The sequence below is a fragment of the Helianthus annuus genome, chromosome 3 (assembly GCF_002127325.2).
Source record: "Helianthus annuus cultivar XRQ/B chromosome 3, HanXRQr2.0-SUNRISE, whole genome shotgun sequence".
Taxonomy (NCBI): domain Eukaryota; kingdom Viridiplantae; phylum Streptophyta; class Magnoliopsida; order Asterales; family Asteraceae; genus Helianthus; species Helianthus annuus.
The window spans coordinates 169392136-169464224 of record NC_035435.2 but is presented as its reverse complement, the minus strand read 5'-3'; the positions used below and the strand labels follow the sequence as shown (position 1 = coordinate 169464224).

General features: G+C 39.1%; 2 protein-coding genes and 1 long non-coding RNA gene across 7 annotated transcripts in view; 2 read left to right on the top strand and 1 right to left on the bottom strand.

Annotated features, from left to right (window-relative positions):
* Positions 1-44334: 44334 nt before the first annotated feature.
* LOC110930717 (glyoxysomal fatty acid beta-oxidation multifunctional protein MFP-a) lies at positions 44335-66072 on the bottom strand. Of its 2 annotated transcripts, none has more exons than XM_022174076.2 (17): positions 65767-66072; positions 65597-65668; positions 64926-64991; positions 63922-63990; positions 63599-63666; positions 63421-63502; positions 62872-62927; positions 61907-62209; positions 61730-61816; positions 60486-60660; positions 60297-60418; positions 59694-59857; positions 54646-55022; positions 54436-54557; positions 53804-53952; positions 53592-53730; positions 44335-44567 (listed from the first exon to the last, which is right to left on the bottom strand). In XM_022174076.2, exons 1-17 carry the CDS (start codon positions 65855-65857, stop codon positions 44532-44534), a joined length of 2178 nt encoding a protein of 725 aa, XP_022029768.1. In that variant the 5' UTR covers positions 65858-66072; the 3' UTR covers positions 44335-44531. The 2 variants fall into 2 exon arrangements, with proteins under 2 accessions (XP_022029768.1, XP_022029767.1); XM_022174075.2 differs by lacking the exon at positions 44335-44567 and adding an exon at positions 53256-53486 and having other exon boundaries at positions 65767-66071.
* On the top strand, positions 55760-59085 carry LOC110930718. Of its 2 annotated transcripts, XR_002588053.2 has the most exons (7): positions 55760-56023; positions 56495-56707; positions 56833-56879; positions 56955-57089; positions 57660-57833; positions 57941-58058; positions 58683-59085. It is a non-coding gene; the product is annotated as an uncharacterized LOC110930718 (long non-coding RNA). The 2 variants fall into 2 exon arrangements; XR_002588051.2 differs by having other exon boundaries at positions 57660-58058.
* A 2402-nt stretch (positions 66073-68474) lies between the features above and the next one.
* LOC110930719 (Fanconi anemia group I protein) overlaps positions 68475-72089 on the top strand; it is a 12651-nt gene continuing 9036 nt past the window's right edge. For all 3 annotated transcript variants that reach the window (XM_022174079.2, XM_022174078.2, XM_022174077.2), the window contains exons 1-4: positions 68475-69538; positions 70346-70427; positions 70923-71111; positions 71552-71616. In XM_022174079.2, the coding sequence (XP_022029771.1) occupies positions 68532-69538; positions 70346-70427; positions 70923-71111; positions 71552-71616 (1343 nt within the window). In that variant the 5' untranslated portion in view covers positions 68475-68531. The remainder of the gene's footprint in view (positions 69539-70345; positions 70428-70922; positions 71112-71551; positions 71617-72089) is intronic.

The following is a 72089-nucleotide window of genomic DNA, read 5'->3' as shown; positions in this document are numbered from 1 at the left end:
ATCCGGGATACGGTCAATAACCCCCCAAAGCCTTTAAGTAAGACAAAACTGTTTAAACGAAGTCGCACAAGCTATTCAAGACTGTACACCTATAAGGCGCAGGACTTGTGCGCCCGATCAAGCGGTATTTTAAATACCGTACCCCAAGCCCGTATAGGGAAAATAAGTCAAAATATATTTACCTGAGCAAGTATAAGTCACAAATGATAAGTGTTGGTAGCTTTTACCGGGCCTCCTAATCTGGAACAAAGGTTTATAATTAACCTATTAGATTCCTAACGGGTCTTTTATTTAAGCTTAAGCTTTGACCGGTTAGTTTTAGGAATGATACGGTTTACGCACGATTAAGCGAAAGACCGGGTAGAATGTGATTTAGACCCGACAAGTTTGAATACTTGTATAATATGGGTATACTAAATACATTCTGGATTTTGAGATAAAAAAATGATAACGTTTGACCCGTTTCGGTCAATTTACGCAAACTAGTTACGTAAACCGAACCGAACGCGATAAGGGCGATACGGGTAGCCAAATGATTCAAATGCAAGTTCCCTGAGATAATATGCTTAAAATATGATATTATATCAGTAAGTTATGTCCTATATTGCCCGGAATAATTTTAAACCCAATTTATGCCTTAGAAGGGCATTTTGGTCATTTAAAAGATAATAAAAGAGTAAAATTAGAAATCTGAGTTTCGGGTCTGGTTCATACAGTAAATATACCTCATTTGACATATTATAACAGTAGGGTATGACCCATATATCAAATTTATCATTTAAAACCAAACTATGCACCGTAGGGGTATTTTAGTAATTTCACAAGGGCTAAAAGTGCCAAAACTGGAAGTCTGAGTTCATATACTTATACTTATTGTTTTTATATGAAAATATGCCAAACACATCAGTAGGTATAGGTCTTATATGTTTAAAACAAGTATAACGCTTACTATGCGCTTAAAATGCTAAATATGCGATTTAAGGGTGTTTTCGGGTTTTCAAATTAAATCTGAGATTTTTATATTTCCAGAATACTTAAAATAATTTATTCATCATATAAAATCAGTAGAAAAAGGTTTCGGGTCAAAAGGATGTGTAAAACTCATTTTATGGCTAAAACGGTCAAAACCGACATAAGCCGAAATGGCTAGGCGATCTAGGATCTGTTCAGCCAAAAATTAATTAAAAATCATCAAAATTCCCAGAATATTATTATACATCAGTTGGTAAAAAGTTTTGCATCAAAACGTGGCCAGAAACGGGTTCTACGCGAAAAGGACCGTTTATGTAAATTTATAATATAGTTTTACGCTAATGGCCATAACTCACAATCTGGACCACCAACTGATCCGAAACTTTCGGTGCAAGTTCATATATTAGAAATAAAGATTTCTATACTTTCACTTTTCCAAAAATCCCGTTTTAAATCAAAAAGGGCAAAATAGTCAACTTTATGTATAAATCGGAAACATGCATTCGAATAGGCTAAACATAGACTCAATCAAAGAAAATTCCAGAAAGTTTAACTAAAATAAAAATAGTCAAAAATACTTTCCAATACAGATCTCGAACATGCATGTACGAATCCGAATCGATAGTCTACGAAATAATCGTTTTACAAGACTTTCGGTTCCGATTCGTGTCTATACTATAGATCGTCGAGTTGATGATGATTAAAACACATTCTTATATGTATTACAAGTTATTTATGATGCTCCATCAGATTGCATGTCTAATATATTAACATTCAAGCTTATTTTTGCGAAAATCAATTCTGTTGACTTTTTAGAAACATGTTTGACTCGACAATTAGCATGCATATAGTGGGATTCAGATAGTACCCTTTAGAGGGTTTGTTTCCCACATAAATACCAATCTATAACAAGTTTCAATTCGAGAAATGACTGAAAGAAATCCGTTTAATCGGAAAGTCAAAGGTTATGAACACCCAGTTTGACTTTTATCAATAAACACAACAATAACGGATTAAAGAACGAATTGAAAGCTTACAAAGGTCCTATAGATGTTTAGTGAACACTAGAAATCAGCTTTGATGGTCGGATTAGCTCCAGGAAGTCTTGAGAGCCCTTGCAAGTCTTGAGAGTTCTTGTTCCCAATTGTAAATGCTCAAGAATGTGATCAATTTGGATTTAAAGCTGAAATCTTTAGGTTTACTGTAGTCATAGCCATGCATGGCTTATAATTGGAGCATTTGGAGGCGAAACATAGCTGTATTGCACTTAAAATCAGACCCAAATAACCCATTTTTGAAGTTTCTGTCGCTGGGCAACCCACGCGGCCCGCTTGGGCTTTCCCAGGCGGGTCGCCTGACCCTGGTTCAGCCAAAATAAGTTTCATGTATTGACAGCTTTGACCCCTGAACTTGTACGCGATGTTTCGGCTACTTTTCTCGACCCGTAAACCCCCAAACTTGGTTTCTAAGAACCTTAGGACTTTTACCAACATGGTAATGCCCTCGGATAACTTTGCGCTCAACCGAAAAGCCCTGAAATTCGACGTTGACGCTTTTAGTCCTTTAAGTACGGTTTTGGCCATAACTTTCTCATACGTTGACGAAACTTCATGAAATTTTTACCACATATTCTAGTGAGTATATTTTAGCTACACAAAGCTTCGGGTCTGCCAAAAGTTCACTCAGAGGTATAAATTAAACATGTTGACACTTTTGGCCCCTATAGTTTGAAATACTTCACTTTTGTGCAATTTCCGCGTCGTATGATCCATGAACCATCCGTTTAAGGTTATAAACATTATGTAGGGTTATCATAGAGCCTATTTATCCATTGTTGACACTTTGGACCCTTACGTTCCATAGTTTTCACTGTTTGTCACTTTTAGTCCCTCTAAAGTATGTTTTCACATAACGGAACCTTATGACACGTGTCAAGACATTATTGGACGAAATTTTTCGAGGTGTTACATCCTCACCCCCTTAAAAGAAATCTCGACCCCGAGATTTATTCAAACAAATGGGGATATTTTTCTTTCATCGTGGATTCCACTTCCCACGTGTATTCGGGACCTCTACGGGCATCCCACTTGACCTTAACAATAGGCACGTGCTTCCTTCGAAGCTTCTTTACCTGTCGATCCTCAATCGACAAAGGTTTTTCCACAAATTTTAGACTTTCGTCTATGTGTATATCTGTATGCGGTATAACCAGTGAATCGTCAGCGAAACACTTCTTCAAATTACAGATATGGAACACATTATGAATAGCACTAAGCTCTTCAGGCAAGTTTAACTTGTAAGCGACTGACCCGATACGTTCGATTATCTCGAAAGGTCCTATGTATCTCGGGCTTAGCTTGCCTTTCTTTCCAAACCGCATCACACCTTTCCAAGGTGATACTTTAAGCAACACTTTTTCACCTACATCGAAGTGAAAATCCTTGCGCTTAGGATCCGCATAACTTTTCTGCCTATCCCTGGCAGCTTTCAAACGATCACGGATCTGAACGATCTTGTCTGTCGTCTCAAAGACGATATCTGGTCCAGACAACTGGACATCTCCAACTTCTGCCCAACAAATGGGTGATCTACACTTTCTACCGTATAGGGCCTCAAAAGGCGCAGCCTTTATGCTGGAATGGTAGCTATTGTTGTAGGAGAATTCAATCAGTGGTAGGTTCTTATCCCAACTACCACCTAAGTCGATCGCACATGCACGAAGCATGTCTTCCAGAGTTTGAATAGTACGCTCACTCTGACCATCAGTCTGAGGATGGTAAGCCGTACTAAAATTCAAACGAGTGCCCAACGACTGTTGGAAACTTTTCCAAAAATGTGACGTATATCTAGTATCTCTATCAGAGATAATAGATATAGGTATACCATGTAGCGCTACTATCTTATCGACGTATAATTGAGCTAACATATCTGAGCTATACGTCTCTTTGATGGGTAGAAAATGAGCTGACTTAGTCAGTCTATCTACTATGACCCATATGGTATCATTTCCCTTTTTCGTCTTCGGCAACTTGGTGATGAAATCCATTGTCACCATTTCCCATTTCCATTTGGGAATTTCAGGCTGTTGAAGCAAACCTGACGGTTTTTGATGCTCAGCCTTGACTTGCGCACAAGTCAAACATTTGGCCACATACTCGGCCACGGACTTTTTCAAACCAATCCACCAGTAGTTTGATTTCAAATCCTGGTACATCTTATCAGCTCCAGGATGAACGGAGTATTTAGAGCTGTGGGCTTCCTGGAGGATAACATCCCGAAGTCCTCCATAAACTGGAACCCATATTCGTCCGTTTAGACGTAGCACTCCATCTTTGTCGTGGGATAACTGCTCCTCAGTTACTCCCAACTTTTCCGCAGGATAGTTAGCTTCCAGCACAGCTTCCTTCTGTGCAGCTAACACCCTTTCATTTAAATTATTTCTTATCTCAATGCGCTTGGCATTGATTCTGATCGGTTTCACCCTTTCCTTTCTACTTAAGGCGTCGGCAACCACATTTGCCTTGCCTGGATGGTATCGTATCTCGCAATCATAGTCATTGAGAGTTTCCATCCATCGCCTTTGACGCATGTTCAATTCCTTCTGATTGAACAGATGCTGAAGACTCTTGTGATCCGAATAAATGATACACTTGGTTCCATACAAGTAGTGTCTCCATAGCTTCAATGCAAATACAACCGCACCCAATTCCAAGTCGTGGGTGTTGTAGTTCTTCTCGTGCACTTTGAGCTGTCGAGAAGCGTAGGCAATGACTTTGCCTTTCTGCATGAGTACGCAGCCCATGCCAGTATGTGATGCATCACAATACACCACAAACTCATCTATACCATCAGGCAATGTCAACACTGGCGCATTGCTCAGCTTCTGCTTCAGAATGTCAAAGGATTCCTGCTGCTTAGGGCCCCAATCAAACTTAATCTTCTTACGGGTCAACGAAGTTAGGGGCGCAGCAATCCTTGAAAAGTTCTCGATAAATCGCCTATAATATCCTGCCAACCCGAGGAAACTACGAATTTCAGTAGGAGTCTTCGGCTCCTGCCAGTTCATGACTGCTTCTACTTTAGCGGGATCTACCTGGATACCACGCTCGCTTACAACATGTCCAAGGAATTGGACTTCTCGAAGCCAAAATTCACACTTTGAAAATTTGGCATAAAGCTTCTCTTGATACAGAAGTTTGAGAATACAACGAAGGTGTTTCTCATGGTCAGCTTGGCTCTTCGAGTAGATAAGGATGTCATCAATAAAGACGATAACGAACTTATCTAAATAGGGTTTACAGACGCGATTCATGAGGTCCATGAACGCGGCTGGTGCGTTAGTGAGCCCAAACGGCATCACTAGGAACTCGTAATGTCCATAACGAGTCCTAAACGCGGTCTTGTGTACGTCTTCCTCCTTGACCTTCAACTGATGATAACCTGACCTCAGGTCAATCTTGGAGAAATAACTTGCTCCTTGCAACTGATCGAACAGATCGTCGATCCTGGGTAACGGATACCGATTCTTGATAGTGACCTTGTTAAGCTTACGATAATCGATGCACAGACGCATCGAACCATCCTTCTTTTTAACGAACAAGATTGGCGCTCCCCAAGGAGACGAGCTAGGTCTAATAAAACCTTTGGCTAAAAGCTCATCCAACTGCGTCCTCAACTCCTTCATCTCCGTTGGTGCCAATCTGTATGGTGCTCTTGCTACAGGTGCTGCACCCGGTATGATATCTATCCGAAACTCTACTTGCCTATCCGGTGGCAACCCGGGTAGCTCTTCAGGAAATACTTCAGGATATTCCGAAATAACAGGAATATCTTCAATCTTCGGCTTCGGCTCATCAATGGTAACTTGTGCCATATAAATGACACATCCCTTCTGCATGCATCTGGATGCTTTGAGCATGGACACTTGCTCCGGCAATCCATGCTGGGTATCTCCTTGAATAGTAAGTGACTCACCAGACGGAGTCTTAACTATTACTTGCTTTCTATTGCACAGAATCTGGGCTTGGTTACTCGACAACCAATCCATGCCTATCACTATGTCGAATCCAGCTAGCTTAAAGGGAAGCAAGGATAGCGGGAAAGAATGATTCCTAATGGATATAACACATCCATCTAGAACAGTCGAGGCAGTTTCTAAGGTTCCATCGGCTAATTCCACCTCATATTTCACACTTAAGGTTTTAACAGGAAGGTTCAACAGTTTACAAAACTTATCATCTACAAACGACTTATCAGCTCCTGAATCAAACAAGACTCTAGCAAAAACATCATTTACAAGAAACGTACCGGTAATGACGTTATCGTCAAGGACTGCTTCCTTTGCGTCCATTCTGAAGACTCTCGCATTAGTCTTCTTCCCTTCCTCGGCCTTCTTTGCAAACTTTGGGCAGTTGGGCCGAATGTGACCTTTTTCGTTGCAACCGAAACAAGTTGCATCCTTCATTTTCTTGCAATCCACAGCTTTATGATCTGTGGACTTGCAGATTCCACATCGTTTCTCCGAAGACTGGGATTTCGTCTCCAAACGGCATCTCCCAAAGTGGTGTCTCCTGCAGATCTTGCATCTGGGTTTCTCACCCGACTGATGATCACTTTTCCTAGACCCCGACCCTTTCCTGTGGTCGTTGTTCCCTCTATGTCGCTTTTCAGATCTTCGTGAGGTGTCATCCTCACGTTTCCGTTTGTTCTCCTCAGAGCTCTTCATGGCTCTCAATCTAACCACGTCTTGAGTGAGGGAGAGGGATAGATCTGCTACGGATCTAAATGTAGTAGGTCTGGAAGCTTTGACACTAGCCTTTATCTCCGGTGCCAGACCCCCAATAAATCGAGCAATCCTACGCGGCTCCGGGGTCACCAAGTAAGGCACTAAACGAGACAACGTGTTGAACGTAGTAAGATACGCTTGACAATCGAGGTTCTTCATAACTAAGGATACAAAATCCGATTCAATTCGCTCGACCTCGTGCTGCGGACAGAAGTTCTCTTTAATCAGGGCCACAAACTGATCCCAGTTCATGCTATATAGGGCGGCCTTACTGGCAGCTTGAAGTAGTGACTTCCACCATGCTAACGCGTCTCCCTTGAACGACTGGGATGCGTACTTCACAACATCCCTATCAGCACACCCGCTGATATCCACCACAGTATCCATTTCATCAATCCACGTCATACAATCGACGGCTCCCTTTTCCCCAGTGAAATCTCTGGGCTTGCAAGATACGAAGTATTTGTACGTACAGGACCTGCTGTGCGTATCATGGTTCATCTTAACTTCTTGCTTTGGGATGCTGCTGTGGTTGGAGGAGTGATTATCATCCTCAGCTTTCTTCGGCTCACTCTTTTTAGAAGGTGGCTTACTATGAGCCTCAGAATGAGTCTTGGGCTTTGCGTGCGTTTCTGTTCGGGTCCTACTCCGAGTACCACTAGATTCCCTGAATTGCCTATCCATAGCTTTGGCAACAGCGTTATCTATCAGTGCTTGCAACTCTGCACCGGTAACGTGAATCTTTGCATTATCTGAGTGTTCCCCAGAATGACTGTTGGTCTCCTCCGATTTGGCCATTGTAGCTTTAAGCTACAATAAAGGACAAGGTCTAATTTAGAACCTAACAGTATTATCGTTCTAGACGATTTATTAACCATGGTTTCAAGAACCTTAGCAGTTAATTTAATAAATTTCATTCAGGCTCTTAATAGCAATCAAGGAATGAAAATATATATATTGGCACCATAGGCCTAGTCACATGGACAATTACTAAATTATAAATTTAGATTTTTATAGGATTATAAATTGTATAATTAAACAAATAATCCTTTACTAGACAGAGAGTCATAAACCACAACTGTCATTATATAACATAGTTATAACCCGTAGGTATCAAGTCATAAACAGACTTGTGTACAGATATAATCTGTAGATATTTCTTTTCTTGGCATGGAGTTATAAACCACAACTGCCACTATATGACATAGTCATAACCCGTAGGTATCAAGTCGTTAACAGACTTGTGTACAGATAAAATCTGTAGATATTTCTTTACTAGGCAGGGAGTCATAAACCACAACTGCCACTATATGACATAGTCATAACCCGTAGGTATCAAGTCATTAATAGACTTGTATACAGATAAAATCTGTAGATAATTTATTAAAAAAAAGGGTGGCTTGTGTGATTTTACAGATCACGCTTAGCCAGGAATGTTAACATGCTTTCAGATGTTAACAGGGAGTTGAATCTTTTCAACCAGGTTTTACCATCACAGCCAGGCCTGTTTATAAGGCATTCAAGCTAGGTTATACCTTACTAAGATCCTTATAAAATGGCAAATCAAATAAAAATTGATATTTTCCATTATTTTAATATTATATTCATGCATATAAATAAAATGAGAAATTCAAATTAACCATTTCAAATTTCAAATAAAGTACCAGTACACATTTGCCCTAAACGGGACTTTGAAATAACATGATTAACATGAATAACATGCCCGCGCAGGGGCTAAACAAATAACAACAAAAGCAAAATAAAGTAAAGCAAACCCACGCAGGGGCCAACAGAACAGCATACCCACGCAGGGGTAGAATAGGATAGATATACCCACACAGGGGTGGAGTACAAGGGTAGATGTCCACGCAGGGACATAAGTAAATGAGACAATAATCAAAGGATTCAATGATCCCTCTTGCCCTTACCCTTGAGCAGGTCAAACACCTTCTTGAACATGCCACTGGTGCGACGGCGATCAGCTCGCATCTCGTGTTGAAACTCACGTCGCATGCTATCAATCCCATGCAGGATCTCCTGAACCTGCGGCGGCGACATCATAGGCGCCGGTGGCGGTGGCTGGTACTGCTGCGGCTGCGGTGGCTGGTACTGCTGCGGCTGCGGTGGCTGCTGGTAACCCGGAGGGTAACCAAAAGTAGACTGCCCAGCAGCCCAAGTGTCTCCCAATGGACCACTAGGAGGGAGTGAGCTGTAGTTCACAGCTTGCCAATAAGGGTCTCCTGTGTAATCATAACCCTGAGGGAAAACATGCTCGAACGGGTTAAACTGAGTTGCACTAGCATAAGCCGGAATCGGCTCTCCATAGTTCTGCGGCGGCAGAGGCGGGATCGGTACGGAAGTAACCTCCGACACGGGATGCTGAGACTCCCCTGTCTCGGACTCCCCGGGAAGAGATGTGTAGCGGCTGCTACCAACATGTGGAGGGGTGCCTATGCGAATCCCTCCGCGCGTAGACATGCGCGCATTCCTCCTTGGCCTCTGAGGCGGAGGAGGTAAAACTGGTGGCGGCGGTGGTGACGGAGTGATCACGTCACGCCATAGGGCCTCAGATAGGTCCTGCGGTAGAGGCGGCTGCTGCTGGAGCTGCTGCTGCGAGTGGTGCTGCGAGTGCACCGGTGAAACCTGGTGAGACTGGATCATCGGAGAGTTGTGGCTGGGGGTGAAATACCAATCATGCTGCTTAAATCTCTCCTGAAAGCTGTCCCCACCATTGTAGGGTGATCCCCTAAATGGCGACCCATCTGATATCTCAATCGGATGGTTAGGCGTACCTGATGGCGGTAGCGAGGGGTCCGTATCCTCGTCGACGTCCATCTCGTGACCACCAGAAAAGTGGTCCTCCGGTCCAAGTGGGTTATGACCCACTGGCTCATCCCCAAAAGCATCAGGGTTATACAAACCCTGGTAGACTGGCGCTGGATACTGGTGCGGTGACTGGTGCAAAGGTATGTAGGATCCATGCGAACCATGGGGCCCATTCTCTGAGTGGGGCCCAAACGAGTGGGGTAAAGACGGTGAAGTGCTGGCGGATACCGAGTGTCTAGCAGGCTCGGCGAAAGACCTCCAAAGGTCGTTGGCGGCTGTGTTGTGCGTGGCGGATGGTGCTCGCCTATGTGAGGGCCCTGCCTCATGGTCGTGAGACGTAGCAAATCCTCCTCGACCTCTCATCCGTGGCGGCATAATGATCCTGTCAAAATCAAACAAGTTGCACAACAAAATATATAAGACAATGCAAAATAATAAAAATAAATTAAACGAAAAGTTGAACATTTCCTAAGTTCTTTGTCTAGACTCGAAAATCGAGGAATGTGCAATTGTGTAACTGAGATTAAACACAAAAGACTAGTGTTTAATTCACTCAGCGTTGGCTCTGATACCAACCTGTCACACCCCGATTTCCACGTGTCACCGGTGGGCCCGGTGTGGGGTACAGTGACGTAGTTGGCATCGTCATAGACAAACAACACAATATAATAATGCACAGCGGAAGCAGAATAGAAACATTTCAACTTTTAAATAAAGTGTAATATTAAATATCACAGTAGTTGAAATGGATCCACAGGCGGATCAAATAAAATAAGATAAAATAGTTCAACAGATATATTGTCGTCCGAGCTTGCGAGACTATAGTGGACGCTCTTAGGAAACAACCAGCCTATTTCCGTATAGTACCTGCACTTAACCTTTTGGGAAAAATACGTCAGTTTACACTGGTAAATACAAATCGACTGACTCATTTTGAAAATGATTGAAAATTGATTTAAATGCACAAGGCATAAATATTTTTTTATTAACTTGGGATAATTATATAATATAAACTTGTGAACGAATTACATGCACTTATATCTCTGGTGACCCGGGATCTGCTGTCCGAGCTAGAGATTAAATGACACACCACATTAAAGAGTTATACACGTCGGGTGTACGCCTACACCCCGTGCTCTGGTCGTGGCCATCTCGTAAGATAATGTAACACCCCGTGTTTTCCAAAAGTCAAAGTCAAGTGTTGACTGTTATTGGAATTATAGGTTAATAAAGATTTATTTCATTTTAGTTTCATTTTGATTTTCGTATTATTTGGAGTAAGTGTTGTATAATCAAAACTAATCGACCGATAATCGAACTGTGAATCAACGACCGACTGTGAATGATAGGAAGTAACAACGCGATAAAGCTAGTCAATCAATAATCAAGCTAATCAAATCAATCATCGAACTCAAGTGTGGGGATTTTAATGCTTTTATACGTGTGTGTGTGCCTTATGTGTTACTTGTGAATGTTTATTTTTATGTTAAAGTGTGTGGTGAATCAATCAAAATCAATCAAGACTCAAAGGTGAATCAAACTCAATGGAAATCGAACCCGAAATGGTTGTAAGGATGCTTGTATGTTAGATATAGTAGTTGAGACTAAAAGTAATTTGATTAGGAATTCTACCATTCTCAAATCATCGTTCATCGAACTCGAAATATCGAAAAATCGTCGCGAAACACTCAAAACCAGGCAAGCCGATCGAACAGGGCAACCTGATCGAACAGGCTAGCCGATCGAACAGGCTGTTCGATCGGACAGCTGCTCGATCAGGGATGCTGTTCGATCAGCTGACCCTTTCCTCTTTTGGAAGCCTATAAATAGGGCTGTCCTTGTCAAACTTTCCACTTTTGGAAAAGCTCTGACCGACCAGCCTCTTCTTCTCACTAAATCTCAGATTTCTCTCAAACCGGTAAGTATTTCGCTCTAATCCTTGTACGTTTTTGTTCATTAATCGATTCTCCATCTTTCTATCTTTCAAAACTTGGATTTCATCCATGAAATCACCAAGATCTAGGTGTTCTTGGGTGATGTCATCATGTGTTCTTCAAGAACACTAAGTTTTGGCATCATTCCACCATGAATAACTTAGATCTAACCGATTTCCACATAAATAACCTAAAATCTTCCAAAGATCTTAACATTTCACGGTGGAAAAGGATTGGAAGATGGGTTTTCATCTATCTTTCAACTCTTTTACACTCAAAAAGGTGAAAACGAGACTTGAACCGATTTACAAATCAATCTAAACAAACACATGGTTCAAGATTCGGGTTCTACCGAGAGATATACCGATTCCGGGTTAAACGTTAAACTTGGGTTCCAAACCGTCTCTGACCGAGTTTGGGTGATTCCTGCTCGAGTCAGCAGGCTAAATGGGGACTTCAGTTTTGTGGTTCAACTCGTAGTCAAAATATCTCTAAAACATCAACAATTAACGGGAATAACCAAGTGTTAAGTGAAAGGTTAACCGAATCGAGAAGCTGGCCGAACGGCTAGGCTGTTCGATCGAACAGCCCAACCGAACGACTATGCCAGCCGATCGACTAGGCTAACCGATCGACTAGCACTTAGTCCCACAAACTCACAAAAGTGTAGTATTGACGAGGTACTGTTCGATCGACTACGCTACTCGATTGTAATCATTACTACTCGAATCATGAGATACTACACTTCAACACTTAGCCTTTTCGAAACATTGGAATGTCACCCGATCGAGCATGCCAGCCGATCGAGTGACATATTTGAAAACAATGAAGTGCTAGCCGATCGGTTGGGCTAACCGATCGAACAGCTGTTCGATCGGCCAACTTGAAAGGTAGTACAAACCATCATACACAAACACATCCTTCACATCAAAGGAAGAAACAATCCACTTGAAGGAACCAGCCGATCGAGCCAGCCAGCCGATCGAATGGATGTTCGAACGGACTTTCAAACCAATCGAACAGCCCACTCGATCGAACTGCTGTCCGATCGAATGGCCTACTCGATCCAAGTACATTGTTTACTTTTTCCGCGTTACTCATCGTTGTGTTATCGAACTATTCAGGCTAACCTATTCTCAGTGCTCCCTTCAATCCACGATCACCCACTGTGAGTATACTCGATCCCTTTTTGCTATCAGCACTTTTGGGTGTTACATACGTAATCTATCAAATTCACAAACAACACAAACTATTTGAACGCTAACCTATTTGCATGTATTACTTGTCTAAATGATTGCTGTTTATTATGTTTACACGTGGAGTGCTATCTGCCTGCTTTAGCAACGTAGTACTATAGTTTGGACTCAGCACCCGTTCACACGGGGGTTGCTAAGGACAATTACTTGCATGGATTACGGTGGTAATCATGTATCGCGAACTGTCTCGGACAGTCAACTCGAAGTCATTGGTATCGATGGTCCCATGTTGATAATTTACATGCATCGTTTGCCCTTGTGTACGTGCTTGGTTATGCGTAAACTATTCGAACTTTATATGCTATATCAAACTTGTGTACTCACCTTTACATTATATGTATTGACTTTTATTTTAACGTATGTGACAGGTGTTTAAGCTACTAGCGTGCTAGGGAAGCGAGGCAATAATAAGCTTCTAGGAGCCTGTGACCTTAGGACAGTGTCCACATACCTGCTCCAGGGTCATAATTATCTGTAGATCTTGTACTGGCACCTGTAGTCAGTAAGATTTGCAGTTAGTAGTCTAGAAGTCTTAAAACAATATTTAATTCGGTCTGTAATAATTAAGAATTTGAGTTGTCGGAACAGTTCCCATATTGTTTGGTTGATTTCTATGATAACTTGTTATTATTTGGGACACGGTATGGGACGTGTTATATAACTGAATTGTATGATAGTTGTTGTGGAAACTTCTGAACAATCTGTTTCGCTCAGTGCCGCGCCCCGATGATTCCGCCATCGGTTGGGGTGTGACAGATTGGTATCAGAGCCATAACTATAGGGAATTAGGTTAGACACGATCTAGTCCGGATCGCTGTCTTAGAGACCTAGACTATAGTTAGGAACCAAGAGACCAAGTTTATGTGCTTATTTTGTGTTGTTTCCTTCTATTCTATCATTACATCCGAACTCCGAGCCAAATTTTGTAATTTGGACGGGATTAGGAGTGAAACCCGCGAATTCCTGCCTAGATTACAAATTTTGCCAATTACTTTGTGCAAATTTCTATCAACAAACGGGGGAGAATTATACCAAATCAGGGCTGAAACCCTTAATTTGATGAAAACTTTCCTCTAAATTTTCTTAAAACAAGGAAGAAATCGCTGAGCTAGGGGTGAAACCCTAACCTTGGCAGTTATTCCAACTTTAATTTTATCTCGCCAAGGCAATTGACGGACTCCAACGACCTGAACTCACGAGTATGGCCTAGAATGCGCATGCATAATGCCCAAGAATCGAGGCAGGAACATGTCCCCTAGAGTCGAAAGTGACGACAAGTCAACTGCGAATAGTTAAATTGCCGTGGTTAGTCAAAGTCTAGTAGCCGCAGACAATCCATTTTCCGATTTTGAGTGTTGCTTTGTTGATTTTATATGATTTACCTGTTTACGTGTTTTAAGATTTGTTGGTTACTCCATTTGTTATCAATCTGCGTGACCTTTGTTGCTATCCTATCTCGATTCAAATCCCTGTTGATGTGATCTAAACGAAACCAGTGTGCTATGCTACGCTATACGACTAAGATAGACGATACAATGTGGTGCTATCCGATACGCAAAACGAACGGCACTCGACTTGTGGTTATAGGTTTCTGTTTCCTGACTACCTCTGTGATAAAATTGCGTACGTGTTTAGGAAATTAAGTGCTCTATTTGCTTAATTGCTTATGTGCCCTAATTGCTTCTGTGCTTATGTGCCTCTATGATTATGTGCTTATGTGATTATATGTGTTACGTGACGAGAGATGCGACGTGATTCTAAGCTTTAGAGATCTAAGACGTGCGAGATTCGAATTCGTTGTGTTGAGCCCTATGGCGATGTCTATTGCAGACCATGTCGTCATCATCAAGGCCTCGCCAACCTCTTACCCGTCAGGAAAAGAGAGATCGACGTCTCGCCGCGATCATCTCTAAGACCGTGGCGAAGGCCGTGAGTGAGGTTTATGAGAACGCCAGCAAATCATCTGAGATGTCACAAGCTGATGCTCCGAAAGAATCCAGCAAGACTGCTTTTAGCTTCAAGCAATTTAAGGCATGTGGGCCAAAAGAGTTCACCGGCGAGGATGGTCCAACGGCTATGTTTCACTGGTTTGACTCGATAGAAGTCACCTTTCGTCAAAGTGGATGCCCAGATAATCTCCGGACTCTCAATGCTACTGGCGTCTTCCAGTCCCGTGCTTTGGACTGGTGGACTGCTGAAAGAAACAAGCGCGGAAACGACGCAGCCTATGCTCTGTCATGGAAGAAGCTGAAGGAAATCATGATCGAAGAATACTGCCCCTCCCATGAGCGTCATAAGTTGGAGGATGAATTCTGGGGTATTAAACAAGACAAGGGTGACAACGCCGGTCTCACTGCTCGCTTCAAGCAGTTAAGCATCATCTGTCCAGACCAGGTCAAGACTCCCGACATGACCATCAAAAAATACATCCGCGCTCTTCCTGACTGTGTAGCGGATTTTGTCCTAGCTTCAAAGCCTGCAACGATTGAGGAGACCTACCTGCTCGCCGCTGAGATTAATGACAAGCGGGTGAAGGCTGGTTTCTGGGATAAGCAAGTCAAGCCCCTGCATCAAGTCACCGCCGCATCAACCGACAACACCACCACTCAAGCCTCCAAGTCTTCGAGAAGAAGAAAGAAGAACAAAAGTTGCGCTGCCGCAACCACTGCTGCTCCACTACAGTCTGTACCAGCCCAGCAGCAACAGCCACAGCGTTCAGCGCCAGTGATCAATGCGCCGCCAGCGAAGCGTGCGTACACCGGCCCCCACCCACTCTGTGCTACATGTTCTTATCATCATCCGGTGGGTGTGGCCTGCCGTTTCTGTGTCCACTGCAACGTTTACGGGCATTTCACTGCAAACTGCCGCTATGGTCCTCGTCAAACGCAAGCTCAAGCCGATGTTAACCAAGCCCTGCTACCTGCTCCTCAAGCTCCTCAAGCTCATCAAGCTGCACAGGCCTCGGCAAACAATGTTCGGACCTGCTTTGCATGTGGTGACCCTAACCACTTCGCAAACCGGTGCCCGAACAGGGTGGTGAAACAAGAAGCTCAACAACCCCAGCAACAACAACAGCAGCCTCAACAACAAGCCGCTCACGCCAGAACTTTCAACATCAACGCACGCCAGGCTCAAGCTGATAACAACGTGGTCAATGGTACGTTCCTTGTGAATGGTATATATGCATCATGTTTGTTTGATACTGGAGCCGATAACTGCTTTGTGTCATTTGAATTTGAGAAGCTTCTTAGACGTAAGCGCTCTTATCTTTCGACACCCTTCGAAGTAGAAATCGCTACCGGAAGAACCATTGCTGTCAATTCTGTGCTCCGTGATTGTACTCTCGAGCTCAACAATCATATATTTCCGATTAATCTCATTCCGATGCAGCTCGGAAGTTTCGATGTCATAGTAGGCATGGATTTTCTTCGTGAAAACCGTGCTGAAGTTGTGTGTTCCGATAAGATGATTCGTTTTGTGCTAGCTAGTGGTGATATTCTATGTGTTTATGGTGAAACTACTGCAAAAGATCTCAAGCTCATGTCCTGTCTTCAAGCTCGCAAATATCTCCGCAAGGAATATCGAGCCTTCTTGGCCAACATTGTTGTAGCAGAGACGGACAAGAAAAAGAAAGTTGAAGTCAAGGATGTTCCCGTTGTCCGAGAATTTCCTCAGGTGTTCCCTGATGATCTTCCTGGATTACCTCCTAGTCGTGATATCGACTTTCGAATCGACCTTATTCCAGGAGCCAACCCAGTGGCCAAAGCTCCGTATCGACTCGCTCCATCTGAGATGCGAGAACTCTCAAACCAACTCCAAGAGTTACTTGAAAAAGGCTTCATTCGCCCGAGCACTTCTCCATGGGGCGCACCAGTCCTTTTCGTCAAAAAGAAGGACGGGTCGTTCCGAATGTGCATCGATTACCGGGAATTGAACAAGCTGACCATCAAGAACCGATACCCCTTACCAAGAATCGATGATCTGTTTGACCAACTACAAGGTGCTCAGTGTTTCTCCAAGATTGATCTACGTTCAGGCTACCATCAGTTGCGGATTCAAGAGGAAGATATACCCAAAACCGCTTTTCGAACCCGATACGGCCACTACGAATTTGTTGTCATGCCTTTTGGTTTGACCAACGCACCCGCGGTCTTTATGGATCTGATGAATCGCGTGTGTAAACCGTTCTTAGACCGTTTCGTCATTGTATTCATCGACGATGTCCTGATCTATTCCAGATCGAGGGCCGAACATGCGCAGCATTTGCGATTGGTTCTCGAGTTGCTTCAGGGAAACCAACTCTACGCCAAATTCTCCAAGTGTGAGTTCTGGTTGGAGGAGGTTCAATTTCTGGGTCACATTGTGAATAGTCGGGGTATACACGTTGATCCTGCAAAGATTGAGGCAGTCAAGGGATGGGTTACGCCAAAGAATCCGTCAGAAGTTCGCTCTTTTCTCGGATTAGCCGGTTACTACCGGCGATTCATCGAAGGATTCTCAAAGATTGCTGTACCGCTTACCTCCCTTACTCATAAAGACAAGCCTTTTGTGTGGGGAACCGCGCAGGAGACTACTTTCCAAACCCTCAAACACATGCTGTGCCATGCACCAGTTCTTACACTGCCGGACGGAAGCGATGACTTCGTTGTCTATTGTGATGCTTCAAACCTTGGACTTGGCTGTGTTCTCATGCAACGAGACAAGGTTATAGCTTACGCATCTCGACAGCTCAAAATCCACGAGAAGAACTATACCACCCATGACCTCGAGCTAGGCGCAGTTGTCTTTGCCTTAAAGATTTGGCGACACTACCTGTATGGTACAAGGTGTACGATCTTCACCGATCACAAGAGCCTACAACATATCTTTAACCAGAAAGAACTCAATATGCGTCAACGCCGATGGGTAGAACTTCTCAACGATTACGACTGTGAGATCCGTTATCACCCAGGCAAGGCGAATGTAGTTGCAGACGCCCTCAGCAGAAAGAATTACGTGATAGGTGTTCGAAACATCCAGGCTCAGTATAACCTCGAAGCTCTCATCCGCGAAGCACAACACGCTTGCTTTAACGAGCGTACGTTGAAGAAAGAACGAATCTATCACGATGGAACTCAGCTCGTGAGCAAAGCCAACGGGATATTCTATTATCTGGACCGAATCTGGGTTCCGAGGAGGACAGATTTGCGAAAGATCATCATGAACGAAGCCCACAAATCCCGATATTCCATTCATCCCGGTGCGGACAAAATGTACCAGGACCTTCGCTACAAGTACTGGTGGCCTGGGATGAAAAGGGATATTGCTCTATATGTTGGTAGCTGTTTAACTTGTGCAAGAGTCAAGGCTGAACACCAAAGACCTTCAGGCTTACTCGAACAACCGCCGATACCCGTATGGAAGTGGGAAAGCATAGCTATGGATTTCATAACTAAGCTTCCGACCACGCCATCAGGTCACGACAGTATTTGGGTTATAGTCGACCGTCTAACCAAATCAGCCCACTTTCTGCCAATACGAGAAGACTATAAGGTGGCCAAGCTAGCCCAAATCTACACCGACGAGATCATTAAGAATCATGGTACACCTCGAGACATCATTTCAGATCGCGACGCTCGGTTTACATCGAGATTGTGGGAAACTTTTCAAGCAGCTCTGGGTACGACGCTGAATTTGAGTACCGCATTCCACCCGCAAACCGACGGGCAGACTGAAAGAACAATTCGTACTATTGAAGACATGCTCCGTGCGTGTGTTATCGATTTTGGTGGTAGTTGGAGCAAACACCTACCGTTAGTCGAATTTTCGTACAATAATAGCTATCACTCCAGCATCGAAATGGCACCTTTCGAAGCCTTGTATGGTAGGAGATGTCGCTCGCCTATTGTATGGCACGAGGTCGGTCATTCACAATTGACTGGACCCGAGATTCTACAAGAAACGACTGACAAGATCCACCAGATAAGAGAAAACTTGGTAAAGGCCCGGGACAGACAAAAGATGTACGCCGATAAACGACGCAGGCCCCGCGAATTTGCAGTTGGCGACTACGTGCTCCTAAAGGTATCACCTTGGAAGGGAGTAGTCCGATTCGGCAAAAGAGGGAAACTTGCGCCTCGATTTGTTGGACCTTTTAAGATTCTGGAAAGGATCGGTAAAGTTGCCTACAAACTCGAATTACCGGAGGAACTCAGCAATGTCCACCCGACTTTCCATATTTCAAACCTTCGAAAATGCGTAGCCGACCACGACGCTATAATACCACTCGACGATCTTCAGGTCAATGAAACGCTACACTTCGTGGAAAAGCCTGTCGAAATCATGGACCGACAGACCAAGCAACTCAGACGCTCTCGCATTCCTATTGTAAAAGTACGATGGGAAGGCAAACGAGGCGCGGAGTTCACTTGGGAACTCGAAAGTGACATGAAGGCCAAGTACCCGCAGTTGTTCAGATAGATCTGGAGCATCAAATTGGTAAAATCACACGGCGATGTACGGTCCTCGGCCTAATTTCGGGACGAAATTCCCTAAAGGAGGGGAGACTGTAACACCCCGTGTTTTCCAAAAGTCAAAGTCAAGTGTTGACTGTTATTGGAATTATAGGTTAATAAAGATTTATTTCATTTTAGTTTCATTTTGATTTTCGTATTATTTGGAGTAAGTGTTGTATAATCAAAACTAATCGACCGATAATCGAACTGTGAATCAACGACCGACTGTGAATGATAGGAAGTAACAACGCGATAAAGCTAGTCAATCAATAATCAAGCTAATCAAATCAATCATCGAACTCAAGTGTGGGGATTTTAATGCTTTTATACGTGTGTGTGTGCCTTATGTGTTACTTGTGCATGTTTATTTTTATGTTAAAGTGTGTGGTGAATCAATCAAAATCAATCAAGACTCAAAGGTGAATCAAACTCAATGGAAATCGAACCCGAAATGGTTGTAAGGATGCTTGTATGTTAGATATAGTAGTTGAGACTAAAAGTAATTTGATTAGGAATTCTACCATTCTCAAATCATCGTTCATCGAACTCGAAATATCGAAAAATCGTCGCGAAACACTCAAAACCAGGCAAGCCGATCGAACAGGGCAACCTGATCGAACAGGCTAGCCGATCGAACAGGCTGTTCGATCGGACAGCTGCTCGATCAGGGATGCTGTTCGATCAGCTGACCCTTTCCTCTTTTGGAAGCCTATAAATAGGGTTGTCCTTGTCAAACTTTCCACTTTTGGAAAAGCTCTGACCGACCAGCCTCTTCTTCTCACTAAATCTCAGATTTCTCTCAAACCGGTAAGTATTTCGCTCTAATCCTTGTACGTTTTTGTTCATTAATCGATTCTCCATCTTTCTATCTTTCAAAACTTGGATTTCATCCATGAAATCACCAAGATCTAGGTGTTCTTGGGTGATGTCATCATGTGTTCTTCAAGAACACTAAGTTTTGGCATCATTCCACCATGAATAACTTAGATCTAACCGATTTCCACATAAATAACCTAAAATCTTCCAAAGATCTTAACATTTCACGGTGGAAAAGGATTGGAAGATGGGTTTTCATCTATCTTTCAACTCTTTTACACTCAAAAAGGTGAAAACGAGACTTGAACCGATTTACAAATCAATCTAAACAAACACATGGTTCAAGATTCGGGTTCTACCGAGAGATATACCGATTCCGGGTTAAACGTTAAACTTGGGTTCCAAACCGTCTCTGACCGAGTTTGGGTGATTCCTGCTCGAGTCAGCAGGCTAAATGGGGACTTCAGTTTTGTGGTTCAACTCGTAGTCAAAATATCTCTAAAACATCAACAATTAACGGGAATAACCAAGTGTTAAGTGAAAGGTTAACCGAATCGAGAAGCTGGCCGAACGGCTAGGCTGTTCGATCGAACAGCCCAACCGAACGACTATGCCAGCCGATCGACTAGGCTAACCGATCGACTAGCACTTAGTCCCACAAACTCACAAAAGTGTAGTATTGACGAGGTACTGTTCGATCGACTACGCTACTCGATTGTAATCATTACTACTCGAATCATGAGATACTACACTTCAACACTTAGCCTTTTCGAAACATTGGAATGTCACCCGATCGAGCATGCCAGCCGATCGAGTGACATATTTGAAAACAATGAAGTGCTAGCCGATCGGTTGGGCTAACCGATCGAACAGCTGTTCGATCGGCCAACTTGAAAGGTAGTACAAACCATCATACACAAACACATCCTTCACATCAAAGGAAGAAACAATCCACTTGAAGGAACCAGCCGATCGAGCCAGCCAGCCGATCGAATGGATGTTCGAACGGACTTTCAAACCAATCGAACAGCCCACTCGATCGAACTGCTGTCCGATCGAATGGCCTACTCGATCCAAGTACATTGTTTACTTTTTCCGCGTTACTCATCGTTGTGTTATCGAACTATTCAGGCTAACCTATTCTCAGTGCTCCCTTCAATCCACGATCACCCACTGTGAGTATACTCGATCCCTTTTTGCTATCAGCACTTTTGGGTGTTACATACGTAATCTATCAAATTCACAAACAACACAAACTATTTGAACGCTAACCTATTTGCATGTATTACTTGTCTAAATGATTGTTGTTTATTATGTTTACACGTGGAGTGCTATCTGCCTGCTTTAGCAACGTAGTACTATAGTTTGGACTCAGCACCCGTTCACACGGGGGTTGCTAAGGACAATTACTTGCATGGATTACGGTGGTAATCATGTATCGCGAACTGTCTCGGACAGTCAACTCGAAGTCATTGGTATCGATGGTCCCATGTTGATAATTTACATGCATCGTTTGCCCTTGTGTACGTGCTTGGTTATGCGTAAACTATTCGAACTTTATATGCTATATCAAACTTGTGTACTCACCTTTACATTATATGTATTGACTTTTATTTTAACGTATGTGACAGGTGTTTAAGCTACTAGCGTGCTAGGGAAGCGAGGCAATAATAAGCTTCTAGGAGCCTGTGACCTTAGGACAGTGTCCACATACCTGCTCCAGGGTCATAATTATCTGTAGATCTTGTACTGGCACCTGTAGTCAGTAAGATTTGCAGTTAGTAGTCTAGAAGTCTTAAAACAATATTTAATTCGGTCTGTAATAATTAAGAATTTGAGTTGTCGGAACAGTTCCCATATTGTTTGGTTGATTTCTATGATAACTTGTTATTATTTGGGACACGGTATGGGACGTGTTATATAACTGAATTGTATGATAGTTGTTGTGGAAACTTCTAAACAATCTGTTTCGCTCAGTGCCGCGCCCCGATGATTCCGCCATCGGTTGGGGTGTGACAGATAATGCCAAGGATATCCGGGACACGGTCAATAACCCCCCAAAGCCTTTAAGTAAGACAAAACTGTTTAAACGAAGTCGCACAAGCTATTCAAGACTGTACACCTATAAGGCGCAGGACTTGTGCGCCCGATCAAGCGGTATTTTAAATACCGTACCCCAAGCCCGTATAGGGAAAATAAGTCAAAATGTATTTACCTGAGCAAGTATAAGTCACAAATGATAAGTGTTGGTAGCTTTTACCGGGCCTCCTAATCTGGAACAAAGGTTTATAATTAACCTATTAGATTCCTAACGGGTCTTTTATTTAAGCTTAAGCTTTGACCGGTTAGTTTTAGGAATGATACGGTTTACGCACGATTAAGCGAAAGACCGGGTAGAATGTGATTTAGACCCGACAAGTTTGAATACTTGTATAATATGGGTATACTAAATACATTCTGGATTTTGAGATAAAAAAATGATAACGTTTGACCCGTTTCGGTCAATTTACGCAAACTAGTTAGGTAAACCGAACCGAACGCGATAAGGGCGATACGGGTAGCCAAATGATTCAAATGCAAGTTCCCTGAGATAATATGCTTAAAATATGATATTATATCAGTAAGTTATGTCCTATATTGCCCGGAATAATTTTAAACCCAATTTATGCCTTAGAAGGGCATTTTGGTCATTTAAAAGATAATAAAAGAGTAAAATTAGAAATCTGAGTTTCGGGTCTGGTTCATACAGTAAATATACCTCATTTGACATATTATAACAGTAGGGTATGACCCATATATCAAATTTATCATTTAAAACCAAACTATGCACCGTAGGGGTATTTTAGTAATTTCACAAGGGCTAAAAGTGCCAAAACTGGAAGTCTGAGTTCATATACTTATACTTACTGTTTTTATATGAAAATATGCTAAACACATCAGTAGGTATAGGTCTTATATGTTTAAAACAAGTATAACGCTTACTATGCGCTTAAAATGCTAAATATGCGATTTAAGGGTGTTTTCGGGTTTTCAAATTAAATCTGAGATTTTTATATTTCCAGAATACTTAAAATAATTTATTCATCATATAAAATCAGTAGAAAAAGGTTTCGGGTCAAAAGGATGTGTAAAACTCATTTTATGGCTAAAACGGTCAAAACCGACATAAGCCGAAATGGCTAGGCGATCTAGGATCCGTTCAGCCAAAAATTAATTAAAAATCATCAAAATTCCCAGAATATTATTATACATCAGTTGGTAAAAAGTTTTGCATCAAAACGTGGCCAGAAACGGGTTCTACGCGAAAAGGACCGTTTATGTAAATTTATAATATAGTTTTACGCTAATGGCCATAACTCACAATCTGGACCACCAACTGATCCGAAACTTTCGGTGCAAGTTCATATATTAGAAATAAAGATTTCTATCCTTTCACTTTTCCAAAAATCCCGTTTTAAATCAAAAAGGGCAAAATAGTCAACTTTATGTATAAATCGGAAACATGCATTCGAATAGGCTAAACATAGACTCAATCAAAGAAAATTCCAGAAAGTTTAACTAAAATAAAAATAGTCAAAAATACTTTCCAATACAGATCTCGAACATGCATGTACGAATCCGAATCGATAGTCTACGAAATAATCGTTTTACAAGACTTTCGGTTCCGATTCGTGTCTATACTATAGATCGTCGAGTTGATGATGATTAAAACACATTCTTATATGTATTACAAGTTATTTATGATGCTCCATCAGATTGCATGTCTAATATATTAACATTAAAGCTTATTTTTGCGAAAATCAATTCTGTTGACTTTTTAGAAACATGTTTGACTCGACAATTAGCATGCATATAGTGGGATTCAGATAGTACCCTTTAGAGGGTTTGTTTCCCACATAAATACCAACCTATAACAAGTTTCAATTCGAGAAATGACTGAAAGAAATCCGTTTAATCGGAAAGTCAAAGGTTATGAACACCCAGTTTGACTTTTATCAATAAACACAACAATAACGGATTAAAGAACGAATTGAAAGCTTACAAAGGTCCTATAGATGTTTAGTGAACACTAGAAATCAGCTTTGATGGTCGGATTAGCTCCAGGAAGTCTTGAGAGCCCTTGCAAGTCTTGAGAGTTCTTGTTCCCAATTGTAAATGCTCAAGAATGTGATCAATTTGGATTTAAAGCTGAAATCTTTAGGTTTACTGTAGTCATAGCCATGCATGGCTTATAATTGGAGCATTTGGAGGCGAAACATAGTTGTATTGCACTTAAAATCGGACCCAAATAACCCATTTTTGAAGTTTCTGTCGCTGGGCAACCCACGCGGCCCGCTTGGGCTTTCCCAGGCGGGTCGCCTGACCCTGGTTCAGCCAAAATAAGTTTCATGTATTGACAGCTTTGACCCCTGAACTTGTACGCGATGTTTCGGCTACTTTTCTCGACCCGTAAACCCCCAAACTTGGTTTCTAAGAACCTTAGGACTTTTACCAACATGGTAATGCCCTCGGATAACTTTGCGCTCAACCGAAAAGCCCTGAAATTCGACGTTGACGCTTTTAGTCCTTTAAGTACGGTTTTGGCCATAACTTTCTCATACGTTGACGAAACTTCATGAAATTTTTACCACATATTCTAGTGAGTATATTTTAGCTACACAAAGCTTCGGGTCTGCCAAAAGTTCACTCAGAGGTATAAATTAAACATGTTGACACTTTTGGCCCCTATAGTTTGAAATACTTCACTTTTGTGCAATTTCCGCGTCGTATGATCCATGAACCATCCGTTTAAGGTTATAAACATTATGTAGGGTTATCATAGAGCCTATTTATCCATTGTTGACACTTTGGACCCTTACGTTCCATAGTTTTCACTGTTTGTCACTTTTAGTCCCTCTAAAGTATGTTTTCACATAACGGAACCTTATGACACGTGTCAAGACATTATTGGACGAAATTTTTCGAGGTGTTACACACGGGCTATCGGAGATAGGGTAGATTAGTCCGGCGTCGAATAGTTTGATGACTTCATTCTTAACCACTTCTTGAACATTGGGGTTCACTCTTCGTTGTGGTTGAATTACCGTTTTGTAGTCATCGTTCATTAAAATTTTGTGCGTGCACATGGAAGGGCTTATTCCTTTAATATCTACAAGCTTCCAAGCGATCGCGTTTTTGTGTTTTTTAAGTAGGCTAATTAATTTTTCTTTTTCTAAATTACTTAATTTAGATGAAATAATTACAGGTAAACTACCATCTTTGCCTAGAAAAGCATATTCCAAACCTTTAGGAAGTTCTTTGAGCTCAACGGGTGGGTCTTTGGAAGACACCTTATTTTGTGGCTCATCTAGGTTAAGAATCTTAAAGGTTTGTTCTATGGCTATCTCTTCTTCAACAAAGTGGTCTTCTTCGTTGGTTGTATCGGGTGGTTCAGCTTCATCTTCAATTAGGGGGTCATTGTTGCCAAAAGGATATTTCATTGAACGCTCAAGATCTATGCTCCTTTTGAATGCCCCTAATTGAAGAGGTAGATTGTTGAATTTCCGGTTTTTCAAAGCTTTATGAGTTTGTACAAAAGGTTTTCCCAAGACTAAAGGGGCGTCATCTAGGATGACGAAGTCGGTTGGGATTACCATTTGATTTGTTTGAACCAAAACATCTTCAACTACACCGATTGATTTCATTACTTTCCGATCGGATAGAAAAATGGGTATTTGAAGTGGAGTAAAATCACTAACACTTAATTTTTCAAAAATGTAGTTAGGCATTATGTTAACACAAAGATCCTTATCGATGGTGATATTACTAATAAATGAATTTTGAAAGAAACATGGAACCGGTGTAATGTTAATTTCAAAAGGATCTTCTTTTATTAGCGAGGTTTGATCATTAGTTAACTTAACACTTACTAAGTCTTTGATTTTAGCACTAGTGTTTAACTCTTTTAAAAACTTAGCATGAGGGGTTATTAAACAATGATTTTCGAAAGTAGGTGACAAGAGAATAATTTCCTCAAAACTAGTCTCTTCTTGAATTTTAACATTATCGGACTCACCTTTTTCGTTGTTTAACTCATGTGTCGGTTTTTCACTTTCTTGTTCTTCCATTCTTACACTTTCAACTGCCTCTACGTTATTATCAATTTTTAATTCTTCTCTTGCGCGGGATTCCTCTTCCCTTGCGCGAGATTCTTTTATATAACGTTCGATAGTTTTAAGTTTTTCCAATATCCTATTAGTTACTTCGGTGAGAGAAAAAGAATTTGGATCCTCAAAGCTTGAATCCGGTTGTTCGATCCTTGGTTCCTCATAATACTCATATGAAGTAGATGGTTCACACCATTGTTCTTCATTGTAAGTATATGATGGATAAGGGTCGAAACTTTGTTCTTCATAGTACTCATATGAGGTGGGTTGTTTACGCCATGGTTCCTCATAATAAGAGTATGAAGGTGGTGGCTCATACCTTGAATCTTCAAAGTATGAGTATGAAGGCTCATACCTTGGTTCATCAAAATATGAGTATGAGGGAGGAGGTTCATACCTTTGGTCTTCATAGGATGTGTATGAAGTTGATGGCTCGTACCTGGGCTCCTCATAATGGTTGTATGAATTGGATGGTTGATATGAAGTATTATATTGAACCGAGCGTGCGTTACGACAATTAGTGCAATAATTACCCCTATAATCATCCTCATCATAGGTGTAGGGCTGTAACCTCTTGAGTATTGATCCATAAGAATCACTCAACAGATCACAACTGAGTCTCGGGACCAGAAAACAAAAATAAATACGGAAACAGAAGCTGGACACGGCCCCGTGTTGAGTGAACACGGCCCCGTGTTCAGGGACTGTATCTGGGCGTTTTAATTAAATTTGCTGGTCGTTGAGCACGGGGGCGTGTTCAGCGAGCACGACCCCGTGGTCAGACTCTGTATCTGGGTATTTAACTAAAAATATGCAGCACGGGGGCGTGTTCAGCGAGCACGGCCCCGTGTTCAGGCTACTGTAAATGCAAAACTAAACTAAAATGCAGAAAAAATGCACGCGTTTTGAAAAGGTTTTGAAAAACTGATTAGGCCGTCGATTTTAAGCTTTCTTAAAATCCTTGTGTCCCCGGCAACGGCGCCAAAAAACTTGATGTGCGTGAAGTGTGTTATAATTTTGATGAGTATTTAAGCCCTTTTTACACTTTTAGCCAAGTTTTAAATTTATAAAACACGATATTCACTAACACTAAACACACATATGGGCAAGTGCACCCATCGTGGACGTAGTATAGTGTTGGTAAGATACCGAGGTCGTCCAAGGACACAAGAGCTTTTAATACCGGTTTATCCTCAACGTCTAACCAAATCAAAAAGTTAGAAAAAAATGTTTTAAACTAAGAAAAATAAAAACTAACTAAATGCTGAAAAATAAAATAGAATAAAAACAGACAGACAAGATGAATCACTTGGATCCGACACGTGTATTAGTATAACCTTTGATTATTTTCGCACTTTTGCACTTGTTTAAGAGATTATCTTAGTTATTGTAGTAGGCCCCTCTTTTGAAGGCGACGTTACCCTCAACCCAGTAGTTTGAGTCAGCAAGGATACAATCCTAAAGGGTCGGATTATTGAAAGATAATGAATTAAGTTATTAATGCAAATTGTGGTAGGCCCCGCTTTTGGCGGTGACGTTACCCTCGGCTAAGTAGTCTGAGTCAGCAGGGATACAGTCCTAAATAGCCGGGTTATAGTATTAATAGTAGTTAACTTATGAGGGGGTCAAAGAGTTTGGATCCCCGCCATCCAATACCTATGGGCATTGAAGGAGATCCTACTAAATTTGACCCAGGTCCCAAGCAGGACCTCTAAACGCTGAACAAGGGCAAGACCCTTACCAAACCGTTCCCTTAACCCCCGACCAGGTAGCCAACATATCTCCATATAGACCGTGGAGATATGAATGGTGAAAATCTTTTATTTTATATAGACAGTAAAATAATGCCAAGACACCACGGACAAACGATAAGGAAAGATCACCTTCAACATAAGTAACTAGTTATTAAAGTCATTAATACAAAACCAAATAAAAAGTGCAAAAGATTAAAAATAAAAAGTATTATACTAAACACTTGTCTTCACCAAGTGATGTAAGAGACTTAGGCAAACATGGCCTTAATTGTCAAGAACTCTTACGATCAATCTTGGATCCCGAGACGACTCACACACTCTACGATGGACAATGGATGATGGTGGTATAATTTTCTTGTGCATCATTAAGAGTTTATCAAAAGCAAACACCACTGCTAGTAATTCTTTTTCTGTAGTTGTATAATTTTCTTGTGCATCATTAAGAGTTTTACTAGCATAATAAATTGGGTGGAAATGCTTTTCTTTTCTTTGTCCCAAGACTGCTCCAACAGCAAAGTCACTTGCATCACACATGATTTCGAAAGGAAATTTCCAATCTGGCGCTATCATGATAGGTGCATTGACTAGCATTTCCTTGAGGGTTAGAAATGCTTGATTGCATTCCTTGTCAAAGATGAAGGGTGCATCTTTTTCAAGTAATTTTGTTAGAGGTCTTGAAATTTTTGAAAAGTCTTTGATAAACCTTCTATAGAATCCGGCATGTCCTAGGAAACTTCTGATTGCTCGTACGGAGGATGGAGGAGGTAATCGAGAAATAGTTTCTATTTTTGCTCGATCAACTTCCATTCCTTCGCTTGAGATTTTATGACCGAGTACTATTCCCTCTGTCACCATGAAATGGCATTTTTCCCAATTAAGGGCGAGGTTAGTTTCCTCACATCGGGATAACATTCGTTCAAGATTATCGAGGCATTGGTCATATGAGTCTCCAAAGATGGAAAAGTCATCCATGAAGACTTCCATTGTCTTTTCGATCATATCATGGAAAATGGCGACCATACAACGTTGGAATGTTGCAGGCGCATTACATAGACCGAATGGCATGCGTCGATATGCAAAAGTTCCGTAGGGACATGTGAAAGTTGTTTTCTCTTGGTCTTCTGGTGCTATCGGTATTTGAAAGTAACTTGAAAAACCATCTAAGAAACAATAAAATTTATGACCGGATAATCTTTCTAACATTTGATCAATGAAGGGTAAAGGGAAGTGGTCTTTCCTTGTTGCTTCATTTAATCGCCTATAATCTATACAAACTCTCCATCCTGTGACGGTTCTTGTTGGTATTAATTCATTTTTTTCGTTAGTTATTACCGTCATACCTCCTTTCTTTGGGACTACTTGAACGGGACTTACCCACGGGCTATCGGAGATAGGGTAGATTAGTCCGGCGTCGAATAGTTTGATGACTTCATTCTTAACCACTTCTTGAACATTGGGGTTCACTCTTCGTTGTGGTTGAATTACCGTTTTGTAGTCATCGTTCATTAAAATTTTGTGCGTGCACATGGAAGGGCTTATTCCTTTAATATCTACAAGCTTCCAAGCGATCGCGTTTTTGTGTTTTTTAAGTAGGCTAATTAATTTTTCTTTTTCTAAATTACTTAATTTAGATGAAATAATTACAGGTAAACTACCATCTTTGCCTAGAAAAGCATATTCCAAACCTTTAGGAAGTTCTTTGAGCTCAACGGGTGGGTCTTTGGAAGACACATTATTTTGTGGCTCATCTAGGTTAAGAATCTTAAAGGTTTGTTCTATGGCTATCTCTTCTTCAACAAAGTGGTCTTCTTCGTTGGTTGTATCGGGTGGTTCAGCTTCATCTTCAATTAGGGGGTCATTGTTGCCAAAAGGATATTTCATTGAATGCTCAAGATCTATGCTCCTTTTGAATGCCCCTAATTGAAGAGGTAGATTGTTGAATTTCCGGTTTTTCAAAGCTTTATGAGTTTGTACAAAAGGTTTTCCCAAGACTAAGGGGCGTCATCTAGGATGACGAAGTCGGTTGGGATTACCATTTGATTTGTTTGAACCAAAACATCTTCAACTACACCGATTGATTTCATTACTTTCCGATCGGATAGAAAAATGGGTATTTGAAGTGGAGTAAAATCACTAACACTTAATTTTTCAAAAATGTAGTTAGGCATTATGTTAACACAAAGATCCTTATCGATGGTGATATTACTAATAAATGAATTTTGAAAGAAACATGGAACCGGTGTAATGTTAATTTCAAAAGGATCTTCTTTTATTAGCGAGGTTTGATCATTAGTTAACTTAACACTTACTAAGTCTTTGATTTTAGCACTAGTGTTTAACTCTTTTAAAAACTTAGCATGAGGGGTTATTAAACAATGATTTTCGAAAGTAGGTGACAAGAGAATAATTTCCTCAAAACTAGTCTCTTCTTGAATTTTAACATTATCGGACTCACCTTTTTCGTTGTTTAACTCATGTGTCGGTTTTTCACTTTCTTGTTCTTCCATTCTTACACTTTCAACTGCCTCTACGTTATTATCAATTTTTAATTCTTCTCTTGCGCGGGATTCCTCTTCCCTTGCGCGAGATTCTTTTATATAACGTTCGATAGTTTTAAGTTTTTCCAATATCCTATTAGTTACTTCGGTGAGAGAAAAAGAATTTGGATCCTCAAAGCTTGAATCCGGTTGTTCGATCCTTGGTTCCTCATAATACTCATATGAAGTAGATGGTTCACACCATTGTTCTTCATTGTAAGTATATGATGGATAAGGGTCGAAACTTTGTTCTTCATAGTACTCATATGAGGTGGGTTGTTCACGCCATGGTTCCTCATAATAAGAGTATGAAGGTGGTGGCTCATACCTTGAATCTTCAAAGTATGAGTATGAAGGCTCATACCTTGGTTCATCAAAATATGAGTATGAGGGAGGAGGTTCATACCTTTGGTCTTCATAGGATGTGTATGAAGTTGATGGCTCGTACCTGGGCTCCTCATAATGGTTGTATGAATTGGATGGTTGATATGAAGTATTATATTGAACCGAGCGTGCGTTACGACAATTAGTGCAATAATTACCCCTATAATCATCCTCATCATAGGTGTAGGGCTGTAACCTCTTGAGTATTGATCCATAAGAATCACTCAACAGATCACAACTGAGTCTCGGGACCAGAAAACAAAAATAAATACGGAAACAGAAGCTGGACACGGCCCCGTGTTGAGTGAACACGGCCCCGTGTTCAGGGACTGTATCTGGGCGTTTTAATTAAATTTGCTGGTCGTTGAGCACGGGGGCGTGTTCAGCGAGCACGGCCCCGTGGTCAGACTCTGTATCTGGGTATTTAACTAAAAATATGCAGCACGGGGGCGTGTTCAGCGAGCACGGCCCCGTGTTCAGGCTACTGTAAATGCAAAACTAAACTAAAATGCAGAAAAAATGCACGCGTTTTGAAAAGGTTTTGAAAAACTGATTAGGCCGTCGATTTTAAGCTTTCTTAAAATCCTTGTGTCCCCGGCAACGGCGCCAAAAAACTTGATGTGCGTGAAGTGTGTTATAATTTTGATGAGTATTTAAGCCCTTTTTACACTTTTAGCCAAGTTTTAAATTTATAAAACACGATATTCACTAACACTAAACACACATATGGGCAAGTGCACCCATCGTGGACGTAGTATAGTGTTGGTAAGATACCGAGGTCGTCTAAGGACACAAGAGCTTTTAATACCGGTTTATCCTCAACGTCTAACCAAATCAAAAAGTTAGAAAAAAATGTTTTAAACTAAGAAAAATAAAAACTAACTAAATGCTGAAAAATAAAATAGAATAAAAACAGACAGACAAGATGAATCACTTGGATCCGACACGTGTATTAGTATAACCTTTGATTATTTTCGCACTTTTGCACTTGTTTAAGAGATTATCTTAGTTATTGTAGTAGGCCCCTCTTTTGAAGGCGACGTTACCCTCAACCCAGTAGTTTGAGTCAGCAAGGATACAATCCTAAAGGGTCGGATTATTGAAAGATAATGAATTAAGTTATTAATGCAAATTGTGGTAGGCCCCGCTTTTGGCGGTGACGTTACCCTCGGCTAAGTAGTCTGAGTCAGCAGGGATACAGTCCTAAATAGCCGGGTTATAGTATTAATAGTAGTTAACTTATGAGGGGGTCAAAGAGTTTGGATCCCCGCCATCCAATACCTATGGGCATTGAAGGAGATCCTACTAAATTTGACCCAGGTCCCAAGCAGGACCTCTAAACGCTGAACAAGGGCAAGACCCTTACCAAACCGTTCCCTTAACCCCCGACCAGGTAGCCAACATATCTCCATATAGACCGTGGAGATATGAATGGTGAAAATCTTTTATTTTATATAGACAGTAAAATAATGCCAAGACACCACGGACAAACGATAAGGAAAGATCACCTTCAACATAAGTAACTAGTTATTAAAGTCATTAATACAAAACCAAATAAAAAGTGCAAAAGATTAAAAATAAAAAGTATTATACTAAACACTTGTCTTCACCAAGTGATGTAAGAGACTTAGGCAAACATGGCCTTGATTGTCAAGAACTCTTACGATCAATCTTGGATCCCGAGACGACTCACACACTCTACGATGGACAATGGATGATGGTGTTATGGTGGTGGTGGGTGGTGGATGAAGTGTGAGAGAGGTGGTGTGCCAAGGGATGAGAGAGAATGAAACCAAGCTCCTCTATTTATAGGCTGAACAGAAGGCTGGACACGGCCCCGTGTCCGCTGGACACGGCCCCGTGCCCGTCTGACATTCTCTCTCTTCATTAATTGTAATTGCGAATTACAATTAATGCGCCTGCTGTACTTTCACCACGCCCCTGTGCCCGCTGGACACGGCCCCGTGGTGGGCAATGGAAGCTTCTACTGGTTTGTCTTTTCTGCTGCTTCCTGGGCACGCCCCCGTGTTCGCTGGACACGGGGCGTGTTCAGACTCTGTTTCTTCTCCTTTGCCTTGGGAGGTGCCGTTGAGGGTCCGGGCAGTCCACTTTTGTTCCTTTTCTTGTATTTATGCTAGAATTAGTTGTCTTTTTGCTTCTTTTGTGATTTTGAGCTCATTTCATCCTGAAAATACAAAAGGAAGACAAAAACACTCTTTTTCCAACATTAGTACTTAAAAAGGGTTAGTTTTATGCCTTAATTGATGTGATTTATATGTTGCATTTTACACACATCACCCGTTACGAGTGTTTTACATTTTTAGACTTAAATCATGCTTCTATTGGTTTACATCCTATCACCATTTTTATACGAATTCCAAGGACTCAATTTAACAAGACGCTTATTTCAAAACAACTCTTTAAAGGTTGTTTACCCTATTTACCCCTCAAGGGCTTTTTGGGCAATTTTATCCCTTCATTTGGGCAACAAAGGACTTCCGATATTATTTGACCAAAATATCACTTTTAGCTATAATTCTAAACATGCGTACCTGGCTCGGGTCATAAGATTGGCCCGTTTAAATACCTTTCGCTATTAATATCTAGTTAATAGCAATGCTAACCATGTGTTAATTCCTGTGATCACAAAACTCAACAAGCAATCATCAAATATTATTGACAAATGGTGTTAACAACACTATTTGACCCGTTTAGTCGAAATGACCAATTATCATTTCGAGATGGTATTAAATTACCATTTCACCCCCTTTAACCTATCCCGGTTTACTTTTGAATTCATCTTACTTAAGAATTGTTCTCGTTTTGTTTGACCCGTTATGGCTCATGCCAAACGGTGTCCTTTCAAATCCCTTTATATATTCGTTAGTCCATGTTCGGATTACTATTTGACCGTTTTTACCCTTTTTACCATAATTCATGGTTTCTTATCTTTCTCACTTTTTCCGACTTGCATTTAAATCATGTCGGAACTTCATGTTTCGTTTACTCAATATAATCCAGATTCAATACTCGCAATCAAGTATTTGGTAATAAAATAAAAGGGCGTAAGCTACACTTACCTCGCATCCAAACTATGCTTCTCTTTTCTTGTACTTGATTTATTTGGCCGCTTTTTTCCCAAGCCTCCACCTAGCTCGTTTAAGCGTCAAACTATTGTCAATCATTTACAATGTGGTTAAATTAGTCATTAACAATCACGACTATTCCACCTCACTTATTTTCTATATCGAAGCTACTGTTCGACTTCATGCTTAGTTAACTTAGTTTATCAAAGTTGACTACTTTAAATCACAAGGTTTACAACATTAAGTCTAAATCAACATAATATTTAGAACCTTTATCACTTCATATTACGCGTAATTGCCATATCATTCAAATACGCGTTTTCACTCTAATTTCAACATTTTAATTCTCATTTAGGCATTTTAACAAACACCTAATGTGCATAATTTATATTCTTCTTTTATCAAGTTCATGGTTATTGTTTTAACCAAGTTTTAACATCAATTAACATGTTCACATCAATTGTTCGCATCTACAACATTAGAATTCACTTACGAAAATTCAAATTACACTAGAACTACCATCAATTTCTAGTGTTTAACATGTTCATACAAAACCCACTTATCACCTTCAATGGTGATCATGAATTTACAAGGATTAGGCCTAATTTCCTCATATACTTGTCTAGGGTTTACTCCTAGACACTACAATCTTCCTATTTCATCATATAACAAGCATGCAATCATCTAATTCGAATTCTCTAGGTTTGCTCAGAAATTCAACTAGAGATTTCTCAAGAAATTTACATACCTCGTGACTCCTTTTTCAATGGAGATCACTAATTCGTACTCGGATTTTGATTTAGACTTGATTTGGATCTTCTATTTGAGAGATTTGTGAGAGTTAGGGTTTCACCTCCTTCTCCCTGCTCCTCCTGTCGATCGAACACACATCTGTGTGTGTTTTTATATTTTTTTTATAAGTGTTTTGATTAAAACACTTTCCTAATTATCCACCTTTAGCCCCTCATGATTTGGTTTATTACAAGTAGGCTTTAACCTCTATATTTCTAGAAATATTTTCCTTTAATTAACTCGGTTAATTACTCCTAGTTAACTTAGCGGGTTCCGGGAGATTACCACCCGTTTTATTTTCAAGTCCCGTTAGCTCGGGTCTCTTATAAACATTACTTCCTCAGAAACCTTCGTATTAGGTTTAATTACTTAAATCCTAATATTTACCAGGTTATTTTTACTACTAACGGTACTTTACTCGTCTTTTAGTATTAAAGGAGTTTGATTACCAAACCCGTTTTTGGGGTTTTACAGTGTTAGTGATCTCAGGATTATTGATAATTAGTTAATGAATAATAACTTGAATTTTGTTACTTGTAAAATAGTTTTTGATTGGAGATTATGGGTTCAAGTATCATTGGAAGCAAAAATGCTTTTGATTGAGCAATGCTTTTGATTGAGCAAAAGGTTTTATTACATTGGGCCTTCGGGGGTGGGTTTCCTCTAAAATGGTGGTGAATCGGGTTACCAGTGTCGTCTGCGTTCGCAGACGTAGATAGCCTCTTGCCATTGAGATTATCCGGGTGATCAGGCTTTTGTTAATCGTTACAAGAATTATACAAATATGTTATAGTTTAGTAGAGTTTGTTAATTAGATGATAAAAGATAACGGTATATATTTTGCATGTGCCATGATTATTAAATATTTAGTGTTAAGTTCAGGTACAAAGAACCTTATCGTACAAAACGTATGAAAGGCATAAAAAACTTTGTAGCATTTTTGTAATTATTTGTCCGTAGGGTAATTATCAAAATTATTCTATAAATGATGATGTAGGGTAATTTTGATTTTGTATAGTAATTTTGTAAAATGATCTTGTAAAGTAATTATCAAAATTACTCTACAAGTGTATCAAAATTACTCTACAAGATCATTTCTAGAGTAGTTATGATACTCTACAATGTCAAAATTACCCTACAAGATCATTTGTAGAGTAATTATGATACTCTACAAAATCAAAATTACCCCACAAGATCATTTTACAAAATTACCTTACAAAATCATTTGTAGAGTAATTTTAATAATTACTCTACGACTAAATAATTACGAAAATTTCACCGTGTTTTTTTTTAAACTTTTTCACCATATTCGTACGTTTTGTATGATAAGGGTATTTGTGTTTGATCTTTTGTCTACATATTTAAACTGCTTTAGTGTTATATGGAAGGATTTTAACACTAACTATAAACCCGGTTAACTGTACGTTTTTAAAAAACAAAAGAAAAAAAAAGGAAAAAAAAAAGTCTATAAACTATAATTCTCAACTCCTACCTTTTTGTCACCTTTATTGGTTGCCCCCTACACCTCATATACTAAGGTAGTAAAATTTATTATTAAGTGATAAATAGCGGTATATATTAATGTTACGGGTGTGTATGAACACTCTCAATTGTCATCCAACACAGGGCGAACCCACCCTTTGGTTAAGGGAGGCGGCCGCACACCTTGGAAAAAAAATTAGTGTATAATTTAAGCAAAAAACTCAACCGCACCTTTTGAAAATAGGGTTGAACACCTCATTCGCACCCCCAACAAATAATTCATGGGTCCGCCAATTTCAACAACGAACAACCACATTTAAGCTCACACATTCGGAAAGAAACGTGGGCTCGAATTAAGCTATGATTGGTTTACTTGCCATATTACAATTTGGGGCAATGTTAGGTTGTATACTTGGTACTAGTTTTGTATTCAATATCCATCTAGCAATGAGTCGGGTTTGGGTTGGATATTGGTAATTTCAGGCCCGTACCCGGTTGTAATTATTTGTCTTATACCCGGCCTGTTACCTATCAGGTAATTATCCGTCGGGTATCGGGTATACCCGTTAATTTCTTAAATCAAAACGATTACTTAATTAATTAATTGTATTAGGACTACCTAATTGCATAAACATCCACATAATAAAGGGTGCTAGCTTCCATATCCAATATACATGCTCAAAAATAATTTGTTTGTTCGCTAAGTAAGCTTATACATGCTCAAAAATAAACTAGTACTTCCATATCAATATGAAGTACTAGCTTCCATATCCAATATAATTTTGAAGAGATGACTACCAGTAAAGAGAATACTAGATCCTAGTACTATAGAGAAGGTAATAAGTGAATGTACTAAGTTTATATATATGGAAATTTATAATATGATACTTTCGATTATTATTCGGCTAAATGGGCCGGATATCGGGCCGGGTATCGGGCTGGTATCACTAAATCTCATACCCGTACCCGAATTTTTTCCTTTTTCAGCCCATACCCGGTCCATTCCCATCGGGCTTCAGGTATACCCGGCCTGTATGTTTCGGGTTTCGGGTATACCCGTCGGGCTTGGTTTTTTTTGCCATTCCTATCTAGCATCAATATTATTATTATAGTTGTTAGAATATATTGTACATATGATTCAGGATTCCAGGTATTGGTAACTATTACAAAAATGAAAAATGTGAATTACTTGTAAGAAAGGTCATATCTTTGAAAATGTGAGTTGCTTATATGAAAAAAGTTAATATCTGTTAAAAGACGTAAGAATTTGGCAAAAGAGAAAACAATATTGTTGCATGTGTGTATATATCTCGAGATGACGAAAAGTATATTATAGGTACAAATTCATTTACGAATAAGTGAAAATAATAGTGTGTGTTAGTTGTGTCAGGGTTATTGATAATCAATGAATATTAGTTTGAATCACTAGCGGAGCTTCTTTTGGGTGCCCGGTCCTATCGGTTTTTCGCTCATAATTTTTCGATTTTTTTTAGTATGAAATATTGGATTTTTAAGAACTCGCTCCCCACCGATTTGGATTTTAAGTGTCTGGTCCCCGTCGAGTTTTCGTTCAAGCTTCGCCACTGACTTGAATTCTGTTAATTTGGCACAAGATAACAATATTGTTGAATGTTGTGTGTGTATATCTCGAGATGACGAAATAATATAGGTACAAATTAATGAATATTAGCTTGAATTGTGTTAATTATATAGGTTTTTAATGATACAAATGTCTTTGGTTATACAGATCTGTTTTAGGTTAGTAAAGTTTGTTAACAAGGGTATATATTTTACATGTGCCAAGACTATCTCTATATACGTCTATAACTAGAAAAATTACCCGTGCTACGTGGCGGGGTTTCGATCGATATCTATTTTGGTTTACAATAGCAATTGAAAGAAATATGCTTAAAACGTAAATCAACTTGAATTTATACCAACTCCTAGATAAATATAAACACGTAAAACTCGATTACAAAGTCTTTTGAAAGTTAAAAAGATTGTGAACGTCAATACTAAAAGTTAAAGGGTAAAAGTATTAAAAACAAAAGGGTAAATTACTTTTTGAGTCCCTGTGTTTTGGGGGTTTTAACTACTTGAGTCTGAAATCAAAATGTTTAACGCCGTGAGTCCCTATAAGCACTTTTCTTAACCATTTGAATCCAAGTTTCTAACACAGTTAGAATTCTGTAATTAAGTTTTGTTAAATGATCAAATCACCCCTATAATTAAAAAATAAAAAAACTAATTTAAAGGGGATATAAGAGAGAGAGAAAATCTAATAATAATTTGTTTTTTTTATTTTTTAATTTTTTAATTATAAGGGTATTTTGGTCATTTAACAATGCTTAACCAAAAAATTCTAACAATGATAGAAATTTGGACTCAAATGGTTAAGAAAAGTGACTATAGGGACTCAGGCCGTAAACGTTTTGATTTTGGACTCAAATAGTTAAAATCAGTAAAACACAGGGACTCAAAAAGTAACTTACCCAAAACAAAATAAAAACAAAAGTACAAAAGACAAAAAAAAAATTAAAATAAAAAATACTGTTCATAGTATTTTGTCTAGTTAATTAAAACCTATATAAAGAAGCAACATGTATATGCATAATGAGTTGTAACCTATGCTTTGGACATTTTTCAAAAAAAAAAGTTGATTTTCTACTTTTCACCCAAAGGTTTATATCTTTTACAATTTTAACCCTACATAGTTTGGTTTTATAACTTTAACCCAAAACTTTTTTATTATTTGCAATTTAACTTCACAACTTTTTTCACTTATAGTTTTCATTTTTCGCAAATTTTCGTTTTACGTATAGTTCTAAATTTTCCGAGTTAATACGACGCTACGTGCATGTGTGGTTCAACGTTTTTACCTCAATTTTTTCACGTTTGAAAGGTTCGTCGCAACACGCATATCCTAGGTCGAGTCAGTGTTGGTGGTCGATGATGGTTATGTGACATTAGTACTATTTGACACCGTTTTACGCCCCCCCGCAACACGGGGTGTGCTTTGAGGGTTTTCTAAAGAAAAAATGGTTATGCATATGGTTGTCGTAACGTTGGCTTTGGGGGTTTTCCAAAAAAAACTGATTTTTTTACTTTTCACCAAAAAAACATGTCATAAATTACTTTTAACCCAAAACTATTTATTTTTTTACTTTTAACCCAAAATTTTTTATGTTTTGCAATCTATTCTCAAAACTTTTTTTTCAACTTTGGCCTTTTATAGTTTTCATTTTCTGCAAATTTTTCGCTTTATGCTTGGTTCTAAATTTTGTGACTTAACACATTGCAACGTGCGTCTTTGGTTTAACGTTTTTACGTTTCGTTCTAAATTTTGCGAGTTAACACGACGCAACGTGCGTGTGTGGGTAAACGTTTTTACATCGTCTATTTTTTCCCCGTTTGACAGGTTTAACATAACGTGCGGGTCCTAGATCCACTTTGTTATAACTAAAGAATCCCCGCCGCATTGCGGCGGGTCGCAATCCTAGTTAATAATTAATTCTCAAACTCCTAGCTTAGATCTCCTATTCCTTACTCAAGCCATTGCACCTCATATATTAAGGTACTAGATTTTTACTAATGAAATTTTTTTTACTAATTAAATGATTTTATGTTTTTGAACAGCAAAAAGAAATCACACATTAAAACTAGCGACTAACGGTATATTAATGTTATGAGCAGTCTCTGCATCCAACAACCACATTAAAGACCACACTCACTCGGAAACCATCGTGGGCTCCAATATGATTGATTTACTTGCTATAGAATTAATTACATGTAGTATGTGTAGTTTACTTATTTTACCATTTTCATACATATTTATTAGAAAAATATATCATTGGTACCTACTTTTACAAATTATTTTACCATTAGGTTGAACGTAGTGGGGCGTTTTAGCCCATCATCGCGCCATTATAGCGCCGGAAACACCGCCCCCAAGGGCGCTATGTTTCAAAAATGGGGGGAGGGCGCCAGATTTTTCGCGGCGTTATTGTTGTTTGGTTAATTGATTTGGCCAATCAAAAATAGAAGAGTTTTTTTATATTAATTAATAAAACTTAAAATTATTAAATAGGTAATGATGGGTAGGGGCTTTATGACTACGGCCTCAAATTGCATAACGCCCCATAAAGCCCCTTGCTGACGTGGCACGACACGTGTCGCATAACGCCCCCAAAAGGGCTTTATGACTACACATGGCTTTAGAGCAGGCGGGGTGGTGCGTGATACCACCCCATCACGCGTTAATCCACAACGGAACACCGCCGCCACCCCTTTCATCACGCATTATATTATTAACGCGTTGAAACCATAACGCGTTGAATTTGAAAATTGGAACGTTGAAAGGAATTATTTTTGACCGTTTGTAATTTTTTTTTGACCGTTTGAAACCCTTTTTTTATAAATCCTCACTACTCAATTCATAAAACAACAAATTCTCTAAACCATTCTCACCACACTCAATACAAAAGACTCTCCAACTCAATCTAAATAATTTTACAAGAAACATGTAAGGTTCAAGCAAGAGAGGTGGGGGTTCGAAAAAAAGAGGTTCGGGTACGAAGAAAAATCCCGTAAGACCCAAGGTTCGAGCGAATCTTGGCGAGCCGACGCGCTTTAGGTTGCAAGACGAACCCGACCAAGTCCCACCCTTTCAAACCCAACAATATCCACCGTTTCAATCGCAAACGTACCAAAACCAACCGTTCGTTCCACCGTTTCAACCTCACCAATTTCAACCCCAATTGTTTCCAAACTTTCAAACCCAACCCCACCAACTCGACCCACTACTAGAAGACAACACCCTCATCTGTCAATTTGCAAACGCGTATCGTGAACCACAACAAAGTCTTGACGACGATGAAGATGATGATTACGTTCAAGAACAACAACAAGAAGAAGAGGAAGAAGAAGAAAATGATGACGTTCAAGAAATCGTCCTAACCGTCCGACAACAATGGACGAGCGAGGAGGAAGTGTCCTTGGTGCAGGCGTACTTGCAGAATCTCAGAGAGCAGGAAACATGCCAACGAGCAAAGAAAGGATGCGTTTTGGAGACGGGTCGTTAATCATTTTAGGCAACTTCCCGGTGCAAGGATACGAAACATGGACCAAATGACGTCGAAATGGACGGATTTGAACGGGAAAATTAGCAAGTTCAACGCTTGTTTCATTCAAAAGGTATGTTTTTTTATTAAAGTTTAAATCTTTTTTCATTGAAAACTGTTTTTTTATAAAAAATAGAAACAGTTTTTATTTAAAAAAAAAAACAGAAAACAAAATTTTTTTTAAACAGAAAACAGTTTATTAAAAAAAACAGAAAACAGTTTTTTTTTAAATAACAGAAAACTGTTTTTTTTTAAATAACAGAAAACTGTTTTTTTTATAAAAAACAGAAAACTGTTTTTTTTTAAAGAATATTTTTTTCAAAAACATAACCTTTTATATTTTTTGTAGAACCGAAACCCACAAAGTGGAGCGAGCGAGGCGACAATCATGCGACAAGCCACCAAATGTATTGCGATGCCTACAAAAAGAGTTTTCCACACATGGCCGCATGGGAAGTTGCGAGAAATCACCCGAAGTGGGTTCCCGTTAAGTTGGTTGACATGTGTGGTCCTACGGCTCCAAAAAAACGGGGAGGTTCGAAAAGATCAAAAACATCCGATTCGGGGAACTACACGACTTCCGTGTCGGATAATTTGCCCGAAATGAACTTAAACGACGACCCCCTTGACGAACCCGATCAACCCGTTGACGACCCCGTTGAAGAAGATACACCTACAAGGCCACGCCGCAGGAGAGGTGGTGAATCGTCAAGCAAAGGGAAGGAAGTGGTGGCGGAGTCGATCGTTAGAATCGAAGAGGAGAAAATCACGCGATACAAGAAGGCCGAAGAAAGAAAAGATATAATTATGTCCGCAAAAGTTGAACACGAGCAGGCGTACAAGGAACACTTGAAAACGGTTGAAAGACAAAATGATTTAAAAATCTTGTGTGAAAAGCACAACCATCTCGACGAACCGTTTAAGTCAATTGTCATTCGACAAAAGCGCGAGATTTGCGCAAAGTGGGAGAGATGCCACCCGTTTAGTTTTTTTTCCAAGGTTTAGTTGTTTTTTTTTTATTTTGCTATGTAATTTATTTTTTAAGTTTAATGAAATATATATTTTAGTGTTTTATTGTTAATTTCTAATTTTAAAATGAAAATTAAAAAAAAATTGGGAGTGATAGAATTCCATCACTAGTTATACCATCCCCACTACAATTCTATCACTAGTGATAGAATATTGGATGATGACATGGCATGAGTTGATTGGTGCTTTGTAGTGATAGAAATCTATCACTAGTGACCACCCCTCCTCTCCTTAGTACATGTTGGTAAAATCAATTGTAGAATTAATTACATGGTTAGTATTTGTGAGATAGTAGTGGTGAAATAATTTATAAAAGTTGGTACCAATGATGTAATTACTAATAAGGGTTAAGTTCACGTACAAAGTGCCTTATCGTACAAAACGTACGAAAGACATGAAAAAACAAAAAAAAACGCGGTGACATTTTCGTAATTGTTTGCTCGTATGGTAATATCAAAAGTACTCTAAAAATGATCTTGTAGCGTAATTTTGATCTTGTGTGGTAATTTATCAAATTTACTCTACAAGTGTATCAAAATTACTTTGTAAGTTTACCAAACAACATACAATTCAAAATTACTCTACAAAATTACTTTACAAGATCAAAATTACCATACAAGATCATTTGGAGACTAATTATGATATTCTACAAAATTACTCTACAAGAACAAAATTATCCTACAAAAACATTTTACAAAATTACTCTATAAGATCAAAATTACCCCTACAGAACATTTGTAGAGTAATTTTGATAATTACTCTACAAGTAAATAATTACGAAAATGTCACCCCGTTTTTTTTACATTTTCACCCTATTCGTACGTCTTGTATGATAAAAGTATTTGTATTTGATCTTTTTTCTTACTAGTAAGTAGGTATGAAAATAGCAAAAGTAAAAACTCACAGGTACTCACAATGTAATTGATTCCTTCCTATATTATAGTTTGTGAAAACTTATACCAAGTTTATCTTTAACTTTTTGTACCGGATAACATATTCTTATGTAAATTACTATACGGAATCCCATATGAAATTTTTATTTGGTTTCAGATCTCTAAAATGGTTAAGACCAAGCGTAATGGGGCGTTTTTTTTAAAAAAAATTGCCCCAAAACGCCCTAAAACGCCCAACCCCCCACTACAGGGGGCGTTTTCCGGCGTGATTTTCGAAAAAAATCCCGTTCGGCGTTTAAATTATAACGCTGCCACCATCTTTCGACCCCCATCTTTCGACCGTTGCCATCTTTCGACCCCCCATCTTTCGACCGTTGACATCTTTCGACCCCCCATCTTTCGACCGTTGCCATCTTTCGACCCCCCATCTTTCGACCGTTGCCATCTTTCGACCCCCCATCTTTCGACCCCCCATCTTTCGAATGGGGCATTATGGGGCATTATACCCACTACACCACTTTTGCTATAATGCCTCCTTGCTGACTAGGACGCCACATGGCGCAAAACGCCTCATGGTGGGGGCATTATAGTGTTCTACCACTACACATGGTCTAATAAGCCTTTAATTTCACATCATTGTATAAAGCGTCAGTCAAGATAATAAAAATATTGAAGGTATGATAATTTTTTTTTATCATATCTTCAAGATCTTTTATTACCTTGACTGACGCTTTTTTTAATCATACCTTCAAGATCTTTTATTACCTTGACTGGTTCAAGCATAGGTCCTCTTTTCGGTCCATTTTATGAAGCGATTGGTGTAAATTTGTAATTATGTAAAATGTTTAGTTTTTTCTCCCTCTTGTTGTTTGTTTTGCCCGGCCCGGTTCGGGTTCGATGTTTTCTAATGATGCTCTCTTTTCAAAAAAAAAAAAAAAAAAAAAAAAAAAAAAATTGCAAAGGGATGCAAAAACTTGAATTTAAAGCAAGCATGATTGCACAAGGTGCAAATTTGGGTACTAAATAAATACCTTAAAGACAGTTGACATAATAAAAATAATCAAAAAAGAACATATTGGTATATTGTTGTAACAACGTAAACGTGAACATAATTGCGCCTCGTTTTCGACCTATAATAATTACTATAATATTAAAGCAACGTCTCCACTCTCCACGTTATTTAGTTCCGACATACATGACACCAGTATATGATGTCGATCTCCCCTCATAACCGCGATTTTGATTGATCCAACGGTGCACTCTGCATCGCAAAAAAACGCCCTGAGGGTGGTCCTTGGGCGTTGTGGGGTGTTTTTCTTTGGAAAAAAATGCCTAAAAACTCCCCACTACGATTGGTCTAAGTGATAAATAGCGGTATATATTAATGTTATGAACACTCTCAACCATCATCCAACAACGAACAACCACATTTAAGCTCACACATTCGGAAACTAACGTGGACTCGAATTAAGCTATGATTGGTTTGCTTGCCATATTACAATTTGGGGCAATGTTACGTGGTTATGGTTGTATACTTGGTACTAGTTTTGTCATTCAATATCCCTCTAGCATCAATATTATAGTTGTTAGAATATTTTGTACATATAATCCAGGACAAAAATGTGAGTTACTTGTAAAAAAAGTTCATATCTTTGAAAATGTGAGTTGCTTATATGAAAAAAGTCAATATCTATTAAGAATTTGGCAAAAGAGAAAACAATATTGTTGCATGTGTGTATATATCTCGAGATGACGAAAAGTATATTATAGGTACAAATTCCTTTACGAATAAGTGAAAATAATAGTGTGTTGGTGGTGTGAGGGTTATTGATAATCAATGAATAATAGTTTGAATCACTAGCGGAGCATCTTTGGGGTGCCCGGTTTCACCGGTTTTTCGCTAATAGTGTTAAATTTTACTGAAAATTTTTGATTTTTTAGTGTGAAATATTGGATTTTTAAGAGCGTGGTCCCTACCGATTTGAATTTTAAGAGCCCGGCTTCCGTCAAGTTTTCGTTCAAACTTCGCCACTGACCTGAATTGTGTTAATTTGGCACAAGAGAACAATATTGTTGCATGTTGTGTGTGTATATCTCGAGATGACGAAAAGTATAATATAGGTACAAATTAATGAATAATAGTTTGAATTAACCTTTAACCTATATATATATATATATTAAAATTACAAGTCAATGAACAGTATTATTATTATTAATATAATATAATATTAAAAAGAGGAATAAATGAATAGTATCGGGATGATGAAACAATGGTTAACCGGGCAGGGTTAACACACTAATCTCGTCAAGAAGGGTTAATCCCTTCCTCTCGAGGATCGCTGGCTGGATCACCGGTGGTTGATCTCCTGCACAAGGAAACAAGCCGTGACTCGTAACAAGGAGGATGGGGTGGGGGGTGCTCCTTGTTACCACTCTCCGGCGTGAGAATCAGTAGTTTGCTTGGGAAGCAAAGTAAGATAGTAGTAGTAGTGAGAGAGTTGTGAAGAGATACCTCAAACCTGGTTTGGGGTTGGTATTTATAGCCGAGGAGTGAAGGAGGATGATGATGGATGGACTGACGACGTGCTGCACCTTTTCAGGTGTGTCAGGCTTGTCGGTTATGGAAGTTACGCCACGTCAGTCCATTGCTTACGTAGCTCTGACAGGTAACTGCCATTGGTGCCACTTGCACTGTGGTGTCAGTACCACTTGCTTGAGTGCATAGGACGCGGTGCAAGCCGCATCGCTACGTGCGGTAACATCTGAAGTTACCGCGTCTCCTACTTGTGATCAAGGAATACGCGAGATGCGGTGCTAGCCGCATCGTCGTCTTGCCTGCATCCCTTGTCGTGACGAAAATGCCCGTATGGTGCGGTGTCAGCCGCACCGCTACGTTCTATGCCTAAGGTAAGGCTTTCCTGTATTGATAGAAGTGTTCACTGGATGCGGTGCGATGCCGCATCGCTGTGAATACTTCCGTTTTCATACACCAGATGTGATGCTATGTCGCATCACTCTACCGTTCTCATGTTCCATGTAAGTCCTCCTTTGTTACTAGATGGATTGGATTCAACCCTTGTGCCGACGCGTTCTCGCATGGGCACAAGTAGGTTGTTAGCTAGTGGGGGTTTTGATAAGGGTAATGGTCACTCGCGGTCGATGCTGGCGCGAGATCTGGGACCATACCCCTTCAGTACCGGTACCAGTATCAAATTTACCAAACTGAGTGTATTTTCGGTATCCGTTCGGCACCGGTATTCATCGGGCTTTACTCTCAAATACCGGTGTCGTACCAGTACCGACCGTATCAAGCCGTACTCTACCAGGTATATTCGGTACCGGTACCCACTTTTGGGGATTTCGGTAACGGTATTTTCGATATCGGTTGGTACCGAGCTCATCAAATCCTGTAGCAACGTAGCAATGCAAGTAATTGCACATTTTAGATTACTTTTCATACACACAGTAAGTAAACAGTATTTCGTTTGAATGAGGTTTATATACACCACAACTTATTTTGCTTTGTTTTTTGTCTTTTTACGTAATGGGTGAATTGTAGCATGTAAAATTAACTTTGATATTTAGATTATTGATGAGCAAATCGTATTAAATTCTGTAATCAAACCGGTATCGTATCGCTACTAAATTTACTATACCAAATCATTTTCGGTACCAATTTGGTACCCACCATTTGTCGTTTTCAGAATCGTTACTTTCGGTTCGACACCAGTCTAGCACCATACCTATATTTATTGATCTTTACCTTCAAATACCATACCGTATTGTACCGAGCATTTTCGGTGTCGGTACCTAATTTCGATGATTTTCCGGATCGGTACTTCCGGTGCCGTTACCGGTACCGAGCTCATCCATATTTTAACGTGTTAGCATCGTAATAACTGAACTGAAAACAACCGAATTTCCAACGTGTAGGACGCGTGGGTCCTATTATTATATATTAGGTTATTTAAAATCGCTTTTTTAGGACGGATTGACTATCCTTTTCGCGACATTTTTATTTATGTTTTGATATTCGGTATCTGCTTGCCGTTACTGACACGCGTTTTGCAGTCACTGGGTTCCCGCCGCAACGCGCGGGCGGGAATTTAACTAGTATTATTAATAAACAAATTGAAATGAATAGTAATTTAATATTATAATAATATATAGTTTTTTTAATACTTTATTATTTTAATATTATAATAATAGTTATTTTCTTTACTTTTTAACTTTAATCCTTTTTTAATATCATGGGTTGGGATAAGTTTGGTATCAATCGGTATCAAACCAGTACTGGTATCGAAAATACCGGTACGGTCCTGTTCGATATCAGTACATGAAGGTAAAAACCGGCACTAATACATAAAACGCCAAAAGTTGTAGCCGAATTGATATTGAAAATCTTTTGGTTCGGGAAATTCAGTGCTGCTACCTGGTACCATTTGCTCATCCCCGATCACGGTTAACGTACGAACAACGGTATCGTACAACTTTTTTTGTTGATTTTTTTCAACTTTTAATTTTTTTTCTTTTTTTAGTTTCAGGGGTAGAGATGAGCTCGGTGCCAACCGATACAGAATCGGTGCTGATACCGAAAATACCGGTTACGGTACCGATATATGAAGGTAAAAAACGGTAGTAAACCGGTACCAGGAATGCCAAAAGTCGGTACCGAATTGGTACTTAAGATCTTTTGGTACGGCAAATTTGGTACTGGTACCCAGAACAATTTGCTCATCTCTGACCACGGGTTTCATACGAACAACATCATTACCATACAACTTTTTTGGTTGATTTTCTTTCGGTTATCTTTTAGTGTTTCTTTCTACATTTTCTTTTTATTCTTATCAGCACTTCCGTTCATAATGATTTCAAAACACATGTAAATATAGACTAAATAACAAAAGAAATTCGCCGCAACGCGGCGACTCCTTTAAACCTAGTTGTGTTAATTATATAGGTTTTTAATTTAATGATACAAATGTCTTTGGTTATACAGATCTGTTTTAGGTTAGTAAAGTTTGTTAACAAGGGTATATATTTTACATGTGCCAAGACTATCTCTATATACGTTTATAACTAGAAAAATTACCCGTGCTACGCGGCGAGGTTTCGGTCGATATCTATTTTGGTTTAGCATAACAATCGAAAGATATATGCTCAAAACCTAAATCAACTTGAATTTATACCAACTCCTAGATAAATATAAACACGTAAAACTCGATTACAAAGTCTTTTAAAGGTTAAAAAGATTGTGAATGTCAATACTAAAAGTTAAATGGTAAAAGTATTAAAAACAAAAAGACAAAAGTACAAAAAAAAAATTAAAAACATTATTCATAGTCTTTTGTCTAATTGTATTATATATAGTTGATTAATTTTCAAACTCCTAGCTTAGATCTCCTATTCCTTACTCAAGCCATTGCACCTCATATATTAAGGTAGTTGATTTTTATTAATTAAATATCTTTGAACAGCGAAAAGAAATCATACATTAAACTAGCGACTAACGGTATATTAATGTTATGGTTGTGTATTAACAGTCTCTGCCATCCAACAACCACACTAAAGTCCACACTCATTCGGAAACCATTGTGGGCTTGAATATGATTGATTTACCTGCTATAGAATTAATTATATTTTTTTTGAACGGCCGACAGAAAAAATTTTTATTACCCGGTAGCAAGATGCTACACACCAAAAAAGTACACCAAATTACATTACACACTCAAGCCAAACCAAAACACAATATCTCTACTACATCACAAACGCCCTAGATTAAACCGACTCCAATCCTCCCATGTTAATGTTGGTGCCTTAGCTCGATTTTTGATCCATAGATATGCCACCGACTTTATTTCATCCAGAGTTCTTATGAGATTTGGGGCCGCCTGTCTGAATACTATCTCGTTCCTTAGCTTCCAAATACACCAAAAGGCCACCAATACTACGGCATGAATGGCTTTCTTTTTCCGCAAGCCCGAGCTGAGATCATGTAGTGTGAGAAGATCCTTTATTCCAAACGTTATAACCGGTTGTAGCTTAAACCAACCCGCCAAGTTCAGCCAAACCATTTGTGCGAAATGGCACGATACAAAAACATGATCGCTCGATTCACCGTACTCGCCACAAAACACACACATTTGATCTTGAACTGGTACGTTCCTCCTTGCCAACGCGCATTTAGTTGGAAGCCTTTCCATTTCTGCCCGCCAAGCTACTATACTAACTTTTTTAGGGACCCAGTTATTCCATTCGAATGCATCTCCGGGGCTGCCGCGTCCAGCCGAACTTAACAGTTTTTTAATGCCAGCAACCGAAAAGACGCCAGCATCTTCATACCTCCATTTCCAATAATCTGCAGCCGCGGACAAAGTCATGTTTCTCAACAATGCCGTTAGCTGCTGAAACTGAACCGCAGCATCTGGGCCGAGAACCGGTCTAGACCAGGCCCAGTTCCATACCGGGTAACCGCCTGTAATGGACCAGCGATCGGAAACCAAACAATTTTTAACTTGCTCCTCCTTGAATAGGGCCGGGTACTTGATATATAGAGGTTCCGGGTCGATCCAACTATCCAACCAGAATTCCGTATTGTTACCATTTCCCACCACTACTGAAAATGCGTTTTTTATATCAATGTTAGCTTCTAACAAAGGTCTCCAGATATTATATATGTTCTTCCACGGTCCAGCAACAGAAATTTTCTCCGGGATACTCTTCCACACCCTCGCGTTATGATGAATAGCCCACACTACCCTACGCCATAAGCCCGTTTTTTCCGACCTAAACCTCCACCACCATTTTGCTAACATGGCTAAATTAGAATCCTTTAGCGATCCGAAGCCCAACCCCCCGTATTCAATTGGTGCAATTGTTCTATCCCACGCAACCCAATTCATTCTAGCTTTCTCTTCCGAACCTCCCCAAAAGAAGACCCTACGGATCCTATCCAAAGCGTCTATTACTTTAACCGGCGCCTTGAACAAGGATAAGTAGTATGTTGGTAAAGCATTAAGCACGGACTTTATCAATGTAATACGCCCCCCATATGACAATGTTTTCGCCTTCCATAAGGATAATCTATTTTTAAAAGTATCAATCACCGGTTTCCAATTCCGCGCCAAGTTCATATTAGCACCTACCAATCACCGGTTTCCAATTCCGCACCGGTTTCCAATTCCGAACCTCCCCAATAGAATTAATTATATGGTTAGTAGTTTACTTATTTTACCATTTTCATACATATTTATTGGAAAATACACTATTGGTACCTATTTTTACAAATTGTTTCACCATTAGTACATGTGGGTAAAATCAGTTGTAGAATTAATTACATAGTTAGTACTTGTGGGATACTAGTGGTGAAACAATATGTAATTACTAATAAATAGGCATGAAAATAGCAAAATGAATAAACCACGGGTACTAACCATGTAATTAATTCCTTGCTATATTAGATTTTGTGAAAACTTATACCAAGTTTATCTTTAACTTTTTGTACCGGAAAACATATTCTTATGTAAATTAGTGACCGCATTTCTAATAGAATAGGTCAGGAGAGGTTTGAATGGCAATGGAAAAGACCGCCAGTCCCTGGGACGGAATCAGAGGAGCTATTCCAGCTTATCACTCTGTTGGACCCATTCTCGGTTTCTGATAGCAACGATAAGTGGGTTTGGCTCGGGGAAGGGACGGGGGATTTTAGCGTCGGAGCAGTTAAAAAAACTTTATTGAAAGGTCGTGGTTCGAACAGCAGCTCGAGGTTTAAATGGTGCAGGTGGGTTCCCGCTAAGTGCAATATTTTTGCCTGGCGGACTGATTTAAACAGAATACCTACGGTTGAGGCTCTTCGTAGAAGAAACATTAATATACAAGAGTTGAGTTGCGGATTTTGTAACGAGGGAGAGGATGCAGTGGGTCACCTCTTCACGGAATGTCTTGCTGCCAATATGGTCTGTCAGTAATTGGTGCCGGCTTCCGCAGATTTTCGCGTTCTCGTTCCAAGATTTGATGGAGATGCACCTGTTTTGTGGGCTAAAGGACCCGGATGTGGGCTAAAGGACCCGGAGAAAACTATCTTTCAAGGTTTGATTATCATTACTTGTTGGAGTTTTTGGAAGGTGAGGAACGAAGCGAGATTCAGGAATAAAAGACTTGGAGTAGAGAAGGTCATTAGCGAGGTGAAGTCGTTTGGGTCCCTATGGGATAGAAATAGAACAAAGTTCAAGAACTTAAGAGAAAAATGCCCGGATAGTCCCTGTGGTTTCGCCTTTTTTCACCTATAGTCCCCAACTTTCTAAAACTACCTGAATAGTCCCCAAGTTTTGCAATTTTGTTCTCGGATAGTCCCTGGCGCGTAACTGGGTTAGTTTTTAATGTTAGATGGGTGTGAAATTACAAAAATACCCTTAATAATTAATAAAAAAAAACATAACCTTTTACCCACCCCCACCCCACCCCTTTCCCTTTCCTCCTTTCTTCTCTCCGACCGATGTCCAAATCACCATCACCAGTTTTCCCTTTCTCTCTCTCCCTACTCTTTCTCCCTGGTACCACCATCACCTCCACCGCAACCATCACCACCGACCACCACTTTCAACCCAATAAACAAACCCTAACCTCTTCTTCCATCCATCATGAACTCAACCAACTCATTCATGTAACTCTTCACCTTCATCATCAATGGAGGAACAAAGACTCATACTACCAGGAGGCATGTATGAAAAAGGAAAACTCATCGGAACCGGCACCTTCGCCAAGGTTTACCACAGCAGAGAACTCACCACCGGTGAAAGCGTCGCCATTAAAGTCATCAACAAAGATCAAGTCAAAGATCAAGGCATGGTTGACCAGATCCAGCGAGAAATCTCCGCCACACGTCTCCTCCGTCATCCACACATTGTCGAGCTTCGTGAAGTTTTAGCAACAAAATCTAAGATCTTTATATGGTATCAACCAAGCCTCCATCGACACCCCTGTTTCCCTTAATTTTCCGGCCATCCAACTTGATCGAGTTCTCCCTTTACCATGGCGGTGCTTGTGGAGTATCCGGGATCTGGTGCGGGTGGATCGGAATGGAGCGGCAGGAGATTGTGAACAGGGGCGGTGGCGGAGGAAATGCGGCAGTGGCAGAGAGTTTGGTTGCAGGTTCCATGGCGGTTTGATGCTCACCACCGCCTCAAGTTTTGGAGATTTTCCACAGTGGTGGTTCAATGTATGTATGTGTTCGGTTTTAAATTGAACTGTCTGATGTATGTATGCAGGCTTTAAATTGAAATTGTCTCTCAATTATATATGTATGTACTGGGTTGAGTTGATGATGGGGTAAGATTGGAGGTGGATTGGGTAAAGAAGATGATAATGGTGAGATAAGGTTTGGGGTGATGAAGATGATGACAGTGGGACCTATTTAAATATTTCTTTTAATATTAAAAATTAAAAAAAAAAAAAATTATTAGTAAGGGCATTAAAGTTATTTCACACCCATCTAACATTAAAAACTAACCCAGTTACGCGCCAGGGACTATCCGAGAACAAAATTGCAAAACTTGGGGACTATTCAGGTAGTTTTAGAAAGTTGGGGACTATAGGTGAAAAAAGGCGAAACCACAGGGACTATCCGGGCATTTTTCTCAGAACTTAACTTGGGATAATTGGTGTAAATTTGTAATTTATGTTGTGTTTGTTTTGCCTCCCGGGTTTCGGGTTGGTGGTTTTCTAATGAACTTCACATTTCAAAAAAAAAAAAAAAAAAAAAAAAAAAAAAAAAAAAAAAAAACTATACGGAATTCCATATGAATAGGAATTTACTTCGTTTTAGATATCTAAAATGGTTAATTGGCCTTTAATTTCACATCAATGATATCTACAAAATTGCCAAGGGCTGCAAAAAACTTGAATTTAAAGCAAGCATGATTGCACAAGGTGCAAATTTGGGTACTAAATAAATACCTTAAAGACAGTTGACATCATAAAAATAATCAAAAAAGAACATATTGGTATATTGTTGTAAACAACATAAACGTAAACATAATTGCGCCTCTTTTTCGACCTATAATAATAACTATAATATTAAAGCGTCTCTCCACGTTATTTAGTTCCGACATACATGACACCAGTATATGATGTTGATCTCCTCCCCTCATAACCGCGATTTTGATTGATCCAACGGTGCACTCTACATTGCAAACCAAACCAAACCAAAACAAACCATCAAATCTTATGTTTAATAATCAAAAAACTTTTAATATATGAAAAGAAAACGCTTTAAACAAATTCTAACCAAAGGAGCCCCAAGTGCAGCTCGCTGAGCCAAATAGTCACACGGCTTGAAGAACCCTCCGTACATCATCGACCACTCATTCAACCTCTCATGAATGTACTTAGATCCAACCAAATCTCCCCAGAACATAATCCCTCCCCTGTACAAAACACATGTTAAAATATAAATTAAAATAAAAAAATAATAATTTTGGTCGAAAGATGAAAAAGAACCTGTAAGGTGGAAATCCCATTCCCATAACACCAGCGATATCCAAATCGGCTGCTTTTACCGCGATACCCTCTGCATATACTCTACACGCCTCATTCACGACAGGAAAGAACACCATTTCTATTATGTCTTTATCTGATAATTTCCCGAGCTGAAACAAAATCGAACCTAATTAGTTATGAACTTACACACTTCAAAAAATGTAGGTTTTTGAACTTTTTCATCATATTGTGTGAAGACGTCGGTTGTCACAAACTAACTACTCGAGTTTTAATATTGTTCCATCGTTGTGAAATATTTTCTAGTAAACTTCCATTTTGCTCCCTGTGGTTTGGTCACTTTAACGGTTTTTCCCCAAACCTTTAAAAATAGCCATTTTCCTCCAATAGTTTGCTATGGTTTTTCCATTTTGCTCCCCGCCTCTAACTCCATCCAAATTGTCTGTTTTTCCATTTTGCTCTCCGCAGGGAGAGCAAAATGGAAAAATCATAGCAAACTATTGGAGGAAAATGGCTATTTTTAAAAGTTTGGGGCAAAACCGTTAAGTGACCAAAACCACAGGGAGCAAAACGGAAGTTTACTCGATATTTTATAAGTGTTTAGAAATGAAAGAACTAAATGGAACGGTAAATACCTTGGGATCAACTGAGATGCCAGAAATTTCCCTAGCTTTGTCGATGTATTTCTTTATTTCGGGATCCGGACTCGCTTTGCGTTTATCATCGTACACATAGAAACCTTTGCGGGTCGTTTCACCTAAACAAGAACAATCACAACTTTAACAAACAAATAGAATCCTTAAAAACTAAGAACATTTTGTTTTTTAATAATAAAAGAATAATACCGGCTCTTTTATCCTCTTGCATGAGTGGAATAAGCATCGATTTATACGTTCTTTCGGGAAAGTTCAAAACAAACTGTGAGCCGGTTGCCACTGCAACACCAAAACCGACAAGATCACACAGCCTGAACGGGCCCATTGGCATTCCGAACTTTGTTATTGCTCGATCGATTTTATAAACGTCAGCCCCACGTTCTACTAGCAAAAGAGCTGCTTGAGTATACGGGAAAAACATCCGGTTAACAGCAAACCCTGTGCAATTCCCCACCACAACTGGCGTTTTTCGTATCTTTTTCCCGACATCCAGCAAGTCGACCACTGTTTGAGGTGATGTTTTTGATGTCCGTACGATTTCCAAAAGTGGCATCACGTGAGCTGGGCTGCACGAAATTAGTTAAATCCATATTATCAACTACTATTAAAAGTTCATAACTAAACATTTAAATTATATGCCAGCTACTATTGAGCGTCGCGTCCGTTGTTAATGTTACGGTCGGTAAAAGATTATGAAAATTATCAGAAGAGTAAATTGCCATTTTAGTCCCTGAGGTTTGGTCCAAATTGCCATTTTAGTCCAAATAGTTTTTTTTCTCCTCTAGGTCCCTGGCTTTTCCATTTTCTTGCCAATTTGATCACACTGCCTAACTCAGTCTAAAAATCTGGTTATAACCAGGTGTATTTTTGGCATAACTGTTGTGTAGTGATAACCAGGGGTAGTTTACAACATAATTTATAAACCTCATAATAATTTAATGCCAAAAATACCCCTGATTATAACCTGGTTTTTAGACTAAGTTAGGCAATGTGATCAAAATGGCAAGAAAAAGGAAAAGTCAGGGACACAGAGGAGAAAAAAAAAACTATTTGGACCAAAATGGCAATTTAGACAAAAACACAGGGACTAAAAGGGCAATTTACTCTTATCAGAAATAGCAACATGTTTTATTTTGTTTAACAGTCATAGCAACCCTGGCGAAAATATGTTAGTATACTTGGAAAAGGAAATCTCTATATATAATAAAAGAACAAAGGTTGGGACACGTGTCCCCTTTACATTCAGCTGAGACAGATGTCAACTTCTCCTTTCATTTACTATCGTGTTCGTCATTAAGCCTATCCACGCCGCTTATTGCTGAACCGGGTTCCATGGTTTCTTCCAAACCCTAATCATTTCCTCAAAATATTCAGCCGTTTCTCTATCTTGCTTCTCTCCTTCGTTCTCAATCGAGCTTCTCCTACATCAAAGATCTATTTGTTTTTCTACTCTTCACCTTCATCGCAATCTAACAGCTATTTGGAGGTTCGATTTCTGTTGATTGACTTCGATTTATTTCACACAAACCAAAAGCTGACCTACTGCCGTAGACCACCTCTTCATCCTGTAAGATTTCTTTCATCTCAGATCTATTAATCTCCTTACAAAGGATGATAATTTTGGTGTTGTTGAAGAACTTAATCGCATCAGATATGATGAATTTCATATGATTTGCTTTATCGATGATGAATTTTGTGATCTTTTTTTAACTTAATTGCATCAGATTTGGTGAATTTTATGTGATTTACACTAGCGGTGATGAGTTTTGTGATGTTTATGAACTTAATCGCATCAGATTTGTGCCTTTTGTTAGTTTTATTTAGGTATGATGTTGTATCCTTCACATCCAATTGTTGTGTTGTTACTTTGTATTATTAGAAACTGTACATCTAATTTTTTTGTTGTTAGTTTGCAAGGATAGTGGCTTACAATGTGAAAAGAGTTGGCAATATGATCTCATATATGTTATTAGCAAGTCCTTGGCGTTCACTGGTTCTTATTTTTTATATCATAAGGAATGTGTATTTTCTCGTGCAGAAACTCTCTTGCACCATCAGATGCGTATGCAAGGATATCAAGAGGTGATGAAATGACAACCTACTAAGAATTTTCCCCCTTATCGGGCCAGGGTAAAGGTTCCAGAAACAACATCCCAACAACTGGACCAGAACTTCTTAGCCAGTTTCGAAACCAAATTTCTTAAGATTTCTTGTGATTGTGATGGAGACGATTTGCTACCAATTAACATAGGTAAATATAGAATTACTTATGTAACTTCTTTTTTAATCTCATTTTACATATTAGCATTAGATCTGTTGGTTGCAAAAAAAAAAAAAAAAAAAACTTGACATTAATATTCATATTCATATCTGCAGGGGAATATGCAGTTGGAAAGCTTATAAGCTCCTCTCTGGAAGATGAGGTAAAGGTTGTTTATTATCGAAAAGGATACGTTCAACCTAGCATTCGTATTAATTCATTTTTCGTGCTGCTGCAGGAACCCCAAACCCTTTTCAGCTTGTGGGAAATATTGTTGGGAAACTTGGCTTTGAAGTAAGGAGATGTCTTAGCATGTATTTGACCACAGTTGACTAATATTTTCATTTTGAAAATTCGTCATCAGCCTTGCGATGTATGTACAATTTTTTAACGTCACCTTCGTTCTTCTCTCTTATTTTGTTATTTCAGGTGAAACTGGTACAGATAACAGAAACAGTGGGTAATATTTACATGGCGTTTTGAACTTAGTCACATCGTATTTGTGTTTTTTTTAGTTAAGAAACTATACTCTTCCCATTGAATGCGCCATGTAGCATGTTAAATACCTTGGTACCAAAAGCGCGTTAAATGCGCCTCGCCCCAAAAACTCACTTAGGCGCAAAAGACGCTCGATTTGAATAACCATGGTTTTGGTTGTGGTTCAACATGGAGAAAGGAACATGTATGGCCAACATTGGTTTACTGCAACCCTCAAGGAAAAATATCCCTTTGACCTTCTAATATATTTTTTTATTCTCAATTTAAATAGCTTGACGTCAAACCAATGTTTTAAAAACCGGTTCAAACCGGCCAGCTGTACCAGTTGAACCATCTGTGACAACAACAGTTGGCAATGTGATCTCATATATATTATTAGCAAGTCCTTGGTGTTCTCTGGTTCTTATTTTTTTATATCATAAGGAATGTGTATTTTCTGGTGCAGAAACTCTCTTGCACCATCAGATGCGGCTACAAGGATATCAAGAGGTGATGAAATGGCAACCTACTAAGATTTTTTTCCCTGAGCTGATCAACACACATAACATTACAAGTATCTGGAAGACACTGGCTGAAATATGATGCACAAGGGAAGATTCTTTCAAATGGAACTCTTCAAGTGTGTGTGTGTGTGTGCGCGCGTGCGCGCACGCGCGCGTACGTACGTATTATGTATTATTATTATTATTATTATTTTGTTGATGAAAATTTCCGAACGAATGGCAGCTGAATGTCACCAGATTCCAGGGATGATGAAACTGTTGCGGTCATATATTTTAGAGTTGGATGCGCGCCCACAAGATTTCACACCTCTATGCTAAACACTTGATTTCTTCTAGCAGAGGTCTCATTCTCCTCTCTCTTTTGTGTTTTACAAAGCTATATTTGGCCGAATTTTATTAATTACGACATCAGAAATCTCGGCCCACAAACCCATTTTCTTTATTTATATTTTTTGTTATGTACTTTAGCTAAAACGTTAGATTTTATTGTAAGCGCATTTGGTTAAATTGGTAGATATCATGTCAAAGTAGGTGATACTGAACCCATCGTCACCACTTGCCACCATAAAAAAAATATTGTGTGAACTTAGGTTGGAATTTTTTTTAAAACAATATTTTAGCTTTAACACGTTTTCACCCAAACTTAATTGACATTGTTTTTAAAACGCCCCTCTTTTACCCGAACTCACTTTACTCATAAACCCACATTGACCTGATCCCGTTTTGACCCGTCAGCGAAACCCACCCGACCCCCACAGTTTGTTAGGATTAATATACTTGATATATTATATTGCAGCCTCCCTGCTTGGGTGAAACTCGGTTATACGTTCACCTCTTGGCTTCTTGTATGAATATTTTAGTGTAGATTTTTTATTTTCGTTTTGATAACAACATTTATACAAATTTTTGTAGATTTTTATTTTAGTTTGATAACTAACTTTATACAAATTTTTGTGTGTTAACAGTTTCAATGGAGTTTGTTTCAAAGACGGAGATCCGCCACATGTCTCGGATATGGAAGTATCGGATTCAATGCAGTCCTGAACGCACAAAGGTCTGGATCGAGCCTAACAAACGCCGTAGAGTCGTCGTTGTTTACCACCTCAAAGAGAGAAGAACAAAGGCACCAGAAGTGCATTAAATGCGCCTCGCTACAAAAACTCGCCTACGCGCAAAAAGCTCTCGATTTTAATAACTATGGTTTTGGTTGTGGTTCAACATGGAGAAAGGAACATGTATGATCAACATTGGTTTACTGCAACCCTCAAGGAAAAATATCCTTTTGACCTTATAATATATTTTTTTATTCTTAATTTAAACTGCTTGACGTCAAAACATTATTATTTTAAATTACTTGATTACATGTTTTTTTCTACTTTTTAAAAAATCATACATCATATTTATTAAAATGTTTTAAAATTTATTTATTGAACCCGTGTGTCACACGGGATATAAGCTAGTGGAAGTATATTGCTATGACTGGTAAGAAAACTTAAATTACACAAATGGTCCCTAGCTTTTCAAAAGTGCACGGATGGTCCCTGTGGTTTACACTTTGTAACGCATTTAATCCCCAGCCAACAAATCTAAAGGTTTTTAGCATGTCCAAGTTAGGGACCAAACGCGTTAGAAAGTGTAAACCACAGGGACCATCCATGTACTTTTGGAAAAAGTTAGGGACTAAATTCGTTACAAAGTTCAAACCACAGGGACCATCCGTGTACTTTCGGAAAAGCTAGGGACTAAATCCAATATTTTGGTAAACCACAGGGACCATCCATGTACTTTTGGTAAAAGTTGGGGACTAAATTCGTTACAAAGTGCAAACCACAGAGATCATCAGTGTACTTTTGGAAAGCTAAGGACCAAATCCAAAAATTTTGGTAAACTACAGGGACCATCCGTGTACTTCACTCGAAAACTTAAGTATGTAGCTATTTTTGATCAATTAAGATCAACGGTAGCGAAATTATCACCTGAAAAAGTGGGCCCCGATTATCCGATCATGAGACTTTGTCTTCTCGCCAACTAGATTCAAGTCAATCGTTGAGGTGTTACTTGCAAGTATACAATTTGGCGAGCAGTATTTTTCCAAATCGGAAAATATTTGTTGTTTCAACGAGACATTCTCAATAACAGCCTGTCCGTTCATAGATGTCGAAAGATCATGATTCAGTTTTCTATAACAATTTTCTTAATTCTCAAAAAAAAAAAAAAAGGGTTAATTGCCCGGATGGTCCCTGTGATTTTACGTTTTTTCACCTTTAGTCCTTACCTTTTGGAAATAGCAGGTATGCTCCCTATGGTTTGTCATTTTGTTACTCGGATAGTCCCCTGACATTTACTCAGGGGACTATCCGAGTAACAAAATGCAAACCATAGGGAGCATACATGCTATTTCCAAACTAACTGACATCAACTCAAGGGACTATCCGAGTAACAAAATAACAAACCATAGGGAGCATATCTGCTATTTTCAAAAGGTGGGGACTAAACGTGAAACCACAGGGACCATCCGAGCAATTAACTCAAAAAAAAAAAAATAAAAAAAAAAAAAATAAACAGAAAATGTAAAATACCTCTATCACCATATCCACATCCTTAAAGCTTTCATAGTCGAGAGCGCCCTTAAGACGAGTGATAGTTTTCTCAAACTTTTCTTGAGTCAACTTACCTTTCTTGACACTGCTTGTCAAATTAGCTGTACAATACAGATATGTTAGTACGAAAATAAGTTACAAATATATCGAGAGAGCAAAAAGTCAAACCTTTGACTCTGCCTAATCCAGCATCTAGGAACTTTTGATTGACTTCTTTCAAGATAACTTGATACCCATTTAGAATTAAAGCCGTTGCTATTCCGGACCCCATCAGACCTCCTCCAAGAATAGCAACCTTTCTTATTTGTCTCGGTTTCAAACCGAGATCAGTGACCCCGGGTACCTGTTTAACACACAGAAATGAGAATTAATCTCACTAGTTTGACTATATTGACTTTTTTAATATGATAGAAACAATACCTATAATAAAACTATATGATAAAATAGAGTAAAGTACATGGATGATCCCTGTGGTTTACCAAAATTTTGGATTTGGTCCCTAGCTTTCCAAAATTACACAGATGGTCTCTATGGTTTGCACTTTGTAACGCATTTAGTCCCCAGCCAATGAATCTAAAGGTTTTAGTATGTTCAGGTTAGGGGCTAAATACGTTACAAATGCAAACCACAGGGACCATCCATGTACTTTTGGAAAAAGCTGGGGGACTAAATGCGTTATAAAGTGCAAACCAAAACTTTGGTAAAACACAGGGACCATGCGTGTACTTTTCTCAATATAATAAGTAAAACTTTGGTAAAACACATAGGCAGAAGAATTCGGTAAAATTAATAAGTAGTGTGAAATTGGTCATGGCAAAGTCATATATAATACACGCCTATGTAGTTAATATCGGTGAGATATCGGTGATATGTCGGTTATATCGGTCATATCAGTCCTTTAGTAAAATATCGGTGTCGAATATTGGTCAAAATATCGGTACCGATCTTATCGGCGATATTGACCAATATAACCGATATATCACTGATATTTGACCGATATAACCGATATACCACTGATATATCACTGAATTATTGGTATTAAATTGCTATATATATAAATTCTGCATTATATTAAAATTACCGATATCCCACCTAGTGGCGGATCTAGGATTCGCGCCAAGCGGTAACGTTTTATAAACAAGCGGTAACGAAATAGAAAAAAACGTCAATTTTTTCCAAAATTTACACTAATTTTACACTACCGCCGGAGCGCCAAGGGGTAGCGGGCATTACCCCTTGTTATACACTAGATCCGCCCCTAATCCCACCGATATCTCACCGAGATAACCTATATTTCAAATATCGGTCCTTTACTGATATCCGATATTTTACCGCATTAACTACATAGATACACGCGCTTTTGTTTGCAAATTATTACAAAAAAAAATAAATAAATAAAAAATTAGTTATACCTTTGTAGTACCACGTTGGGCAAAGAAGACATGAATCAAGCTTTTGCAAGTATCCGACTTTAACAGAACTTGAAATGATTCATATTCCTAAAAGTTATATAAAACATAATCATATTATAATGGATCAAATGATATAACATATATAGGGAATATTCAGTTAATAAAACATTTGTCAACCTTAATTAATCCGGCACGTGGGCCTGAGACAATGCCTTCTTCAATAACATCGATGCAAACTTGTGGATGTTGTAGATTGGGTGCTTGTTTACGGGCTTGAGCTCTAGCAAAGTTAAGTATTTCACGGGCCTCGCCAAGTGGCTCTATTTTATCGGTTTTGTAAAGACTTGGAACCCATGGTTTTCTACGGGCCAGTATATCTAAGGCCCATTTACGCGCAATGTCTACTAACTCATCCCCTGGTACGATTGCGTCCACAAGGCCTAAATTATGAGCTTCTTCTCCCCGGAGTGGCTTTGATGTCTAAAGTAGAGGGAGAGTGTGAGGTCAATCAGTTGACATGAACAAAAATCAGGTAACGGGTCAAAATGACGGGCTGGGTAACGGGTCAAAATGATTGGTTGTTTGGTAAGGGCCTAGTCAGACAATCCGAAACACTTTCCAATTTTTAGAATTTGGTTGACCCAAGTTAAAATCATTAACTTCTTATGATGATATAATAGCGAGTTAATTGCCCGGATGCTCCCTGTAGCTTCACGTTTTTTCACGTTTAGTCCCTACCTTTTGAAAATAGCAGGTATGCTCCCTATGGTTTGTTATTTTGTTACTCGGATAGTCCCCTGAGTAGATGTCAGTTAGTTTGGAAATAGCAGGTATGCTCCCTATGGTTTGTCATTTTGTTACTCGGATAGTCCCCTGAGTAAATGTCAGGGGACTATCCGAGTAACAAAATGACAAACCATAGGGAGCATACCTGCTATTTCCAAAAGGTGGGGACTAAACGTGAAAAAATGTGAAACCACAGGGACCATCCGGGCAATTAACTCTATAATAGCTTAAACACTTTCTAAAATTTTGGAAATGTGAGGGTTTTGCCTCATGCAAGAACTGGAAATGTTGCAGTTTCTATGATTGTTGGAGTAACATAAACAGAATCTGGTATATTATAACAAATAACAGCATACCAGCATCATTTCAAGGGCCTTTGCAAGACCCACAAGTCGTGGAAGCCGTTGAGTTCCTGAAATAGTTATACATTGTTTCTTATTATTATTTGAGTTAAATGACATTTTAGTCCCTGGGGTTTGGGTCATTTTGCCAGTTTAGTCCAAAGGTTTCATTTTTCACCTGTGGGTCCAAAAAGGTTTCACCGTTGCCATTTTAGTCCACTGGGTTAACTTCATCCATTTTTTCATTTAACGAGAAGGCTAATTCGGTCGTTTTAGGTGGCCGAATTGCCCTTCTAGTTAACAGAATTACATATAAAATAACCGAATTGGCCTTCTCGTTAACAGAAAAATGGATGAAGTTAGCCCAGTGGACTAAAATGGCAACGGTGAAACATTTTTGGACCCACAGGTGAAAAATGAAACCTTTGGACTAAACTCGCAAAATGGCCCAAACCACAGGGACTAAAATGGCATTTAACTATTATTATTATAATTAAGATTGTATAGAGCATAATATATCCTTTTCATTATTTATTTCAGAAGGTATGATACGCAGGGCCATACCTCCAAATCCAGGAATGATACCGAGCTGCAGTTCAGGCAAGCCTAATTGAGCGGAAGAAGTAGCTATTCTAGCATGGCAAGCCTGAAAATAAAACCAGCATGATATACAACGTAACAATTAAAAAAGAAAAAAATAGTATTAAAAAATAGTAATTAAGAAGAAAAAAATAGCGCATACCATTGCAACCTCCAATCCTCCACCTAAAGCAAGCCCGTCAATAGCAGCAACAGACGGTTTTCTTGCAGCTGAAATCAACACCAGCATTTATTTAAAAAAATACAGTAATGACGGTTTTCGAGCTGGGGGTCTCACTGGAAGCAACTTCTCTATTACTATGGGATAGAGGTAAGGCTGTCTACAACTTACCCTCCCCAGACCCTACCTTAGCTTTGCTATTGGTGGGATTTACTGAGTACGATGACGATGACGATGACGATGAATAATGACGGTTTAACGGCTAAAATCTTTAAAAAGATGGATTTAAAACAGTTAAAAATTACCTTCCACGGTATCAGACAGAATATCAATTGATACGTAGCCAGGTTTTGATGCCAGTCCAGTTGTCATTGCTGTAAACAAGATAACAATACAGAAAATTAATTTAATTTCGAAAAAAGTAACGCGTTAACACTAGAGATGGCAAATTGGACACATTTAGCTATGAGCGGGTCGATTCGGGTTATGTTTTATCTTAAAAAACATGTCAAATAGGTCGAGTGGGAAACAGGTCGAAAGTCCCCTATAGTAAACCTCCTAGATCATTATACTCAAAAAAGTAGATTATCGTTAAAGTAAAGTACATGGATGGTCCCCTTGTTTTACCAAAATTTTGGATTCCTAGGTTTTCAAAAGTACACAGATGATCCATGTGGTTTGCACTTTATATCACATTTAGTCCCCAACTTTTTCCAAAAGTACATGGATGGTCCCTGTGGTTTGCACTTTGTAACGTATTTAGTCCCTAACCTGAACATGCTAAAACCTTTAGATTTGTTGGTTGGGGACTAAATATGTTACAAAGTGCAAACCACAGCGACCATCCGTGTACTTTACTCTTAGCACTAAAAGTCTAAAATAACATAACTTTGTGCATGTTTGACACCATAACAACCTCAAATCAGAACAAAAGATGTTTCGGGTCAACCCTACCCACCATGCAAAAGTTACCCATTTACCGCCATTTTTATGTTTTTTTAACAATGTTTTTTCATTCCAATCACCAGGGTAAATTACATAAGGATAGCAGGTAGATGAGCAACAAACTGCGCGGCTGTGTTAGTTAAATAATTATAGATTATAAGTATAAGTTCATGTGACATTATTATGTGATTAACTTCAGTACAAGTTAGGGTAGTTATGGTAGTTACGATGTCGCGGTGTTGGTTAAACAAACGTCGAATCCCACACCAATAAATAGAACCAGTATGTATTCATTTGAACGTAATCGTAAACTTCTGTTGATACATTCACATAAATATAGATTTCAATGTTTCAATATGCATACCTTTTCCACCTTGGATTCCACCAAATGCATTGATATCAAAACCACCAGAAAATTTGCCTTTTGCACCTACTCCAATCATGTAAAGATCCAAACAATGATCAGACCCACAATTACAAACAATGATCAAAACCTAAAAACCATTCAAGTAGGGCTGCAAACGAACCAAACGTTCGGCGAACAGTTCGTGAATTGTTCGGCGGGAAGTTCGTTTGTGTTCGTTCGTTTATTAAACAAACGAACACGAACAAGAAATTTCGTTCGTTTAGTTAAATGAACAAAAATAAACAGAGGTCGTGTTCGTTTGTTTATGTTCGTGAACGTTCGGTAACGTGTTTGTTTGTGTTTGATAGTTCATTAGTGTTTTTAGCTTTTATATTTATTTAAATACTTTCAAAATTCCGACAAATTAATTATCTAATAAGTGTCTGTGTATTATATACTCTGTTCATGAACGATTGTCTGTGTTTGTTTGTTTCCATTTGTGTTCATGAACATTAGTTTGTTCTCATTTGTGTTCATCAACGTTCATTTTTGTTCGTTGCCTAAAATTAACAAACACAAACGAACACGAACAAGTTCATTTCCTTAACAAACGAACACGAACAAGGTCTTGTTCGTGTTCGTTCAGTTCGTTTGCAGCCCTACATTCAAGTATACATTATTTAAACTACCTGTAACAACAATTGCCTTCACATCATCCCTTTGTAGTGCTTCATCAAAACTTTCTTTTAAGCTGAGAAGTACTGAAGACAAATAAAGATTGAAAATTTCCATTTCCATACAATTAATTATAAATGACAATATTTATGTGAAAAGTATGAAGTAAGATAGTGATTGGTACCATCAACAGAAAGTGAGTTAACAGGTGGATTAATGATGGTGATGATAGCCACCCCATCGGACCCAACTGAGATCGTTGTTTTGCCGCCCATTTTCGCTGCAAAAACCCTCCTTTGTTAACAAAATTTGGGAGTTGAGTTGAAGTTAAATTGATGGGGTTTTATAACAGGTCGGTGGTTAAGGGGTGGGTGGTATATACGACGACGTATTGGTGTAAAAGTGTATATCTATAATAGGGTTGCGTGCAAGCATATCCCTTTTTCTGGTACCGTAATCCTCGATTCTTTCAACGTCCATATCCTCTCTGAGTGTCACTTGTGCCATATATTATTCACATGAGGACAAAGGTGTTCCATCCTTTTTTATTCCTTTTGACTTGTTTCAAGGTTGTATTAGAGTCCATGATGGTCCGTAACGTAAGCGTTTATATAAGCGGGTGTGAATGATGGGCTTAAAAAGATGAAGCTAGGGCATGGGAGACGGGCCTCAATATATATATAGACGTATGTATGTATATGTGTGTGTGAGACAGCCTCGTCGCAGGCGGCAAGGAGAAGGCGGTGACGATGTAGACGGGCCGAGGGCGGTAGTTGTGCTGGGGAGGCGGAGCTCGCCGACCTGGGGACGAGCCCCACACCGCTTAGTCTTAATTTGATTATCAAAGCCGTCGTTCAAAAAAAATGGTTTACTAAATACGACCAAAATTTACTCGGTAGAACAAGTGGTTTAAAGATGTATTAATAGAGGTTAATATTTTTTATAGTAGTAAAGTGTCAACAGAAGTGATAGCCACGACAGAGGAGACGAGTATGTGTTGGTAACAAACAATGGTCATGGATGATGCTTTCGCATTTGAAACTGTTCGTAATTAGCAAGTTTTATAAGAGGTTAGATGTTTTAATCGGGGGCAGACCCATGTAGTGACTGGACCCCCTTGAAAAACTGCTTTTAATCCTATGATTCATATAACATCTCCGTGTATACATGGTTATATATCATAAATCTCAACGTCAACAATTTTAAAGTCAAAATCACTTAGATACAATATGTTTTCTTAAGAATTTGGGGTCCTAATGAAGTGGAGGCCTAAAGCGCTTGCTTTATTTTACCCCTAGAGTCAGCTCTGGTTCTCAAGACATTTCACTCATACCGGTTTATTGATCTGGACTGGTTCTGAAAATCAAATGACTTTATAAATGATTTAATAATTAAAAGATATATAAATAACTAATGTAAAATAAAATATGAAACTGATTTATTTTTTGGTGTGGAGTTGCAATGTTAATAAAATATGAAGTCTAATAAGTAAAGGGTGTATCTATTTGCACACCTATTTGTCTATAGGCACACAAAAAAGGTGTTTTTTGTCTTATATGAACATCCTGCAGTGTCGAGCTGTGGCCAAAGCGTGGCGTTTTGGTCCGGTCAACCAGACAAAGACTGATGGGTGTCTGTTGACCGGACCAAAACGCCGAGCTTTGGCCGCGTTTTGGTCCTGTCAACCAGACAAAAGACTGACACCTGGTCTGGTTGACATGACCAAAACGCGGCCAAAGCTCGGCGTTTTGGTCCGGTCGACAGACCCGTCAGATACCCGTCAGTCTTTGTCTGGGTGACCGGACCAAAACGCCACGCTTTGGCCACAGCTCGACACTGCAGACTATGCATCTAGGACAAAAAACACTTTTTTAAGTTGGCTATCTACATACTTGGTGTGTAGATAGTTTGAGCCTAAGTAAAATGTGAAGCTTGTAGTTAAATAAGATTTTGGAAAAAATAAAATAAAAAAGTTGAGATCCACTCCAACCTCCAGTCTGGTTCACTGATTTAACCAGTTTTACCTCAGATCAATTCAAATAGACTTGATCGACCACAGTACCAATGACACCAAAAAGGAAATTACTAGAGGAAGATAAATGTCTTGCTTACCAATTGGTACCATATCATTGGAGATCGTTTACCAAGTAAACTACGAGGCTTGACTTTATGTTTAGCCTGAGCCTCTAACACCTTCTCTTTCACCTAATATGAAATAAAAGTACGTTGGTTAGTTAATCAACAAGAGTCTAAAATCACTGGAAATGACCAAGAAAATATGGTCATTTGCGAGTGTAATATTTTAACATCATCTCCGTAACGCATGGGTTTCACTCACTAAATACATTTTTTTACATTCCGATATAAATCGAAGTTGTCTTTGAAATAGCGGTACGGTACCGAACCGAGCCGATTTCTAACAAACACTATTGAGACGTGGTTTTCAATTGATATAAAAAAAACAAAGTTATTTTTTTTTGGGTTACAACATAGTTCAGTCTTTTGCGTAATACAATAAAGAGTAAATTGCCAAATTCGTCCCTAAGGTTTGAATGTGTTTACCAGTTTTATCCAAAACAATTTTTTTGTACTATATTGCCCCTCATTTTTGTGATTATTTGTCATTCATCCAAACGTCAAACTTTTTTTTCAAAAATCATCCCTGAGATTTGGGATTTTTGCCATTTTCATCCAAATAGTTGATAGAAAATATAAAGCAAATAAAACATTTGGATGAAAATGACAAAAAAATCTCAAAAGTGATGGACAATATTATACAAAAAAGTTGTTTTTGGATAAAACTGACAAACATGCCCAAACCTCAGGGACGATTTTGGCAATTTACTCTGCAATAAATAAATACAAAATTTTTTCGAGTTTTCCCGCGCTTGAATCATAAACAAAACCCACCATCACACCTTCATCTACAATCAAACTCCGATTACCGTCATGACCACCACAAACCACCGTGACACACCACCATCTCTCTCACCGGACGACATAATCCGACTAGCACAATACCACACCACCGCCCCACTCCACCCATTCCTCCTCTCCCCAACTTCTCACCAAACCCTCATCTCACACCTCCACACTCTCTCTCCGGCCACCGTCTCCCAATACACCTCCTCTCTCCTCTCTCTCCTCTCACCATCTCCCTCTCTCTCATCCCTAATCACCCCTCTCATAATCTCCTACATCAATCTCTTCAATTCCCACAAAATCCCACACGATCGCCACTCGTTTAAAACCCTACAACTATTCAGTTCACATCTCGATAACATCCCAATCACTGACTTACAATTAGTTTCTGAATCTATCGTTAATGGTTTCCCCCAAATTAATTCCGACCCAGATGAAGCCCAGCTTCTAGACTTACTCCCCAAGTGTTTACACACTGTATTTAACTCCGACGAGATCGATAAACCCCGCGATACGGTCAATGCGGTGTTCGATCGGGTCTTGGAGTTTAACTGGTCGGGTGTTTTGTTGGTGAAGCTTGTTTCGATTATTCGGGAGTTTCAGTTTATTGATAAGGTGAGGGTTAGAAGGTTTGTAGCTAAGGTGTTCGATGAAATGCATCGGGTCGAACTGCAGGATTTGCCGTTATTGGTTTATCAGTTGCTGGTTTTGGCGTCGAAGGGGGTTAATAAGAGGGAGGTGATTGAGGGTATTATTGTGTTTTTTGGAGGTAAAGCGGGTTTGGAAAAGGGTGGTTCGACTATTGTTAGGGAGGTTGAAGGGACGGTTTTGTTGCATGTTAATTTTGCGGTGAAGCAGGATCCGTCGTTGGGGCAAGAAGTGTTGGGGCTTGTGAGGTCGGATGTTTTGGTGATTGATCATTTTGTTGTGGGGTTGTTGTTGTCGATTGCTAGAATTAGGAGGTATGGTGAAAACGTGATGGGAACGCTGAAAACGGCTTTGAGTACTTCTTATAAGGATTACAAGTTTTCTAGGTACATACCTCGTTATATGATATCATTCTTTATATTTCCAACTATATATGATTCATTAAATAACATGATAAAAGTAGAAAGCACTGATTGTTTAAGTATTATTTTCATACATTGTGGTTGTGCAGAGTTATTATCCATGGTCTGAGTTACATGTTATAAAGATTGTCTTTGTGTTAGATATTTTAGATGACCTAGGTTACATATTATAAAAATCATAGTTATTAAAGGTACTAGGCGCACTCAAGGCGTATAGGCCTCGCCTGGGGCCTAGGCGCAAAGTGCAAAAAAAGCGAGGGCCTGAGAAAAATAAAGCGCATAATGAAAAAATTTAAAAAATATATTATGTATTAGAAAAAGAATACTATTCTTCAAATAAAATAAACAAAGTCTATTATGTAACACTTTATATCGTCTAATTAGTACCAAAATATTAGTGTATTAGTGTAGAAAAGTAGTTTTCCTTGATTAAAAGTAGAAATTTGGCTAGAATCTTGTCAGAATTTAGCCGGAAACTCTCCGGAATCTAGGAATCTTGCCGGAATGTGCGCCTGAACCATCACCTTGAGAGTTAAAGCGCACTTTCCTTGACTTAAAGCGCAACGGCCTCTCCTAGCCTGAAAAATGGGCCTAGGCGCAAGATGCGATGGCTTTTAACAACTATGATAAAAATCAACTTTGTGTTAGTCTCATCATGACAACATAATTGCATCGCGTTTGTGTTGACGTCATTGACATTAGTGAATAGTCAACGATGTTATGAGTTCTTGTTCGTACTAGCTTTTTGATCTGCGTCTTTCCATCTTGCAGGCATTGTAAATGGCTACCTGATGGCTTAAAGAAAGAGTATCTACAGAACGCCATTTCAACTGAGGCAGCCGTTTTAAGAGCTGTATACCTTTCTTTTCAATTCTTAAACTTTCTTTTTACTTTATCTACCATCACACTAGAGGTGTACAAAAAAACCGGTTTAGAACCGAAACCGGGAAAAAAAACCGAAACCGGTTTTTTATAACCGGTTTTAGAACCGGACCGAACCGCCGGTTGTAGACCGGTTAGGGGTATATATCTTCGAAACCGGTTTTAAAACCGAAACCGGTTATAAAAAACCGGTAAAAAATGTTTTTTGGGAATAAACCTGTTGAAAACCGACCCTAACCGGTTGGACCGGTAATTAGTTTTGAGTAAAAAACCGGTTAGTAACCGAAACTGGTTATAAAAAAACCGGTTTTTGTTTTTGATGAAAAAAACCGGTTCGGTTAATAACCGGAACCGGTTTTTGAAAAAAACCGATTTGTACACCTCTACATCACACTCTACTAATGAAGCAACTAACATGCATGAAATATAAAGTTTTATAACTCTCTTGTATACTAGTTATTTTCAGGTTAACGAGAGCAATTACGGAAGAGAGCATATTGTTCCTAGCATAGTGCAGTTGGGCTTTGTGTTGCTGGAGTCGGTGGAAGAGATGAGCCATCAAGAACTTGACAATACTGGTCTTATGGGTTCTCAAGAGTTGGGCCTTCAGATGCTAAAAAGTTTATTTGAGGTTCATGACATGGCAAGAAATGAGGTCAACAAACGAATCCTTATTTAAAAACTAGCTGTATGTGATAATATAGAGTAAACTTCCGTTTTGCTCCCTGTGGTTTGGTCACTTTAACGGTTTTGCTCCAAACCTTTAAAAATAGCCATTTTACTCCCTTATGTTTCGGTTTTTTGCCAGTTTGCTCCCCGCCTCTAACTCCATCCAAATTGTTTGTTTTTCCATTTTGCTCCCCGCAGGGAGCAAACTGGCAACAAAACTAAAACATCGGGGAGTAAAATGGCTATTTTTAAAGGTTTGGAGCAAAACCGTTAAAGTGACCAAACCACAGGGAGCAAATCGGAAGTTTACTCGATAATATAATATGTTTGCCTAACTGAAATAACTGAGAAAAAGGTTCTTTGCAATCGGGTCAGCACTGTGGCGGTAAGTTGCACAAAGTCATGATCTAGATTTCTTCTTTGCAGATAATTGAGCAATGTAAATTCCGAATTCTTTCTCTTAAGCCAGAGCAAAGTGTAGCTATCGTAAGGTAATAATTAATATTGGTTAATAATTATGGCTGCAAACGAACCAAACGTTTGGCAAACAGTTCGTGAATCGTGCGGCGGGAAGTTCGTTTGTGTCTGTTCGTTTATTAAACAAAAGAACACGAACAAGAATTTCATTGTTTAGTTAACTGAACGAACATGAATAGAGGCCGCGTTCATGAACGTTCGGTAACGTGTTTGTTTGTGTTTGATAGTTCATTAGTGTTTTTAGTTTTTATATTTTATTTATATACTTCAAAATTCCGATAAATAAAATATTTACTAAGCGTTGGTGTATTATATATTCTGTTCATGAACGGTTGTTTGTGTTCGTTTGTTTCCATTTGTGTTCATGCACATTAGTTTGCGCTCATTTGTGTTCATCAACGTTCGTTTTCGTTTGTTGCCTAAAATTAACAAACAAACATGAACGTAAAACCTCATTCGGTAAGCGTTCATGAACACAAATATTTCT

Coding starts and splice junctions, on each gene's coding strand:
- LOC110930717 (XM_022174076.2), bottom strand. CDS start 65,857: ATGGGCGGCAAAACAACGATCTCAGTTGGGTCCGATGGGGTGGCTATC. Junction 62,928..63,420: donor TATCATTCCTGGATTTGGAG/GTATGGCCCTGC, acceptor TAACTATTTCAG/GAACTCAACGGCTTCCACGA. Junction 55,023..59,693: donor ATCGGGGCCCACTTTTTCAG/GTGATAATTTCG, acceptor AATTTCGTGCAG/CCCAGCTCACGTGATGCCAC.